The following is a 72,089-nucleotide window of genomic DNA, read 5'->3' as shown; positions in this document are numbered from 1 at the left end:
AGTTACAACATTCATGTTTAAGACAACATGGTGAAGTACCATGGTTTGAAGGTAAATCAGCAAAAGTAGTTTTATAACACACTGTTGTTCTCCAAGACAACACAGAATCCACATGGTGTTCAACAAGTAGTCTTCTCTTAGTCTCTACGTAGACTTGTAGACTCAGCAGAAATAGCTGAAATCAAGTCTGATCTGTACATAGGAAGAGTTTGCATGGAGACCTCTGGAGATCTCAGTGATGTTAGGGTTTGTAGAAAATAGTTTAAGGATGTTCAAGGTTTTAGCTGTGCAGAGCATAGTATGACAGAGTAATATTAAATAAACATATAAATAAATAGACATACAGAAGAGACTATATGTTTTCATAGATTTTATTTTCATTTTCTCTTCATCAGTGCGTACAATAAATACATTTCATATATCCACAACACTTTACAAGAACACTATAGATGTTACCCCGACCAACATGACCCTGATCATAATCTACATGACAAAGTAAAAACAGATCAGCAAATCTATTTATGAATCATGTCTTTTATATTCCAGTTCATGGCCTCATCCCACAACACAAGTGCAACCCAGGTTGATCATTGTTGTGTCTTGTTTAACTTTAAAGGATTTTTTGTTTTCACAAAGCTCTTTGTAGTAAACATAAACTTTAACTTGAATCGGCACAGGACGAGCTGGAGAATGTATATGTTTGCAAGGCAAACAGTTAGCATGTGTTATTACTTTTGGAATCCTTTCTTTTTCACTTTCATCTGACCTGCGAGAAAGTAATGAAATGACAGTCTTGTTAAATGCATTTAATCAGCAATCAGTTAATCAGGACTGATATATGATAAGTATATCTACAATATATATGCCGTAGATAGATAGATAATTTAAAAACACCATACATAGTTCTATATAAATGTATACTCACTTGTAATCCCAAGTGGCTACGGACTTTCTACGGTGTTCTTGATTTTGAACCATGTTAACCAAGAAGTCGAATTTTTCCTTCATTGGCTTTTCAATATATTTGCGAACATCCGCCATTGAACAGTTGTATTCACAGCTTGAGCAGGGCCATTTGTCATGTTTAACCAGTGGAAAAGAGACACATCCTCCCAAAAATAGTATGGACATCTGAACAAACGGAAATGTGTAAGTGACAATCATATCAATCATATCAATCATATGAATTTAAGAAGATTAAAGCACATTTATGCATCTCTGAATTCACTGAAATCCTACATAAAACATTCTCAGTCCCATGTCACACAAATCCTTATCAGATGTTCACTTTTTTCTGACTGAAATGTTGATACCAAAGAGAACTTAGTATAAACTCTGTATACACAGAAGTATACACCCTGGCTGAGGATCTGGCTAAGACTAAAGACAGTTGTCCAAGACATTTAGTATCAAAGTCATTTAGTTTAGACATTCAATATGAAAGAGATTCAGCCAGGACATTTAACATCAAAGGTCCAAGAAACTCTTGCTTCTTCCATTCACCTCTGAGTGATATAAAAAGCACACTGCAAATACTAGACAGGGATTGAATAAAGTGCAGTCCTTACCAGAAGACCAAATACATTCATTGTAGAGTCTCTTCTTGTGTTGCTTCTTCTATTGTAAATGTAGCAGTAATTCAGAACTGATACAGGTGGCGAGAAGTGGTCTGGTTCATTCTCATCCTGGAGTCTCTTTTTTATGCTCTCTGCAGGACATGAAGCGGTATTCCCTGTGACGTAGGTCACCATTGTCCTCCCAACAAATTTGCATTGAGTGGGAGCGAGGCACGGATCCTGCTGATTTATCTCATCTCCATGATCAACCTGTAGAGGACCTTTGCTTTGACACTTGATGTGTCATTCCATCAGCCCAATCTATCAAAACAATTTGAAAACATTTAAAAGTAAATATCTACATTCACAACAAAACAATGTTCTGTAGATGCTCCTTTCTTTGGTTTCTATTTAACATCATGGACAAATTCTGTGTTATAATTGTGGATGAGTTGGGAAATTGATGTAAAGGTGAAATATGGTATCAGGTATGCCACATATTTAGACAGAGACAGGGTTTCCTGTGGTCAGGTTATTCCAAAGGAACCACCCTTGAGTGGGTGTCACCTTGGCAAGGAACCACCCTTGACTGTGTGTGTGTGTGTGTATGTGTGTGTGGGTGTGTATGTGTGTGTGAGTGTGTGTGGGCATGTGTTTTCTCTGTGTGTGCTGTGACTGAGTAGGTTTCAGAGGTGGAGATAAAGGACAGTCATTGTTTCTCTTCCCGAACCCCTTCGAAACACTGAATAGTCTGTGACTGAGTGTGTGTGTGTGTTTGTGTGTTTGAGAGAGAGAGAGAGAGAGAGAGAAAGAGATAGAAAGAAAGATTATTATCATTATTAAAATGATGCAGTCTGGGTTCACACACACACACACACACACAGAGTCTAGTGGATGATTTCATGTATTACTATTATGACTCTGTATTTCAACACAAACTAAATAATGAAAGCATTTGACCATAACAACTGTTGGTTCCTTATCACTCCTTGTTTGGTGTTGTCTGTGTTGGTTTATGCAAAGTCAAAAACACAGTGGATTGTCCAGTAAGCAAATTACAGATGGTAGAGAGGACACACACACACACACACACACACACACACACACACACACACACACACACACACACACACACACACACACACACACACACAAGCGCTGGAGAGATGATGTCACAAGGATTCCCGGTGGAGGAGATTCCATAGTGATCACATGACCACTGTGAGGACGAGAGGGAAACCCTCATCTGCCCTCACATGAATGTAACTATTTACCCAAATTCTTTTTCATCCAGAGACTTCATACTATAGTTCACACGCTGTCAAAATTAGTTTTAACCAGTCCCCTGCATACATACTGTCTTTTCATTGTGTGGTATTAGGAAATAATGTCTAATTATAGTTTCCTTCTCTGTTTGTTTGAATATGAAAATCACAGACAACCACAAACTCGGGCATAATGAGTCTACTGTACAGCACACACACACACACACACACACACACACAAACACACACACACACACACACACACACACACACACACACACACACACACACACACACACACACACACACACACACACACACACACCAACCTAAAGATGACACTGGTTTCATGTGCAAATTCACTGGAGGGGATTCCACTGGGGTGACCTGATCACAGAGTGACTGTGTATGAGAGGGAATCCCTTACTATGCAAATATTATTGTAAAGACAAGTGCTTCAGCCAACTACATTTAGTTTGGCATCAAAATACCTGAAACTACTTTTCAGCATTCTTCAGACTATCCAGTCAAAAGTCAGTACCTTCCCCCTCACACACATATACACAGATAGAGGTATGTTCCATTTGACGATCGTACATAAGCTGACATCATCTTCATTTGATTCCTTGCCTTGCTGACTAGTTCAGCACCACTGAGCTGGACAGCAACTGTTCACTTGACTGTCTGGTGAACATGTGACTACCGAAAATGGCGAGAAAACAGACAAAGGCAGGAAGTAAACATACCAGGTGAAAGTTCGGGCAAAAGCACATGGACACCAAAACACAAAGAACATGTAAACACAACAGGGAGATAATCTTTGGCGGCCTCTAGAGGACAATCAATGTCCTAACTGGTGACACATTAGTCTTCTCTGGTGCACTAAAACAAAGACATAGGTCTGCACATGCCCACACAAACCTACAGACACACACACACACACACACACACACACACACACACACACACACACACACACACACACACACACACACACACACACACACGCACAGACACACAAAGGACACACACACACACACAGACACAGACACAAACCAAGTCTGGTTGATGAGTCAAAGTATTGCTATTATTACTCTGTATTTCATCACAAACAAAATACTGAAAGCATTTGACCACAACAACTGTTGGTTTCTTATCTGTCTATGTTATGCAAAATCAAAAACACAGTGGATTCTCCAGTAAGCAAATTACAGGTGGTAGAAAGGAGGACACACACCCACACACACCCACATACACCCACACACAAATGCTGGAGAGATGATGTCACAAGGATTCCCGGTGGAGGAGATTCCATAGTGATCACATGACCACTGTGAGGACGAGAGGGAAACCCTCATCTGCCCTCACATGAATGTAACTATTTACCCAAATTCTTCTTCATCCAGAGACTTCATACTATAGTTCACACGCTGTCAAAATTAGTTTTAACCAGTCCCCTGCCTACACTATGTCAGGCTGGAGTCAGGATTTAAATGGGGGCTGCTGGATTACTAGTTTTTTTGTCTTTTATTTTCCCCCCAAAAAAATCCAATCAGTATAAAAGTCAAAACTCAAAAAAGAGAGCATCTCGGGGAAAAAAACAGGGCAGAAAAATCCTGGCATCCAGAACAATAAACAAGGCAGGATAAAAAGGGCTAAGTCAGCTAACAGCAAAAACAAACTAAACAGGAGACCAAGAATATCCAGACACTTACAGGTAGACCAAGAGGGTGATTTCCTGCGTGCTGGAACGACTGAAACAAAAGACCAGAAACCCAAGACAAAGACTCAGTGACGAGAATGACAAACAGCCAGGTATAAATACCTGAGTATTGGTCACTTGACTGTCTGGTGAATATGTGACTACCGAAAATGGCGAGAAAACAGACAAAGGCAGGAAGTAAACATACCAGGTGAAAGTTCGGGCAAAAGCACATGGACACCAAAACACAAAGAACATGTAAACACAACAGGGAGATAATCTTTGGCGGCCTCTAGTGGACAATCAATGTCCTAACTGGTGACACATTAGTCTTCTCTGGTGCACTAAAACAAAGACATAGGTCTGCACATGCCCACACAAACCTACAGACACACACACACTCAAACACACACACACACACACACACACACACACACACACACACACACACACACACACACACACACACACACACACACACACACACACACTCAGAGAGGTGGTTCAATGCCATGGTGATACCCACTGGAGACGATTCCAAAGGGATAACCTGACCGCAGGGAAGCCCCGTCATTGTCTAAATAAGTGTCATGTCTGATGCCATATGCCATCTTTTTGTTAATGTATTAACTTGCAGTGTTGTCTATTCCATTTGTGCCCTAAACAAGTGTTTAAAAGTTACAACATTCATGTTTAAGACAACATGGTGAAGTACCATGGTTTGAATGTAAATCAGCAAAAGTAGTTTTATAACACACTGTTGTTCTCCAAGACAACACAGAATCCACATGGTGTTCAACAAGTAGTCTTCTCTTAGTCTCTACGTAGACTTGTAGACTCAGCAGAAATAGCTGAAATCAAGTCTGATCTGTACATAGGAAGAGTTTGCATGGAGACCTCTGGAGATCTCAGTGATGTTAGGGTTTGTAGAAAATAGTTTAAGGATGTTCAAGATTTTAGCTGTGCAGAGCATAGTATGACAGAATAATATTAAATAAACATATAAATAAATAGACATACAGAAGAGACTATATGTTTTCATAGATTTTATTTTCATTTTCTCTTCATCAGTGCGTACAATAAATACATTTCATACACCCACAACACTTTACAAGAACACTATAGATTTGACCCCGACCAACATGACCCTGATCATAATCTACATGACAAAGTAAAAACAGATCAGCAAATCTATTTATGAATCATGTCTTTTATATTCCAGTTCATGGCCTCATCCCACAACACAAGTGCAACCCAGGTTGATCATTGTTGTGTCTTGTTTAACTTTAAAGGATTTTTTGTTTTCACAAAGCTCTTTGTAGTAAACATAAACTTTAAGTTGAATCGGCACAGGACGAGCTGGAGAATGTATATGTTTGCAAGGCAAACAGTTAGCATGTGTTATTACTTTTGGAATCCTTTCTTTTTCACTTTCATCTGACCTGCGAGAAAGTAATGAAATGACAGTCTTGTTAAATGCATTTAATCAGCAATCAGTTAATCAGGACTGATATATGATAAGTATATCTACAATATATATGCAGTAGATAGATAGATAATTTAAAAACACCATACATAGTTCTATATAAATGTATACTCACTTGTAATCCCAAGTGGCTACGGACTTTCTACGGTGTTCTTGATTGTGAACCATGTTAACCAAGAAGTCGAATTTTTCCTTCATTGGTTTTTCAATATATTTGCGAACATCCGCCATTGAACAGTTGTATTCACAGCTTGAGCAGGGCCATTTGTCATGTTTAACCAGTGGAAAAGAGACACATCCTCCCAAAAATAGTATGGACATCTGAACAAACGGAAATGTGTAAGTGACAATCATATCAATCATATCAATCATATGAATTTAAGAAGATTAAAGCACATTTATGCATCTCTGAATTCACTGAAATCCTACATAAAACATTCTCAGTCCCATGTCACACAAATCCTTATCAGATGTTCACTTTTTTCTGACTTAAATGTTGATACCAAAGAGAACTTAGTATAAACTCTGTATACACAGAAGTATACACCCTGGCTAAGGATCTGGCTAAGACTAAAGACAGTTGTCCAAGACATTTAGTATCAAAGTCATTTAGTTTAGACATTCAATATGAAAGAGATTCAGCCAGGACATTTAACATCAAAGGTCCAAGAAACTCTTGTTTCTTCCATTCACCTCTGAGTGATATAAAAAGCACACTGCAAATACTAGACAGGGATTGAATAAAGTGCAGTCCTTACCAGAAGACCAAATACATTCATTGTAGAGTCTCTTCTTGTGTTGCTTCTTCTATTGTAAATGTAGCAGTAATTCAGAACTGATACAGGTGGCGAGAAGTGGTCTGGTTCATTGTCATCCTGGAGTCTCTTTTTTATGCTCTCTGCAGGACATGAAGCGGTATTCCCTGTGACGTAGGCCACCATTGTCCTCCCAACAAATTTGCATTGAGTGGGAGCGAGGCACGGATCCTGCTGATTTATCTCATCTCCATGATCAACCTGTAGAGGACCTTTGCTTTGACACTTGATGTGTCATTCCATCAGCCCGATCTATCAAAACAATTTGAAAACATTTAAAAGTAAATATCTACATTCACAACAAAACAATGTTCTGTAGATGCTCCTTTCTTTGGTTTCTATTTACAGTTTTTCTCAATTGCTAACACACATTTTTTGAAAGCATGCCTCGTTTCCTCAAAACTCTAAACACAAATCCCAAAACCACTCACACAAAATGCAAAACCCTTTATACATCCTGCAAAAGGCAACTTTGCTTTCAAAACAGTGTTATGTCACCTCAAAAGGGTACTTTGTTTTCTAATGACAAACACAGCCCATTATATGAGTAGACATTCTAAGCATCGATTGAACACTGATGTGCTCAATGGAAAACACTACTATGAAATGGGAAAACACCAGTATGAAGGCCTTATCAGGAACATTATGTTACTATACGCTTACTCCTGTAGTAAAATATAACTGTATAATGTTTTTACGCAAATATAAAACAACACACAAATATACAGTAACAACTAAAATATTTCTTTATTTTTTCCAAAAGTGCTGTAGCCTATACATCACAGCAAACACAAATGAATGTGTAAATGATTTGCACAGAACAAACAATAGGATATAGGCCAGTACAGTCAACAAAAAAAAGAAAGAAAAATGTAAAATAAAAAAGGACAAAAAACTACTGCATCCTGTTCTAGCTCAAGACAATATTGACAATGTGCTATCAGAAATAGACCTACACAGTGTTGTGAATGTTGTTGCATTTTGTGTGAGTGGTTTAGGGATTTGTGTTTAGAGTTTTGAGAAAACGAGGCATGCTTCATGTGTGTAAGCAATCGAGAAAAACTGTAACATTGGATTGGATTACAATACAGTACAGTAATGTGTCAGTGCTGATAGGACGCAATCAGTTGTGAAAATGTATATGACTTACTTGCACATAGTCATAGCATAACTGTTTGACTGTCGGAGTTTCTGACAAAAGGCACCCTGTACACCTGCTTTATTCTCAAGGTGTTCCGCCTTAGAACACAGTCCACTGTGGCTAGGCTCACTGTATTGATGTTTAGGAATATGTCTTGGTCATCAATGGTTGCACTTTGTATTTGTTTACGTAATTTTACAGATACAGTACAATGGAAAATACAAGAATACTATGCTCCTGATAAGGCATTCAAACTAGTGTTTTCCTGTCATAGTAGTGTTTCTTACCTATTCCCTCTTCTGAATGTCCAGAGAATGGATGCAACTGAGAAGCGGCTTATATTTGGTTGAACCCTCTGGCCAGCCTCCTGCATGGTCAAACCATGGTTGACCATATGTTTGTCCACAGTGGCCCGAATCTCATCAGAGATAATGGCTCTCCTTCTTGCTCTTTCTCTTCATCCTCTTCCTCCTCCTCCTCCTCCTCTTCTTACTCTCACTCCTCTGCCTTTCTGATCACCTCTCACTTCAATGTTGCCATCAATTGTTCTCCAAACCAGGAGCTAACCTGTGGCCATCATATTGCTAAAGCTTTGATTTCAAATTGCACAACAGCCTTTGAAATGGAAGTTTTGCCAATTGAATAGCAGTGTGTTCTGTCTGAACACAAGGAGGTTTTGGCATTGATGAAGTGTGCAAAGTAGAGAGGATGGTGTTTAGTGTTTTGAAGAAAGTGTGGTTAACAATTGAAATTTGTGTCTAAAGCAGATAATTGTGTGTTGTGAGTTGAAGAAAGTGCGGTTAACAATTGAAATCTGTGTCTAAAGCACATAATTGTGCTTATAGTTTAGCAGAATAGGTTTAGGGAGTTGGCACATGAGTTACAGGTTGTGGTCATTGTGCCATAAGTTCCAGTTTTTGAATGTAATCAATCGAGAAAAACTGTAACCTCATAGACAAATTCTGTGTTATAATTGTGGATGAGTTGGGAAATTGATGTAAAGGTGAAATATGGTATCAGGTATGCCACATATTTAGACAGAGACAGGGTTTCCTGTGGTCAGGTTATTCCAAAGGAACCACCCTTGAGTGGGTGTCACCTTGGCAAGGAACCACCCTTGACTGTGTGTGTGTGTGTGTGTGTGTGTGTGTGTGTGTATGTGTGTGTGAGTGTGTGTGGGCATGTGTTTTCTCTGTGTGTGCTGTGACTGAGTAGGTTTCAGAGGTGGAGATAAAGGACAGTCATTGTTTCTCTTCCCGAACCCCTTCGAAACACTGAATAGTCTGTGACTGAGTGTGTGTGTGTGTTTGTGTGTTTGAGAGAGAGAGAGAGAGAGAGAGAAAGAGATAGAAAGAAAGATTATTATCATTATTAAAATGATGCAGTCTGGGTTCACACACACACACACACACACAGAGTCTAGTGGATGATTTCATGTATTACTATTATGACTCTGTATTTCAACACAAACTAAATAATGAAAGCATTTGACCATAACAACTGTTGGTTCCTTATCACTCCTTGTTTGGTGTTGTCTGTGTTGGTTTATGCAAAGTCAAAAACACAGTGGATTGTCCAGTAAGCAAATTACAGATGGTAGAGAGGACACACACACACACACACACACACACACACACACACACACACACACACACACACACACACACACACACACACACACACAAGCGCTGGAGAGATGATGTCACAAGGATTCCCGGTGGAGGAGATTCCATAGTGATCACATGACCACTGTGAGGACGAGAGGGAAACCCTCATCTGCCCTCACATGAATGTAACTATTTACCCAAATTCTTTTTCATCCAGAGACTTCATACTATAGTTCACACGCTGTCAAAATTAGTTTTAACCAGTCCCCTGCATACATACTGTCTTTTCATTGTGTGGTATTAGGAAATAATGTCTAATTATAGTTTCCTTCTCTGTTTGTTTGAATATGAAAATCACAGACAACCACAAACTCGGGCATAATGAGTCTACTGTACAGCACACACACACACACACACACACACACACACACACACACACACACACACACACACACACACACACACACACACACACACACCAACCTAAAGATGACACTGGTTTCATGTGCAAATTCACTGGAGGGGATTCCACTGGGGTGACCTGATCACAGAGTGACTGTGTATGAGAGGGAATCCCTTACTATGCAAATATTATTGTAAAGACAAGTGCTTCAGCCAACTACATTTAGTTTGGCATCAAAATACCTGAAACTACTTTTCAGCATTCTTCAGACTATCCAGTCAAAAGTCAGTACCTTCCCCCTCACACACATATACACAGATAGAGGTATGTTCCATTTGACGATCGTACATAAGCTGACATCATCTTCATTTGATTCCTTGCCTTGCTGACTAGTTCAGCACCACTGAGCTGGACAGCAACTGTTCACTTGACTGTCTGGTGAACATGTGACTACCGAAAATGGCGAGAAAACAGACAAAGGCAGGAAGTAAACATACCAGGTGAAAGTTCGGGCAAAAGCACATGGACACCAAAACACAAAGAACATGTAAACACAACAGGGAGATAATCTTTGGCGGCCTCTAGAGGACAATCAATGTCCTAACTGGTGACACATTAGTCTTCTCTGGTGCACTAAAACAAAGACATAGGTCTGCACATGCCCACACAAACCTACAGACACACACACACACACACACACACACACACACACACACACACACACACACACACACACACACACACACACACACACACATGTAGGTGAAATTGGTACCAGCCTCACATGGGAGTACCAGACTATGTAGGTACCTTACCCTGTGAGCAGGAGCCGGGTGAATGTGGGTGCAATTGTGTGTAAATTGTGATACTGTCTTTGCGAGGGCCACCAAGACACACTGGTGCTGTCCTTGCAACGGCAACAATATGTTGGTAATCTCACCCGATTGGACAGGCATCAACCATTCAACACAAAAGCAGATCAATTAAGTTGAACACCTAGGTGGCGTCACACAAAGTGTAGTGTCCTCCATGTGGTCAAAATAATGATAATCCACAAATCAGTCTCGTTAAATATATCAGTCTCATAAAATATATTACACTATCAATTTGGAACTCTGATTAATAATTAAATTAATAACTACAACCAAAGTTACCTTACTAATAGTATGGTTGAAGGTCATTAGAATTCTGAATAGAAGAGGTTGACAACCAGAGGTGTAAAGTAACGAATTACATTTACTCACGTTACTGTAATTGAGTAGTTTTTTTGTGTACTTTGTAATTTTTAAGTCGTTTTTGAAATCGGTAATTTTACTTTTACTTAAGTAGATTTTGACTGAAGTATTGTACTTCGCTACATTGGAAATTACATCCGTTACTGAGTAAAAAAAAAAAAAAACATAGTTCAAGGTGGGAATCGCGCACGACAATTCTCGCTGCAATGGTGGATGCTGCATAGAGTGGATGATGGAGTCGATGCAAGGCACCGGTGCCGAGTCACGAGAGATAGAGATGGAGGAAGATGATAGTGCGGACTGCCAACAAGGTGCAGTCAACCAACAAGCTGAAGCACCGAACTTTTCGCCAGTTGAAATTAAAGAAGATGAAGAAAACCCGTGGCCACATCTCAGCAAGCAGTTTGCCTTCCAACGTAAAAGAGGCAACAGCTATATATTGCTGTGTAAACTGTGCCTAACCCGCCAGTCAGAACTTTCTGCTTATAAAAATTCATCTTCAAATCTGCGCAAGCATGTGTTGGTAAGTACAGTATTTGTCCCTTTCCATTAGTAGTTCAGACAGCATTTTTGTCGTCTAGTTAGCTTTGCTCCATTAAGCAAAATATGCGTTTCATGGCACTAGTAGCCTCATTTTGGCTAGCACTTGCAACCGCCCTGAGTATGCTAACGTAGACAGCCGTCATCCAATAGACTAATAATAATTCCATTCCTGTCTTCCATTCGTTTCAGGTCATAGCATTATTATGTTCAGTCTCTCATATTGTGTTAAAGACTGCAGATCAGTCATCAGCAATGAAATACACCTCATAAACTGATATTAGGCTAATCATTTGGCTGGCTCCCATGCCTTGAAACAGAGCAACGTGAATGCGCACACCATCGTTGTCAGACAGTTGGACAAGTCAATGTGTATGCCGTTATCTGGAATTCATCACGATGTTTAGTCAGATAAGTGGTGGCTTTGCAACGTGCAGGTCTTTCATGTTCATGCTCAAGGGTCTCGTTTAGCAAGAATTGAGGATTATGAATTGTGATGCATGTAGAAATAGAAAATAATGTGTTGTGGCGAGACTGAGTCCCGCACCTTTTCTTTCAATCAGAAGACCGGAGACTGGATGTAGAAATCTGGAGTATTTATTGCAATCAATAAGCAGCAATAAGGGGATGCCCATGGATCATCTCATTGTGTGAACGCTCCGTATACCAATTTAAGGCCTGTAACCTGTGGGATGTGTCCTATCTGGCTGTTTGCCAAAACCAATCAGAATTAACTACTCCCTCTTCTGTAACTTTTACTTGAACTTTTACTTGAGTAGATTTTTAGATGGGTAATTTTACTTGTACTTAAGTAAAATTTCATCAAAGTAATTGTACTTTTACTTGAGTACAACATTTCAGTACTTTTTACACCTCTGATGTCAACATGCATTTCGCTAGATAACATTATAATATCATGTCAGTAAACGAATTAAATACATATATCAATATTCAAAAGTCAGGGACATTAACTTAGCATAGCAATCACTCTGCTTACCTCGATATGCTACTTTAAATTTGAGGGCGAATTATTGAAGGCTAGCAACTCCTTTTTTTGAGGGAGACAGGAAACGCATTGAAACCTCCAGGAGTCATTCTTGGGGCCTTTGAACTCGAACATATCTTTTAAATAGGGCCAAGGGTGGCTCATATCAGAGGGCTCAGTTCAGGCCGACTCTGGATCCATGTTGAATAGGCAGTAATCAGGCTGTCTGTTGAATGTTCAGTATAACAGGCAAAGCTACCGCTAGTGCTGCTGCCAAACACGCACTCTGATATCATTGGAGTTGGTAGAGCCACCTGATTGGTTTAAGCTTCCAAAACAGCAACGCAATCCATAGTTTTGTGTAGGCAACATTTTGGCGAAACTGTGTTCATAAAATGTAACGAGTAACAGCACATATTGTAGAAATGTAGCGGAGTAAAAGTATAGGTAATAGCTAAAAAAATTAATGGAGTAAAAGTAAAAAGTATGCACTATTATTTTTACTTAAGTAAAGTACAGATACGTAAAAATGTACTTAAGTACAGTAACGAAGTAAAAATACTTTGTTACATTCCACCACTGAATGTGGGTTGACGGTTGATACAGTTAAGTGTGTGTCTGTGAGCGAGTGTGTCCGTGTGTGTGTGTGTGTGTGTTTGTGTTGATGTTTCAGTTCTTCACCTCATGTGGTCTTCTCTGTGTATTGTGTCTTGCCTTTGTTTAAAAGCAAGGGTTGACTTTCAGTTTAAGAGTCCTTGGGAGGGGGTAGGAAGTGTGCGTGTGTGTGTTTGTGCGTGTTAGTGTGTGTGTGTGTGTGTGTGTCTGTGTGAGTGTCTGTGACGCTTGAATTGTCTCAGTTGTTTCCCTCCTGTGGTCTTTGCTCCATATGGGGTCATTTAGCCTATGTGTCTCTTAGCATATCAGGAGATTGCCGTTCCTTCTCAAGGTGTCTCAGTGGTCAATCGTTTCAGATGTTGCTGTGGTTCTGCGGATTCCAGAGGTGTTGCGTCGTCTTTAATGGTTGAGGATCCCGTGGAGTTTCCAATGGTCGTGCTCCGCCCCCTTTTGTCATCTTGGCGAGATGCTGCTTCCTATTGTCATCGCTATTCTCCATATTCCTAAAAACTGTCTGTAACGAGATCTCAGAAAAAGATAATACCGGCCAGAGCAATGCCGCACCTCACTCCCCTGGTCAAAATCAAGTATATTCACCCAGGAAATGCTTACATGCTCTTGGAATCCAAATAAAAGTAACAATTATAACTAGGTATAATAAACATTGAATTACTGACTATGGCATATTCTTATTAACTATGAAATCTCAAATGTCGGTCCCTTCAAAACACAACAGGGAGATAATCTTTGGCGGCCTCTAGAGGACAATCAATGTCCTAACTGGTGACACATTAGTCTTCTCTGGTGCACTAAAACAAAGACATAGGTCTGCACATGCCCACACAAACCTACAGACACACACACTCAAACACACACACACACTCACACTCACACTCACACACGCACAAACCGAAAGATGACTCTGGTTTCATGTGCAAATTCACTGGAGGGGATTCCACTGGGGTGACCTCACCACAGAGTGACCGTGTATGAGAGGGAATCCCTTACTATGCAAATATTATTGTACTGACAAGTGATTCAGCCAACTACATTTAGTTTGGCATCAAAATACCTCAAACTACACAGATAGAGGTATGTTTCATTTGACGACCGTACATTAGGTGACATCATCTTCATTTGATTCCTTGCCCAGCTGACTAGTTCAGCACCACTGAGCTGGACTACAAACACACACACACACACACAAACACACACACTCAGAGAGGTGGTTCAATGCCATGGTGATACCCACTGGAGACGATTCCAAAGGGATAACCTGACCGCAGGGAAGCCCCGTCATTGTCTAAATAAGTGTCATGTCTGATGCCATATGCCATCTTTTTGTTAATGTATTAACTTGCAGTGTTGTCTATTCCATTTGTGCCCTAAACAAGTGCTTAAAAGTTACAACATTCATGTTTAAGACAACATGGTGAAGTACCATGGTTTGAATGTAAATCAGCAAAAGTAGTTTTATAACACACTGTTGTTCTCCAAGACAACACAGAATCCACATGGTGTTCAACAAGTAGTCTTCTCTTAGTCTCTACGTAGACTTGTAGACTCAGCAGAAATAGCTGAAATCAAGTCTGATCTGTACATAGGAAGAGTTTGCATGGAGACCTCTGGAGATCTCAGTGATGTTAGGGTTTGTAGAAAATAGTTTAAGGATGTTCAAGATTTTAGCTGTGCAGAGCATAGTATGACAGAATAATATTAAATAAACATATAAATAAATAGACATACAGAAGAGACTATATGTTTTCATAGATTTTATTTTCATTTTCTCTTCATCAGTGCGTACAATAAATACATTTCATACACCCACAACACTTTACAAGAACACTATAGATGTTACCCCGACCAACATGACCCTGATCATAATCTTCATGACAAAGTAAAAACAGATCAGCAAATCTATTTATGAATCATGTATTTTATATTCCAGTTCATGGCCTCATCCCACAACACAAGTGCAACCCAGGTTGATCATTGTTGTGTCTTGTTTAAGTTTAAGGACATTTTCTGTGTTTTTACATCGCTCTTTGTAGTAAACATAAACTTTAACTTGAATCGGCACAGGACGAGCTGGAGAATGTATATGTTTGCAATGCAAACAGTTAGCATGTGTTATTACTTTTGGAACCCTTTCTTGTATACTTTCATCTGACCTGCGAGAAAGTAATGAAATGACAGTCATGTTAAATGCATTTAATCAGCAATCAGTTAATCAGGACTAATAAATGATTAGTATATCAACAATATATATGCCGTAGATAGATACATAGTTCTATATAAATGTAAACTCACGTGTAATTCCAAGTGGCTACGGACTTTCTCATGTGTTTTTGATTGTGTCTCATGTTAAACATGAAGTCGTATTCTTTTATCATTGGCTTTTCAATGTATTTGTAAACATCCTCCTTTGAACAGTTGTCTTCACAGCTTGAGCAGGGCCATTTGTCATGTTTAACCACCGGAAAAGAGACACATCCTCCCAACAATAGTATGGACATCTGGACAAACGGAAATGTGTAAGTGACAATCATATCAATCATATGAATTTAAAAAGATTAAAGCACATTCATGCATCTCTGAATTCACTGAAATCCTACATAAAACATTCTCAGTCCCATGTCACACAAATCCTTATCAGACTTTCAATTTGTTCTGACTGAAATGTTGATACCAAAGATAACTTAGTATAAACTCTGTATACACAGAAGTATACACCCTGGCTAAGGATCTGGCTAAGACTAAAGACATTTGTCCAAGACATTTAGTATCAAAGTCATTTAGTTTAGACATTCAATATGAAAGAGATTCAGCCAGGACATTTAACATCAAAGGTCCAAGAATCTCTTGCTTCTTCCATTCACCTCTGAGTGATATAAAAAGCACACTGCAAATACTAGACAGGCATTGAATAAAGTGCAGTCCTTACCAGAAGACCAAATACATTCATTGTAGAGTCTCTTCTTGTGTTGCTTCTTCTATTGTAAATGTAGCAGTAATTCAGAACTGATACAGGTGGCGAGAAGTGGTCTGGTTCATTGTCATCCTGGAGTCTCTTTTTTATGCTCTCTGCAGGACATGAAGCGGTATTCCCTGTGACGTAGGCCACCATTGTCCTCCCAACAAATTTGCATTGAGTGGGAGCGAGGCACGGATCCTGCTGATTTATCTCATCTCCATGATCAACCTGTAGAGGACCTTTGCTTTGACACTTGATGTGTCATTCCATCAGCCCAATCTATCAAAACAATTTGAAAACATTTAAAAGTAAATATCTACATTCACAACAAAACAATGTTCTGTAGATGCTCCTTTCTTTGGTTTCTATTTAACCTCATAGACAAATTCTGTGTTATAATTGTGGATGAGTTGAGAAATTGATGTAAAGGTGAAATATGGTATCAGGTATGCCACATATTTAGACAAAGACAGGGTTTCCTGTGGTCAGGTTATTCCAAAGGAACCACCCTTGAGTGGGTGTCACCTTGGCAAGGAACCACCCTTGACTGTGTGTGTATGTATGTGTGTGTGTATGTATGTGTGTGTGGGTGTGTGTGGGTGTATGTGGGCATGTGTTTTCTCTGTGTGTGCTGTGACTGTGTAGGTTTCAGAGTGAACTTTGCATGAGTAAACAAACAGAGGTGGAGATAAAGGACAGTCATTGTTTCTCTCCCCGAACCCCTTCAAAACACTGAATAGTCTGTGACTGAGTGTGTGTGTGTGTTTGTGTGTTTGAGAGAGAGAGAGACAGATAGACAGAAAGATTATTATCATTATTAAATGATGCAGTCTGGGTTCACACACACACACACACACATAGAGTCTAGTGGATGATTTCATGTATTACTATTATGACTCTGTATTTCAACACAAACTAAATAATGAAAGCATTTGACCATAACAACTGTTGGTTCCTTATCACTCCTTGTTTGGTGTTGTCTGTGTTGGTTTATGCAAAGTCAAAAACACAGTGGATTGTCCAGTAAGCAAATTACAGATGGTAGAGAGGAGGACACACACCCACCCACCCACACACACACACACACACACACACACATACACACACAAGCGCTGGAGAGATGATGTCACAAGGATTCCCGGTGGAGAAGATTCCATAGTGATCACATGACCACTGTGAGGACGAGAGGGAAACCCTCATCTGCCCTCACATGAATGTAACTATTTACCCAAATTCTTCTTCATCCAGAGACTTCATACTATAGTTCACACGCTGTCAAAATTAGTTTTAACTAGTTCCCTGCCTACACTATGTCAGGCTGGAGTCAGGAATTAAATGCGGGCTGCTGGATTACTAGTTGTTTTGTCTTTTATTCCCCCCCCCAAAAAAAAATCCAATCAGTATAAACGTCAAAACTCAAAAAAAGAGAGCATCTCGGGGAAAAAAACAGGGCAGAAAAATCCTGGCATCCAGAACAATAAACAAGGCAGGATAAAAAGAGCTAAGTCAGCTAACAGCAAAAACAAACTAAACAGGAGACCAAGAATATCCAGAGACTTACAGGTAGACCAAGAGGGTGATTTCCTGCGTGCTGGAACGACTGAAACAAAAGACCAGAAACTCAAGACAAAGACTCAGTGACGAGAATGACAAACAGCCAAGTATAAATACCTGAGTAGTTGGTCATTTGACTGTCTGGTGAACATGTGACTACCGAAAATGGCGAGAAAACAGACAAAGGCAGGAAGTAAACACATAGATATATATAAAGGCTAGATGTCTCGTCCGCGTTGCCAGCCAACGGAGTCGAACGTCCGCACATGGCGGCCATCTTGCCCCAGGCAGCTCGCTCACCCATAACATTGTGTTGGTAGTGGTATGTACTTTTTAAATAACCATAACTTGCTCAATTTTCAACCGATTTTTAAACGGGTTGGTTTGTTATAAACGTCAGAGATGTAGTTATGACACTGCATACTTATGAATAATTATGTTATTTTCTTAAAAATATCCAAAAAGCATCCCGAATTATAACCACATAAATAAAGTTTGTAGGAAACCAAACCATTTGTAAATCCGTTTAAAATTGAGCAAGTTATGGTTATTTAAAAAGTACATACCACTACCAACACAATGTTATGGGTGAGCGAGCTGCCTGGGGCAAGATGGCCGCCATGTACGGACGTTCGACTCCGTTGGACGAGACATCTAGCCTTTATATATATCTATGAGTAAACATACCAGGTGAAAGGTCGGGCAAAAGCACATGGACACCAAAACACAAAGCACATGTAAACACAACAGGGAGATAATCTTTGGCGGCCTCTAGAGGACAATCAATGTCCTAACTGGTGACACATTAGTCTTCTCTGGTGCACTAAAACAAAGACATAGGTCTGCACATGCCCACACAAACCTACAGACACACACACTCAAACACACACACACACACACACACACACACACACACACACACATACGTGTTTTTAGTCAGATGCGAGGACCATGACATGGGACAGCTGTGTGAGGACCCCCCTTATCCTTGAGTGTTTAAACATAAAACTACTGCAATTTGCCAGTAGGTGACAGTGTGATAGAACCTGACACTTTAGATTGTTGAAACACTTATCTTAAACAAAGGAAATTAACCCCCTGACATTCTACCGATGCTGTGAGGACCCAAATTTGATTTTTTTAATTTTGGAGGGAACCTGGAGATGAAGAGAGTGGGCGGTCTTGACACCTCAGAGAATTTTTCGGAATTCCACTACCAACAGGCAGACAGAAAATTGATCACCTAATGGCTACACCAAGCGAGATAAAGGTAAGAAATGATATCAAATGCATGGTAAACAATGATTTAGCAACCACAGTTCATTTTCTTAGGAGTATATCTAGCTATTTGGTGATTTGTCTGAGTTATACGCAATATTAGTTCATACAAACTATATGACACCTTATTTAGCTAGCATAGTTTAACCAAGCTAGACGGCCACGCAGGCTCGTGGAAGGAGACCACTGACTGCATCAACTTATCCAACTGGTGAAGGTAGTAGTTAGCAGAGTATAGATAGATAGATAGATAGATAGATAGATAAATACTTTATTTATCCCGAGGGAAATTTAATACATCTTATACAGAGTAGTCGATTACATTATCGAGATAACTATTGAAGGATGCTCGAGTGGACAAGGTAAACATGTGTTTTCAGTCAAGTGTAACTTAACCAAAATGCCTATTAAGGCAACCAACTAATGTTGAGCACCAACAGAATTGTTAGCTAGCTAGCGTTAGCTAGCTGATTTGACCACAGGGTATGAACATGTTCATTCATCTGACACTAGGCTAAAGTGTTAGCGAAATCCCGCCAGCCACAATTTACAGAATGTAACAGCATGCAGAGTGCTAGTATAATCTTAATAATTAACAGGTCGATAGCTAGCTAGTTAGACCATTTAGTTAGTCCTTTTGACACCACTAGACTAGCAAGCGTTAGCGAAATCCCGTTAGCCACGATTAGCTAATTCAACTAACCATAATGCATGTTGAGTGCTAGCACAACCTAACTTGCAGAGAGCTGGTTGGCTAACATTAATGTAAATTATGTGAATGACTTATTCAATATTAAGCCAGGGCATTAATGATAATGTTTGGCTGATTATATTGAAATTAGGCTTTTTCCAATAAACTGTATATGTACGGATATGGTTTAATTATTCTGTCTCAGTTGCATATTAAATTAAAATAAATTACAAAAATTCAGCTTCTTAGATATTTAGCATTCTTATGCAGCATGCCCTCAGCTCTAATTTTAATTAACAGACACCCCATTTTGTTGACTGATATATGTGTCATCTTGTATGTGTCATCAATGTGAAGGTTTGGATGAAGATGGGGTGGACAGTGGAGGGGAATCAGAATATGTACCATCTGAGGAAAGGTTTATGCTAGCTGTTAAGGCTCCAGATTCTATTGTAAAATATCTAGCGGATGTGTGTGTGCCAACTTAGTTCAAGTTAGCTATGGCGACAGCAAAGGAAGCCAATGGATTTGATCAGTCTGAAAGAAAATACAATGCTCCATCTCTTGCTTGCAAACTTGGATATAGCCTGAAGACAGTTTGTGAGATAGCTGTTGGTGAAAGTCTCATGAATGAGGATGCAGGTGAAAGTGCACAGAACTTTAGGAAGTTATTTGACACTGAGGGCCTCATTTACTAACATTGCGACCGCAACTTAATCTGCGCCTTTGCCAAACTGCAAATAACGCACGGTATTTTGCATCCTATTTATCAAACAAGAACCCTCGTCGCGTCATCTGCGCCTAACACCGCCCATTAGTGTTATTTAGCGCTCCGCGAAAATGAAAAAAGAAAGAGCCTGCGTGTTCCTGCCACCGTGGATGATGAGCTAAAATTAGAATTAGAGCTTTTGGTTCACAAGGTTACAGCAAACTAACCCAGGTAAATATAGAAACTCATAAATATTTCTCCGTTTAGCCCTTCTGTCCACAATAAAAGTTGTGATCACTTTGAATTCAAGACTGTCTTTTATTGGTGAGCTGATTTGGGGAAATTAAACTTTTCAGCGAACATTGAGTTTCTGGCTTGCTATGGTTACCCCTCAGGGTGCCTGTGCAGCTTCATATTAACGAGTTTATATTCACAAGAAAGTTCATATTCACACATATTAACATGAGTTAATCACACACAGGCAACTGCAAACTGTTAAGATGGGTCTCTAAGCTGGAGATAGCTAGGATAGTTAATATCCAGGTTAACTGCTCCATAGCATCCCGTTAAATAGTCTGGTAGGAATACACGACACCCCTTACTTTAAAACGGCGTATTCCAACACTGAAAACCATGCTTTTCAATAACGCTGCCCTAGGCAGATACATTTGAAAACTGTAGTTGTAGGTTGCCATGGCACTGGGGGTAGCTTGCGCTTGAGAGGCTATAACGTCAAAATAAACATGGAAGGTGAAATGAATATGCTGTTCTGTCTCTACAATTTACTTACCGGTAGTTTAGTTAGTGTACTTCGAGGACAAGTACTTTTCCTGAATAGATACGCGTTTCTCCGACGCAGAAGGTGTGCACTGTACTCGGTGTGCTTGAACTATGAAATACTGTTTAAACCATACAATGAACGGCGATTCTGGGTAAGACGTGGCCGAACTTTTCCCGAACAGCTAGCTGGTGGGACAAAAGCGTCTGCTAAATGACTAAATGTGGGACAGTTTGTAATTATATTTGTTTGTATGCCTATATTAAATGATATATCAAATATAAAAAAAATTCAAATTTCTCGCAGGCACATAGTTTTCATTTACCAGCTGATATGTCATGCTAAAACACCTCTTGTTTCGTTACTAATACATAATTAGGCGCACTTTACGCATCTCCTCCCATCTTTTTGCGACGAACACCCACTTTCCCACACCCACTTCCTAGCAGCGGTAATCTGCGCTTTTACTCAGGTGCGCCTCTTTTGGAAATAGGGTTTTATGTCTTTACCCGCTATTTTACGCCTGAAATGAGGCGCTGAGTGGGGCACATATGTCTCAAGGTGTGCAAGAACAAATCTTGAGGAGAGGAAATGGAGTAAGACAAATGCATAATGCAGAAGTATCTCAGAAATTTGGAGGAGAAATCTAGAGCACAGCTTACTGACCATCCAGATTACATTAAGAACAATGAAATGGACCAAGTGGCCAAGTTTCTTGGTCACGATATCCGTGTCCATCGGGAGTATTACAGACTCTCTGAAAACACACTTCAACTCACCAAAATGAGCAAACTGCTTCTGGCAGTCGAGCAGGGCACCTCTTCCTACAAGGGCAAGTCTCTTGATGAAATAGATTTGGAGCTGGATGGTAAGTACCCGCAACAATTATCATCTATTGAAACAATTTTAGCATGATGAATGAGAATACTGCAATTTACTATAAGCCTAATATTGTGCTGCTCATGTTTTTATCCAACAATTAGACACCATTTGGATGACTGGACAAGGAAGTGAAGCTGACTCCGGCAGTGAAACTGACATAGAGAGTGGTATGCTAATACTGTAGTCCAGCCATGGTGACATAACTTATTTGTGACCCTGTGATCTTGAAGTATATTAGTTAAAGCTTAATTTTCACTTTGTGTTCCAGATGATGACCCAACGTCATTTGAAAAGCAGAGATCCCATCACCATTCTCCTCAGGAACGTGCTGTTGATAAAGAAAAAGGTTTGTAACGGTTTGATGTTTCATATGTCAAAATATCTATCCATCTAGTGTCTCATTCTGGGGGTGAACTGGAACCAAGCTTGTGTAGTGGTACACCAGTGTCACAGCTTGTATTTGGTTTCCTAAAAATCCCCAAATAATTGAAGTGAATTCATGATTTTCATAGATGAAGATCAGGGGAAAAAGAAGCGCAAACAGCAGCGCCCTCCATCTCGTCAGCATGCTCCTCCTGAACCACAATCGGAGTCAGATGACGGTATGATTTTCTTAATAGTTGTAAGATCTACAGTATGATATGTATGCCATTCTTCAAACGTATGCGCAATGTATGAAATTAATGAAAAGGATTGAACATGCTATTAAATGCATGTAGAGTTCAACACTGCAATGTCTTAAAGTAGATTCACTGCATGCTGATGTAGACAGTGGTATGTTCGCTACCACAGCCCAGCCACGGTGACCATCATATTCATGAATCCATGACCTTTCAATGTAGTATATCAGTTAAGCTGAATTTGTCTTATGTGTTTTTCAGATGATCACCCAACGTCATCTGGTAAACAGAAACAGAGATCCCATCGCCATTCCCCTCAGGAGCGTGCTGTTGATAAAGAGAAAGGTTTGTAACAGTTTGATGTTTCATATGTCAAAATATCTACCCATTGCCCATCTAGTGTCTCACTCTGGGGCTGAACTGGAACCAAGCTTTTGTAGTGCTACACCAGTGTCACAGCTTGTATTTGGTTTCCGAAAATCCCCAAATGATTGAAGTGAATTTATGATGCTGGTGTTGACTTTGCTTTTTGTAGATGAAGATCAGGGGAAAAAGAAGCGCAAACAGCAGCGACCTCCATCTCGTCAGCGTGCTCCTCCTGAACCAAAATCGGAGCCAGACAACAGTATGCTTTTCTTAATAGTTGTCAGATCTAAAGTACGATACGTGTACCATTCTTCAAACGTATGAACAATGAACGAAATGTATGACAAGTATGAACATTATATCAAATGCATGTAGAGAACAACACTGCCATTAGGTATGACTGATATTTTTTCTCAGCCATACACAAACACATTCTGTAAAAAACTCAGCAGCGGCCTGGCAGTCTGTGGGCCCAGGATAGAATCCTAATCCTGTCAATTTCAGTTCATGAAATCTTGGGTAAAAGCTTCTGCTTATTACCCGTCATAATGTAAACTCTTCAAGGACTTCTACTGAATCAGCTGTTGCATAATGCTCTTTTCAAAATCTGAAGTTAAGACAGTAGTCTTAACATCTTAACACAATGTATATTAAATAAATATGAACACAAAAAAAATACTTCACATTTACAATGTTGGTTTTATTTTGCTTTTATATGGGCTCTTGATTATGTCATTTCACTGAATACCATGTGAAGTTGAAACTGATTGTCATACTCGTTTAGGTCTCCCAGTCCAAAAGAAGAGAAAACCTTGGAGTGCAGGAGAGAGAAAGAATGTGATGAAAGAAAGAATGTGATGACTGTCTTGCAAGGGGAAAAGCTCTTAACCAGAGGTCATGGAAGGATGTTAAAAACTTTGTCTATAACTCCATCCAGACCCACAAGAAGAAAGTGGTCAGGCAGAAGAAATGATGAAGACTGTATTCCACCTGTTTTGTTTACAAATGTTTCAGAGAAAGCCCGAATGTTTGTTTTAGTGTGATGTGGGTAATTTTTTTACTTTTACAAAGGCAACTTAATGATTGCTACTAGTACAAATGGCAGTTACCCTAATAAATGTAATTTTGGGAGCTTGGAAGAATTGAAATAAAACTGCTTTTCTGTCAAAAGTATCATCTCTCATCTTATCACCTAACAGGCTAGACACTACAGTGGGACCTAGGCCTGGCCACCTTGTCTTAAGTCTGGCCAACCTAAATAACAATTGCAAACGTATAATTGTTCAGGTTTCCTTTTGCTTAATTTTCTTGCTACCCAAACATAGTATGGGCTACGCTATACGGAAATTGTATGGCTTGTAAACAGCAGTTACATAAACTTGAATATGCTGTACTTAAATCTCTCACTTGAAAATATCATAGAAGATGGTACTGAACTATTCAAAATAATATTAGTGACATGTTTGAGCATGATGAAGACCACTGTGCTTATGTGAGGTGTTTGGATACTTGATGTAAAAAAAAAATGCTAATTGCAATAGCTAATATTGCATGAAGTGCCATAGGCCTACTCTCTTCTCACCGAAGTTCTTGGGTCAAAGAAGCACACTGAGCTACCATCCTCCTCCTTTTTTACTCCATCTCTATTAAGACACATACAATGTATCAAATCAGCAGACAGGGAGGAGGTGAAATGCAGCTTAATATGAACTTTTGCAGGGAGGTATCTATTAAAACACTAAGGGTGATTATGACAAGTTTACAAATACTTGAAAATACATTAATTGTAGTGATCATATAAGTTGGTAATAGCCTAAACCCTAAACTATTCAAACTAATATAAGTGACATCTTTGAGTATAACAGCCAATATTGCTTATATGAGATGTTTGGATGTTGATGTTAAAAGCAGCTCATTGCAAAAGCTCATAATGCATTCTGATTCCAATTCTGATTCATTATGTGCCATAGGCCTCCAAGGCTTCTCAGCAAAGTTCTCAGGTCAGAAAAGCACTCTGAGCTAACACCCCCCCTCCCTCCTCTCTCTTTTTGGCTCCGTCTCCATGACAACACGTACAATGTATCAAAAACCAGCAGACAGGGAGTGAAATGGACCTTAATATGACACCTGAAACTGAAGGTCTGAAGACTTTTGCATGTTAGGTTATTTGTACTTGTGAGCAGTTTAAACATTCAGCTCTTATGAAAAACTTGATTAAACATCAATGCAATTCCCTGTCACCTGTAATGATAATGCAGTTATCAAAAATATTTTACATTAAATAAACCAAAAACCTTCAAAGTACTGTTAATGGCATCTTTGAGCATGATAATTACTGACAGGAGATTACCTGGGGTGCTTGAGCATTTAGTGTTAAAGAAAACTGAATTCTGATACAGTACAAGCTTGCATGGTGCCTTACTCTTAACTTCTACCACCCAAGTTCTCAGGTCAGAAAAGCATTCTGAGCTACCACAAACCCCACCCCCTTTTTTGGCTCCATCTCCATGACAACGCATACAATGTATCAAAAAACCAGCAGAGAGCAAGTGAAATGCACTTGAAAATGACACCTGAAAGTCTGAAGACTTTTGCATGAGATTTGTGCTTTCTATATATTTAAATAGTAGCTAATTGTGAGAATTCATATTTTAAGAGGTTACATGAACCTGCAAAATAATTAATTCTCTGTCATGCATACAAATAATACATATTGATAAAAATATATAAAAAATGTAAAATATACATCTTAAAAAGAACAAGCACAACCATAACCTCTTGGGGATGTTTTGAGCTTTGAGGTTTAAAAACTGTTCATTGCATTAAGCTCATAATGCATTATTTGTCATACCCTCCAACTCCTATCACCTAACTTCATAGGTCAAACAAGCAAACTAGGCTCCACCCCCCTCCTTTTGGCTCCATCTCTATGACAACACATAGATATATCAAAAACTAGCAAACAGGCAGCTTAGTCACACCCATTTTCCCTGGCCTTCCCTCTAAGCGATTTTCCCTCCAAAATGACTTTCCCTCCCAAATTTAAAGAGCCCAACTGCCAGAGCCTGAACAGTTGGCCAAGAGATGAAAGTCACACACAGACATTTTCAAGGTTCTGAAATAACCATAGTTGCGAGAGCCAAAATGAATATCCATGAAAATCACATAGGATGTTAATTATCATGAGTAGATGCCATATAAAAACTATTGGTTGTGAGGACCGACCCAAATGTCCTCACAGCAAAGGTGAAATCTCAATAACCGGTCCTCGCAATGGCATATAAACACACACACACACACACACACACACACACACACACACACACACACTCAGAGAGGTGGTTCAATGCCATGGTGATACCCACTGGAGACGATTCCAAAGGGATAACCTGACTGCAGGGAAGCCCTGTCATTGTCTAAATAAGTGTCATGTCTAGGGATGGGTATCGTTTGGTTTTTATCCAATACCGGTACATAACCGATACTTTTAAAACGATACCGGTGCCTAAATGGTGCCGGAACCGATACTTTTTTTTTTTAAGCGCAAAGCGACGATTGACAACATTAAAGAAGCTTTTTTTATTGCCAAGGCAATTTTTATTCTTCAAATTGATTCAAAATTCTTCAATATATGAACTGTTTAAAGTATATTATAAATATAAATACATACAAAACACTTGGCTTCCAACTACAGCTTCAAACTTTTTAACTTCAAACTATGAACATTATATTAACTGTAAACAACAGTTTATAGTATACTTAAATAAATATAAATAAATACAAAAAACAGCTTCAAACTTCTTTTGCAAAAATATGAGCATATTTGCCTTTGGAGTCAAAAATGTATTATTTTGTTTGCATTTATTTCATGAAATTTCACCATTTTATGATTTGTTTATACCTATCTTTTCTATCTTGTTCATAGTTAATCTTGTTACTTGAACACACTGAGAACGAGAAAATGTGTACTGCCCCTTTAAGAGACTACCGTTGGTAGTTTATCTGTCATCTCCGTTTATTTTTCAGTCTTCAGTTGCTGATCTGCCGTTGACTCTTGCCTTCTCTCCCCTCTTTTCACGCAATTATTTTGTTGCATTTGCTGCACGTCGCGATGTTTGAATCTTTTTGTGCGAAATACAGCCACACTTTTGGCCGTTTACCTTTCGGTATTTTCTCTGTTAAAAGGTTGATGGCTAGTTCTGTTTGTGCTTGCCTGCTCTTCACTGTCATAAGACTGCTGCTATGAAAACACCAATGAGCGTGAGCGACACAGGACAAAGTTTACATTGGAAGCTGGGGCAGTTTTACATGTGCCCCACGGAATCTGCCTAGCGACCGTGTTCAATTGGCTCAGGCACCGAAATGAAGCACCGAAATCTGCGTTGCATTTCGGTCCGGGTAAGTACCGGTTGTATTGGAACCGGTTCCATATTGGTACCGGTTCTCGGTACCCAACCCTACCCATGTCACACAAATCCTTATCAGATGTTCACTTTTTTCTGACTGAAATGTTGATACCAAAGAGAACTTAGTATAAACTCTGTATACACAAAAGTATACACCCTGGCTAAGGATCTGGCTAAGACTAAAGACATTTGTCCAAGACATTTAGTATCAAAGTCATTTAGTTTAGACATTCAATATGAAAGAGATTCAGCCAGGACATTTAATATCAAAGGTCCTAGAATCTCTTGCTTCTTCCATTCACCTCTGAGTGATATAAAAAGCACACTGCAAATACTAGACAGGCATTTAATAAAGTGCAGTCCTTACCAGAAGACCAAATACATTCATTGCAGAGTCTCTTCTTGTGTTGCTTCTTCTATTGTAAATGTAGCAGTTATTCAGAACTGATACAGGTGGCGAGAAGTGGTCTGGTTCATTCTCATCCTGGAGTCTCTTTTTTATGCTCTCTGCAGGACATGAAGCGGTATTCCCTGTGACGTAGGCCACCATTTTCCCATAGGTATGATCCATATTTAGACAAAGACAGGGTTTCCTCTGATCAGGTCATCCCAATGGAACCACCCTTGAGTGTGTGCGTGTGTGTGTGTGTGTGGTGTGGACATGTGTGTAGGTGTGTGTGGTGTGGGCATGTGTGTAGGTGTTTGTGGTGTGTGTGTAGGTGTGTGTGGTGTGAGCATGTGTTTTCTGTGTGTGTTCCCTGGCTGTGTAGGCTCCAGAGTGAACTTTGCATAAGTAAACAAACAGAGATACAGATAAAGGACAGACATTGTTTCTCTTCCCAACCCCTTCAACACATTGAATAGTCAGTGACTGGGACCTGTCACTCTGGCACCTACACAGCCTCTCCACACACACACACACACACACACACTCTCAAGTGTGGTTCCATGCCATAGTGCTACCCACTCAAGGTGATTCCATTGGGATAACCTGACCACAGGAAATCTGTCTAAATACATGCTATATCTGATACCATATGCCACCCTTTTACTAATTTCTCAATTTATATTATCATTTATTTCATTTGTGCCCTAAAGAGACTGTGATGCCGCGTTTCCTAGGCGCGTCCTCACCAATGAGCCTAGACATCATAATAAGTATTACATAAAACTCGATAACAAAATAGCTAAGTTAAACTATAAGGTTAATGAAATAAATGTTCAACACAAATAAACATTACAAACACAGAAAGCTTTGTGACTGCAAACACACTGTGGTAAGGTATCACTTCCAGTGGGTGTCATCACGGCAAGGAACCCCCTCCCAGTGTGTGTATGTTTGTGTGTGTGTGTGTGAGCATGTATCTGTGTGTCGGTAACACTTTCTATGAAGCCCGACTTTATAAGGCCCTGTATGGGCATTAATAATGCCTTTAAAAAGTAGCTATAAGCCATTTTAGCACTCATTTTAACTATGTATATGTCTTCACAATGTCAGGGCCGGTGAGGCCAGGTAAAAGTAGTGAACTCAAAAGCAGACAGGAACAGCAGGAACGCTTAAGGTGTTCTTTAATAATGAGAAGCAGTCAGGCAAGACACCCAGTTGGCAACAGAAAAGTCAAAAAAGGAACTCAAAAATCCAAAAGTCACAGCAGAGGTACAGGTAAGGTTCAGGCAAAATCCAGTAGTCAAAAACAGGCAGAAAGGTTGGTACACAGGTAGGCAAAAATACAGGAAGCTGTACAAAAGGGACTTGGCTTGACTCACGTGGTAACACAGAAAGAGGTTGGCAACAGATTGGCAGATGGGCAAAAGTTTCCAAAACACAAGGCAATAATCAGAGTCCAAAAAACAGGCAAGCATAAGTGACTTGAACTTAATGCGAGCAGCTACAGGCAGCCAGTGGAGGTCAATGAGTAGCGGGGTGACGTGTGCCCTCTTCGGTTGGTTGAACACCAGACGCGCCGCCGCGTTCTGGATCATTTGTAGTGGTTTCACCACGCAAGCCGGCAGGCCCGTTAGGAGGGCGTTGCAGTAATCAAGGCGGGAATTCACCAAGGTTTGCACCAGCAGCTGGGTGGCATACTGGGTTAGGTACGGCCTGATTTTGCGGATGTTGAATAGCGCAAAGCGGCAGGACCTAGAGACAGAGGCAATGTGGTCCTTGAAAGTCAGTTGGTCATCAATAATGACCCCGAGGTTTCTTGCTGTTTTGGATGAAACAAGAGACAAGGAGTCAATATTGATGCTGATGTTGTGGTGGATGGCCTGTTTGGCTGGAAAGACCATCAGTTCCGTTTTGGCCAGGTTCAGCTGAAGGTGGTGGTTTTTCATCCATGTGGATATATCAGCATGACAGTCCGAGATCCGCGCCGAGACAGTGGTGTCCTCAGGAGGGAAAGACAGAAACAGTTGAGTATCATCGGCATAGCTAATGATGATAGCGGATGATAGGGCCCAGCGAAGTGGTGTAAATGGCAAACAGAAGTGGTCCCATCACCGAGCCTTGGGGCACCCCTGTGGTAAGGTGGTGAGGTACAGACAGCTGACCTTGCCATGACACATTGAACGAGCGCCCAGTGAGGTACGATTCAAACCAGGAGTGCGCCTTGCCAGAAATGCCCATACTTGACAGTATGGACAGAAGGATGCGGTGGTTGACTGTATCAAACGCAGCGGATAAATCAATCAGGACGAGAGCTGAGGATTGATTGTTTAACACACGTAGATCTAATATTGGCCGATAATTCCCGTCCTTTTTTGGGACCAGGAAGTAACGGCTGTAGAAGCCTGAAGCTTCCTCCTCGGGAGGAACTATGCTTATCGCTTCTTTTCTGAGCAGGGAGAATATCTCTTCCCGTAGGAAGTGAGACTGCTCTCGCTGCACCACAGATTGGATCACTCCGCTGAATGGCGGAGGGGGATGGGCGAATTGCAGCACGTAACCCTTTGTGATCGTTCTTAGCACCCATGGTGAGACTGCGCATGCGCGCCAACTCGCTGCACAACCAGCCAGGTTGTGCTTTGAGTTGAATTTGTCGGGAACTAACCCGCTCATGGTCAATGAGTCTAAACCTAGATCTACACCCACTCCGCCTAGGGAGGGGGACGAGATCTGGGGTTGCCCACTCATGGTTTTGAAAACATTTGGGGGGTGCGATTGCACTGTGTGCATCACGGGGGGAGTCGCACAAGCATGTCTGGGCACTGCGCCATCTGGGACAGGAGTTAGGACATATGAGTGTGGTGCTTGTGAGAACCTGCTTACCGTGCTGGACATGATTTTCATATGTGAGCGACGGGCTGATTTCTGTGGAGGCGGTGTGGGCTCCACCGCTCCCCCCTGTGTGACCATTGGCTGACTGTCACCATCAGGAAGCCTAAGGCTTACCTCTGCCCCGCCCGCGGCGAGCGGAGTGCTGTCGCGGGGCCTGGGCTGCGCCCTGGGCTGCGCCCTGGGCAAGGTTCGCAGCTGGCTGCTGCTGTGCTGCAGGCTGAGCTGGAGGGCGGAAGGGGTGTCTCTGCCAGCCTCGCCTGGTGGGCACCTTCGCTGGAGGAGCTGGCGAGCGGAACCCGCTTCGCTTCAGGCCCAGTGTGGGTGTGGTGTGTCCTGAGGAGGACGTCTCACCCGGGCCGCTAGAGCGAGGCATCCAAGCCTGGAATACCTCTCTGCTCTTTTGCTGCTCCTCGAACCTGGCAGCCATTGTGACCACTGCTTCACCAAAGACGCCCTAGACAGAGACCGGGGCGTCGAGGAGTGGTGCTTTCTCTCTGTCTGAGAGCTTAGCCAGTGATAGCCACAGAGACCTCTGGGTAGCCACCGCGATACCCATCACCCTCCCCAGTGCCTTTGAGGTGCACCGAGTCAGTCTGAGTGACAGACCCGTCGCGCGACGGAGCTCTGCCACAGACGGGTGATCCTCCCCCAGCGACAAGGCAAGCTCAGTCAGGAGCTTTGCCTGATAGCGCTGTAGCAGCGCAGCCGTGTTGGTTGTGCAGGCAGCCTGCCCTGCAGCCAATTATGCTTTCTCTGCCAGCTGAGCCTGGTGCCTGGCCACCCGCGTAGGCAGGAGAGGCTTCTGGCCGAGGCGCATCGTGGGGGAGGCGGGCGAGAGGTAGCCCGCTACTGCATCCTCCACCTGAAGGAAGGAGAGGTAGCCACTCTCACTAGCCCTGTGGAGCTGCATGTAGGGCGCGAACCCCGGCACCGGGGCCCGGCCCGAGTAGGGGGTCGCCCATGTCGCCTGCAGTTCCTCGTGCACCTCCTCAAAGAAGGGGATGCAGCTGGGAACTGGCGCGGCGGGGCCAGCATAAAACTCCCCGTCCAGCAGCGAGGACCGCACACTGGGAGGGGGAGGGAGAGGGAGCCCGAGACCGCTGGCTGCTCTCAGCGCAACCTTGTGGAGTTGCTGGCCCAGAATCCGTGACGAAGTAGGGGGTGTATCCACCCACGGCTAAACGTCCTGGCTTGTCTGCATTGCCTCTGCGATTGAGCTGTGCTCATCGGAGTAGTCCAGCAGACTATCATCATCTAGGCAGATGTCCAGCTCGAGTTCGGGCAGGACACCGCCCAGTGGTAGCTCCTCCGCCTCGCTGCCCGCAGCCCCAGGGCTAGCAGGTGGCGGTGACGGGGAGAGGCCAAAGAGTGGAGCTGCAGCTGCAAGGCGGCTGCTCTCACTCACAGAGCCCACGGCTGGAGGCGCACTCGGTCCTACAGGGGCGTTAGCCCCGGATGGAGCTGGTGCAGCCCCCTCGGCGCCCTTGCGCTCCCATAGCGCAAGGCGCCTGGTAGCCTTAGCCAGCGTGAGGCTAGCACAGATGGCACAGACAGGGTCAGCGCCCGAGAGCGCGACCACTGCATGGTCCCTGCCGAGGCAGGTCACGCACCGACGGTGGCGGTCACCCTTGACACGGGTGTGCCCGCAGTCGGGGTAGTGTCTGTACATCTTTTTTAATCTGAAAGTAGAAGAAAGTATTTAAACACAAGCACACTATCAGCAACGAACACGTTGTTAGCAAGCTAGCAGGCTAGTCAGAAACTTAGCCAGCTAGGCAGCTAGGATAGCAGCTACTACTTCCAAAATGAAGTTGAGCCAACGAATTTTGCAGCGCCCTGAGCTAGTGAGGGTTAAAGAACCCGGATAACTCACCAACCCGTAGAGAGCAAAAGCACACAAAACTCTTTGACTTTTCGTAGCGTAGAGGATACACTCAGATCTGGCACTTCGTTTCTTGCAAAGTTTTCAAAGAGACAGAGATCTGGTGCACGATCCAAGATATAGACTCCTGAGGGGGCGGGCTCAGGAGTGCGCACTGACAGATCTCGCGGCCTTTCAGGCGTGAATGGATAAATGCTTCGATTTAGGCTCATGACTAGTGTCATGTACCACACTGTTATATCGCAGTGAACTGCGATAAGGAACATGAAATTTTAAATCAAATAAAAAAAAAATTGCAATATAAAACATACCAAATTGAATAATGTCCTTTGGTGATTCTCTCCCCTTGTAAAGATGGCATTCTAAATAAAACAAAAAAATTGTAACGTATTTAACAAAAATCATAACAAGCAAATCAACCGACCAACCCTGTCGCTGAGCTTCATAGAGCAATTCTCAAACAACCACAATTAACGTCAGTGAAAGGGAAGTTAACCCATGTCCCAGACACTGTACTCTCCCCTCATGCTACCCAGTTCCTGCTCTCTGGGGTTGGGCTAAACCAGCCCTACCAGTTTGACAACTATCACAATTGGTCAGAAAGGCTCACTGGCGATGGGAAGAGTATAGTGAGACCTCTCCACTCTTCTGGTTAGGAGCCTGTTCACTATCCACGACCCAGAACCACACGCAGAACTGAGAGACAACGAGTGGACACAGGGCAGGGTTAGCAGCAGTGTCTGAGATGGACTCTTCTCCAAGGTAAAGAGACACCTGTCTAACCAGTACCGCTGTTCTTCAACATTATTTACTAATCTACTGGTGCTCAGCACGCTATTCTGGTGCTTTGGTGCTGGTGCTTCCCCCAAGCATTCTAGCTGAAATATGACTCGTTATTTGATATGTGTTTTGTGTCACACACACACACACACACACATGTATATATTAATATAGAATGTGATGATGCAAATCACAAGCAATCTTCAAAAAGTCCTTTATTTCACAAGAAATGCCATTGGTTGAAATAGCACTGGATCAGAGCATAGGGAGGGTTGAGGATTGCCTCACAGCAAAAAGAAGAAAAAAGGAAGAAAGGAAGAAGTAATATAATAAGGACAGTGATCTGCCTGTGAGTCACTTGCTTCTGAATGGAAAAGGGTGTGTGTGTGTGTGTTCTACGGTTGACTTAGTATGCTTAAGCTGGAGGTTGTTTATGCTTTGCACAATGGTTAGATATAATTTCCTAACATCACACAATGAACCGAGTCTGTATATGTGTGTCATTTTTACACATCTGCATCTTGTTTCTTAAAATGTTATGATTACATTCAATATTTATTCAAATAAATATGTTAAGTAAGTAAGCTAGTAAACTATACATAACTTACACAACTGTGTATGCTTGACTTGAGTTTGGCTATCATTCACCACCTTTTGCTGAGTCTTGTCTAATAGTGCCTGATATACTTGCAAACTTTGTAAAATGTAGTTGCTGTCGAATGTGTCCGAGTTATGCTCATGTAGCCTCCGTTCTCATTAGCTACACACATAATGGGCCAATATTAATCTATTGAAACTGTAATGAGAGACATACATAGAATATAATGTCTTATGAGTCAACCTTAAAAAGTGCAGTTCTTGATCTGGTTGACATTTGAACTCAACAGCCAATCAAGTACATCCCTTTCTTCAGTTCTCCTAAAGCAACATTACTGAAAAATGTTGCACTAGACTTACTGGTTTATAATTTGACTGCTGCAGAACATGGGGGAATGATGGGATTGTGACGGAGTGAAATATTCACCGTCACTTTAAATAGCGCAGAAAGACGTTGGGGAAATTGTTTGGGTTTTATGTGAGTGCTTGATGAACGGTTTGACCAGGGTGAGACGGAATCGCGGGTGGAGCGGCATGGCGCCGTGCTGTGAGCCAATGATCCGAATCACTCACTCCTGGATACAAACAATATCACGCAAACAATGGAAACGTACCTGCAGCATAACCAGCCGTGGCCAAAGGCGCGTGCTTGTGAACAGGACTTCCGTAATCCGGCCGTAGCGCCAAAGAATGGACTGTTTTAGACAGGGGTGTTTTTGTTTATATAGGATAATATCCTTATAGCTGGCTGCCAGAAGCTAAATTGATATGTTTGTGCATGTGGTGATGCGAGATGTAAATGGTTGTATGTTTCATACATGTGTAATATGTTAAAGTATTGTCTGTTTAGATAATTGATTAGTGATTGATGGTTAACTCCTGGGAGGAGGAGTTAAGGAAATATAACCTGCATCCAGGGAATGGCAGGGGAGTTGAATTCGGACCTCTGACTTAAGAGGATGCCTAGTGCTTTTGCTAAATGAAGCTATAACTGCTAGTCAGTGTAATTAAGTATCTGTTTGTTTGGAAAAAGTTATTAGTGTTACATGTTAAAGTTCGTATTGTCTGTCACCTGCCGGCAGCTTAATAAATCTGCACCTTTTGGACTACTTAAAACATTCTCCTGGTTACTGCCTCTGCCGCTCAACATCCTACTTCACAGGGAGCAAGAAGGAAATTAAATAACGTGAGATATTCTCTGAAAGGTCAAACAGCAGGGTTTTGCTGTAGCTAAGGCACCAAAAAGGAAATACATAGAAATAAATTAAAAGTTAAAGTTGTGAAGATATGAAGGGTACCGGCAACATTTTATGAACGACACGGTGGAAAGGCAACCAGACGGAAAGAGAAAAATAGAACAAATCTACGGGATGACACTCTTACATCTCGTATTTTGAACGTGTAAACTCTTAAAATAATAGAACATTAACCTACACACAATGCATGTAAACCAGGCAGGAAAAGTTTAACAAGCTGATGTTAGAAAGCTAAAGATCTTATTGGCTAGATTTCATGTTAAGTCTATGGTGCAAAAAGAAAATGCTAGACATTATTATAGTTTACTTTCCCTGCCTATACTTTTTTTTAATTTATTTTTCTATTGATGCATAATGACAATACAGCAGCAAAGAGAACAGCCAACATTATATCGGTACAGCAGTACAGCAGTACATTAAAACAAACAGAGAGAAACAACAATGACAACAGCAAAGAAAAAATATACAAAACAAAACAAAAAAATATATAAATATAAAACAAAGTGGGTAGAATTAATTTTCCTTTCACAACTGTGTGGAGGAGACATACATAATTTTTTTGGTCATTTTTGACCAAACGAAGAGAATTGAGAAGCGAGTCAATTTCTAGCTTAAAGACATGGAAGGATCGCCGTCCTTGTAGCCATTTTTGTTTGTGGAGGAAAAATTTGGATTGCAAAGTAAAAAAGTTGACTACAAATTACAAGGATTAGTTCACAGGGTTTTCCCTGCCTATACGTGCCTTCCGGCGCTGCAGTTGCTCTCCATCCGCTGCTGGAGATAGAACACGACTTCATTACGTCAGAACATCTGGAATCTCAGATGACAAACATGATGTCATGCCGTTCCCGTCCTTGCACACATACATTTCCGCTGGCGTGTGGTGCGCTTTGGTCTTGTTTCAGCTGGTCGCGCATCACAACGCGGCTGGCGTTGGTATGCAAAATGAACGAGTTGGACACACAACTCACATGTCCATCTGAAGAGGCATCTCTATGACCCTTCAGTGCAATTCCACTGTGTTCTAATTCGGCATATTACTTCCCAGCGTTTTAGATGGTATTAAGGAGAAGACTACAGCGAGTCACATGCGCACCAAGCCGTTAAGCAGTTGCAGAGTGTGTGTGAGAGAGAGCGAGTGAGGGGTGTGGCCGGTTCTTAAAAGCATCTGGCACCTGCAGGTGATCACAGGTGGTATCTGAAACAGAGGTAAACAGTGAATACACAAAGCTAACAAATACCAGTGCCCATAACAGGTTAAACAGATACATCTGTGTATTGTGCTGTTGGCTTTGATTGAGTGACCTGCACTGTAAATCCAGTGTTGATATATGCTATTTATTTATAGTATTCTGGCCCAACTTGTGCGTGTATGCGCTGTGTGTGTGTGTGTGTGTGTGTGTGTGTGTGTGTATGAGGGGCTGGGCCTGCTTTTATGTGTCCAGGCCCAGGGGTCTGTGACGTCATCATGCGCCTATGGAGGCATGTTTTTATAGTTAACTAGGTTTGGTACCAGCTTCAAATTCATGAAGATGACCATTTTAAGGTCTATGGTCAACCGATAAACACACGTGATGTTCCCACTGGCTGCCCAGACCCTGTTCCCACTGGCTGCCCAGACCCTGTTCCCACTGGCTGCCCAGACCCTGTTCCCACTGGCTGCCCAGACCCTGTGGAAATCTCAAAACTATGCTGTGGTTTGCAAGGCTTTTGCATGCCTTTTAGGTAGCTTGCCCAGTAGTTCCTCCTTACTGCTGCATTAAATAGATATGTGGAACTAATAAACATGAAACCATTACTATGATTAAGGATGTATTGGTGTATTATCCAGGCCATCATAGTTATAGAATTAGTATTACTATATTGGGGTGGAGAAGTGTCTTGCATCAATTAAAAGAGTATGCATGTGGGTTGGTCTCAGCACATGGAAAACTGAAGGACACATTTGGTCTAACACAACTGACAGTTTTTTTCTTTCTTTTCAGGCAAGATAATTGTGAAAAAGCCAACCTCTCTAAACGTCGGTGCCGGTGGATCCTTGGCATTCTTGTTCTTTTTTGTTTTATTTTTGCCGGGAATTATTTCCAGTGGTCTGCATTCCGACACTCAGCTCTTCTTCCATTCTACTTTCAAAGACAGGAACCAAAGGGCATCACAGAAGCTACCACACTAAAACCCACAAGCATTACTAGCACACCACACCCCCCCAGCAATACTACCACACCACACCCCCCCAGCAATACTACCACACCACACCCCCCCAGCAATACTACCATACCACACCCCCCCAGCAATACTACACTTCTGCTGTGGTATTGGCCCTTTGGAGAGTCATCTAGTCTAGACGGCAATCCTTGCAGTGCCCTTTATGGCATACCCAACTGTGTCTTAGTGACTGATCATTCCTGGTTTCCCAAAGCAGACCTGATTGTCTTCCACAACCGTGAGCTGATCGAAGGAAAGCAGAGGCTGCCCCTGGATCTCCCCCGCCCAGAAAAACAGAGATGGGTCTGGCTCTCCTTGGAGAGTCCACCTTATAATGGGAATATGAGGCCCCTCGCTGGTCGCTTCAACTACACCATGAGCTACCGCCGCGACTCAGACATTTACACACCATCTGGGCATCTTGTGCCAAGCCAAGCTCCAAATGGCACAACTGTTGATGACTTCATACCAAAGGGCAAAACTTCTCTGGCCTGTTGGATAGTGAGCAACTACAATGACGGACATGAGAGGACGGCTGTGTATAAAAAGCTGAAAAACATCATCCCAGTGGATGTGTACGGGGGTGCCGTGAATAAGCGTCTTTCATCAGAGAATCTGATACCCACAGTCTCCCGATACTACTTCTACCTCTCCTTTGAGAACAGCATCTTTAGAGACTACATCACGAAGAAAGTGTGGCGCAACGCTTTTGCGGGTGGTGCCGTACCCGTGGTATTAGGTCCGCCCCGGGAGCAATATGAGGCTGTCATGCCAAAGGACTCCTTCATTCATGTGAATGATTTTAGCTCAGTAGAGGAACTGGGCCACTTCCTGAAGACACTGGCCGAGGATAAAAAACGCTACGCCACATACTTCAACTGGCGACTAAATTCTTCCTTTAGATTTATAACAGATTGGAAAGAGGAACTGTGTAAAATCTGCCCGCAGGTTAGCAGTTTACAAAGGCAAAAGGTATATGACGACTTACATGGCTGGGATTGGCAATAAAAGCTGCAGGATACATTATTAATATTGATTTATTGTGTGAGATAATTGATTTGTCATCATAAATGCAAAGAAAACACACTAAATAAAATATAAAAACTGATATTCACCTCATTTTTAACATTAAAAACATTTCTAAATCATATATGAAAATGGAAATGAAAGAGGACTTTCCATAACAATAATTACATTTCAGAGACCTAAATGTTTTTGCTCAATTATTTGTAGCTTTTCAGTAGGTACATCTGCAGTTAAATATGTCGTTTAATGAGAGCTTGCAGGTACAGACATGTGATATGATCTTTAACCTCTTGTGTATAAAACAGCAAAAAACAAATGTTTTCAGATTTTTACATAGCAACCAAGTGGTTTGAATAGCAACATCTTATCCACGATGTGTGGAACAAAGGTGTTAGGGTTTCGTAGAAAAAGACCCAAGTGCAGATCAGATGATAGTATTTATTTTTGCAAAAGGTAAAACTGAAAAAGGTCCAAAAATCCAACACACAAAAGATCCAGGTAACAAAGGATTCCAAAAGGGCAAAACACAAAAGATCCAAAAATCCAACAAAGGCAGAGTAAAGGAGGGAAAAATCAAGACTTATTCCCCACGGGCAGAGTATCCACGGAAGTGAAGCAGAGAAACGATACTGGCACTCACAGGTTTGGACAGGACTCAGAATTATCAACCAAATACAATGTTACGATCAGGCAGGGGACACAGGACAGACTGAGTTTAAATACTACAGGGGAAACAGATCATTGGTGAGAAGCAAACAAGAGGCAGGAGAAACTAATCAGGACAGGGGTACGTTCGTCGTAGGATTGAAGCTAAATTAATCAATTGGCCTTTTAGCCCGTTAAGATTAGCGAGCTGATTGAGAACAGCAAATATCGGTTCGTTAACGGCTGATCCGCATCCTAATCATGTGGTTCATTTCAACCAGGCTAAAGTTATCATGGCATTTGCGCCTGCACGTCCTACTTCAAAAGGCAGGAAAGGTCGATCACCAAAACCATGATTTTCTAACGGTATAATGGTTCTAAACTCAAAGAAAAGGGCTTTTTTTCTCCGCTGGCGAGTAGGAGATGAACATGAACGCTTATGAAGAATACAAGACCATAATCATGGCAAAATTCAACACCACCACCGCTGTGAGAGCAAGGTGTGTTGGGATGTTTATAAGGTGATATGTATGTAAGGTGATATGTACCTGACGGCAAGAGTCAGCTGGTACAGAGGTTTCCTCTACTGGTTGAATCTGCATGGTTGCTAGTTCAAATCCCCTCACCTCCTTCCTCGATGTAGTTTTACATTTCCTTGGAAGTCGCTTTGAATAAAAGCGTCTGTTAAATGACTAAATGTATTAATAACAAATGCAATAAATTGAAGCAGTGAAAATAAATTGTCTGTATTTCTCTCTATTCTTATCATGAGTCCACCGTAATCATTTTCTACAATAATGATATGCTATGGTGTACTAATAACACTCATATAATTATGAGTGCTTTGTTCTCCGCATCACCGACACTACAAAAATGTACCACTCGCAAAAAAGCGCAAGACAGTCAATGTGGTGTTTGCAATAAATGACTCGAGAAGGTCTTGTAAATTAATGATTCCTTGTCGGCTGAATCGGTAGCGCTCATACAAGAATAATGGATCTTGGCGATCGCAAAGAACTCTCTCCCTCCGCTAATCTAACTCTAATATCAGTCCTTGGTCAATGGGATCCCTCCTTTTTCCGTGGGTGTGGCAAGCTTATCCAGCTACACTTAAGTTAGCCTGCCCTGGAGCAGGTTAGTGCTAATCGATATGTAACTATGGTCATTTATCAAAAGTTGCTTCCACGAACCAAAAAGAGGGGCGTTTTTTATCTTAGCCTGAAAATTAGCTCGCTAAACCGTTTAGCGAGCTACGACGAATACCCCCCTGGTGTGGTAGATGGAGACACGAGAATCCAGGAAGTGGCAGAGGGCAGGTGGGGGCGGAGTTTCAGGACAAAAACAGAAAACACATGGCATGACAAAACAAAACACAAGGAGCACATGACATAAGTCTGCAGCAATCATACAAGGGCTCCCAGCACAGGCAGGAACAGGACACACAGCTTCAGGGTTGACGAGACAAGACAACACAGAACAAAAGGGGTTGGCTTTTATAGACAAGGGACAGGTGCATATAATTAAGAGCGAAAGCACACACCCGGATCAGGAGAAGACAAGAAAATGACCAATACACCATGGGACAGGGCCGGAGTGGGGCCACTTTTCAGCCCGGGAATTTCAGGCCCAAGACCGGCCCACTTTTTTCACGGTAGTGGAAATTGGATAAATGAAGCAACAGTTCAGCTCTTACTATCCTGTAGTTTTTTTTATTAATACCATGGTTCAACAAATAATGTAAAGGTTAAATAATAATCCACTTAGGCTGAGAAGTTAACAAAAAATATTCCACTATTCCACAAGGATAGGTTGATAAATTAACAAAAGCAGAAAAAAAAGAAAGCATTTGAAACGTATCCCACTCTTCAACAAAGAGGCATATTGAACTAATGTTTACAGTTCACAGTACAGTATACAGTTACATTGCGAATAGCACCAACAGCATCTACAGCATCAGTAACCGCCTAAGCAGTGCACTGGTTTCAGCCACTTTATCTATAACTGTGTCGTTGCTTATAGACATGAGGATTTCCTTCTCTGTGTACATTAACATGAAAGCCTCCAAGTTGTCCTGACTCAATGAGCTTCATAACCTATTCTTCACAAATGTTAAGGTTGAGAAGCTTCTCTCACATGCAACCTGTGTGATGGACAAAGTCAACAGAAACGTATATGCTAACCCCCAATGTTGTGTATTGTTATTCAATTGTGTTTGTTCCCTCGGGGCATCCGTAATGCCCCACTGTTAACCCGCATAGAATGCTGGGTATAGTTGTCTGATGAAATATACAGTAAAAGAATGCCCGTTATTTCAATCACAGTCTCATGTCCTATCATTACTAGTTATATAAGTATAGAGTGTGCTATATAACAAAACTGGCGACGAGGAAGAAACGTTCTCACGTTTGTGTTATTATTTTCGGTGAAAAGTCCGAGTTTAATACTTTTTTTTTTTTCGTGTGAAAAAAAGACGCGAAGAAAACAAGGAGGTAGCTGAGTGAAGCTAGCTAGCTTCCAACGGCACGTCAGGGACTGAGGGAAAGTTCGCCGCGGGAGATAAAGAAATCTTCGCGAGTGTTGAGAGAAAAAGGGCAGTGAGTAAAAGTGAGACAATGGCTGCACTGATTGGAAATATAGGACCATTTGATGAATCTGTGGAGCAATGGAGTTCTTACACAGAACGTTTTGAGTACTTTGTGTTAGCTAATGGCATCAAAGCAGATGTGATTGTGCCAACCTTTTTGACTGTCATGGGAGGAAAAACGTTCAATCTACTGCACAGCCTAGTAACACCTGAAAAGCCTGGTGACAGATGTTATGATGAAATAGTGGCTACTTTAAAAGCACATTATTCTCCCAAACCACTGATCATTGCTGAGAGATTCAGATTCCACAAGAGAAATCAGGAGGAGGGGGAGTCAATCTCACAGTTTGTGGCTGTGCTGAAACAGTTATCAGAACACTGTGAATTTGGACGTTCTCTAAATGACACTATACGTGATAGGTTAGTGTGTGGCATGCCCAGTAGGGCAATTCAGAAACGCCTTTTGACAGAGAGTAACTTAACATTGCAGAAAGCAATGGAAGTGAGTACTTCAATGGAAATGGCAAACAAAGATGCACAGCAGCTAAGTACATCAACCCAAGTGCATAAGGTGTCTACAGATTTCAGATACAAAACTGTAGGTGGCAAGCCATGCTATCGCTGTGGGAAACCAGGGCACCAAGCAGAGGAGTGTTGGTGCAAAGACTTAGACTGCAGAAGTTGTGGCAAAAAGGGTCACATTGAGCGTGTATGTAAAAGCAAAAAGGGACAGTCAACCAAAAACACTGAACAAATGAAAAGTGACTTCAGGCAGTACAAAAAGAAAGTGCACAAACTGGAATACACAGAGGAAGACCAAAGTGACACCCCATCTGAAGGGGAAGAGTCTGTGCATGTTTTGTCTTTTTCAGATGATGGGAATGGATACTGGGTTACACCGCTACTGGACGGAAAAGCAGTACGGATGCAAGTGGACACAGGAGCAGCTGTATCCTTGGTGTCTGAGGTTGTATACAAGGAGAAACTAAATCACCTCACACCACAGCCAACGAAGATCACGCTGAAAACGTACACTGGTGAGACTGTACCAGTGAGAGGAATCGTGACGGTAACAGTGAAGCTCAACAAACAGGAGGTAAAGCTACCACTCTACATTGTGAAGGGCAGTCAGCCAGCTTTGCTAGGACGCACGTGGCTGGAAAAGATCAAATTAAACTGGCAGGAAATTCATATGGTGGTAAAAGTTGAGGACATAAACCTACCAGGAATATTGAGGAAACATGCTGAAGTGTTCAAGGGAGAACTTGGTAGTATGAAGGACATTACAGTTAAATTGACAGTGAAACCAAACAGCAAGCCCAAATGCTTCAAAGCCAGGCCTGTCCCATACGCCATAAAGCCAAAAGTTGAAGCTGAACTGGACAAACTAGTCAAGAGTAAAGTACTGCACCCAGTAAGTGTTAGTGAATGGGCTACACCAGTTGTTCCAGTCATGAAGAAAGACGGATCCATCAGACTTTGTGGCGACTTCAAAGTCAATGTGAACCCCGTCTTGACAGCTGAACAATATCCATTACCCCTCATTGACGATCTGTTTGCTGGTTTAGCCGGAGGACAAAAATTCAGTAAGATAGACTTATGTCAGGCTTATCTTCAGATGCATGTTGACGAAGAGTCACAAGAACTGTTGACCATAGTGACTCACAAAGGACTGTTCAGGTACCGGAGGCTTCCTTTTGGGATCACCTCAGCCCCGGCCTTGTTCCAGAGAGCTATGGACCAGATACTGAGTGGGCTCACCGGTGTCCAGTGTTACCTCGGTGACCTTCTCATCACAGGTAAAGACGAACAGGAGCACCTGAGAAACCTTGACGCTGCACTACAGAGACTGGAGGAGTACGGACTGCGGGTCCGGACGGACAAATGTGAGTTTTTCCAGTCTTCAGTTGAGTATCTGGGCCACATTATCGACGGTGCTGGCCTGCACAAGGCACCATCTAAGGTAAAAGCTGTTGAGGAAGCTCCATCCCCACAAAATGTGAGTCAGCTGCGATCATTCTTGGGACTACTGACGTACTACGCAAAGTTTGTGCCGAACCTATCAAACATGCTAAAACCACTGCATGAACTGTTGAACAAAGCCACACAGTGGAAGTGGTCAGACAGATGTGAGGAAGCTTTTAAGGCAGCTAAAAGAGCCTTAGTCCATTCAGAAGCCCTCACCCACTTCAACCCCGACTTGCCATTACAGTTAGCGTGTGACGCATCGCCTTATGGTGTTGGTGCTGTGATCTCACACATAATGCCATCAGGTGAAGAAAGGGCAATTGCTTTCGCATCACGGACTTTGAGCAAAGCAGAGAGCAATTATGCACAGATAGAGCGTGAAGCACTCTCTATAATCTTCGGAGTAACGAAATTCCATCAGTTTCTGTTTGGAAAACGATTCACGCTGCTAACAGACCATAGACCACTCACCTCCATCTTTGGACCCCACACTGGAATTCCATCGCTCGCAGCCAGGCGCATGCAGCGATGGGCATTACTGTTGTCTGCTCACCAGTATGACATCAAGTACAGAAGAGCTGAGCAGCACTGTAATGCAAACGGCCTCTCAAGGCTTCCCTTACCTGTCACACACACAAAGCACTCTGAGGCTAAAATCTTCTACTTCAAGGAAGTGAGCAACGCCCCAGTTACCTCAGCCCATGTGAAGAAGTTCACCCGCACTGACCCAGTGATGTCGGAGGTCATGGACATTGTCACTCATGGGAGAGAAAGAGAGCTGTCAGACAGCCTAAAGCCTTACCTGGTGAGGAGGAACGAGCTCACAGTTCAGGCTGGATGCTTGTTATGGGGTTTTCGAGTCATCATTCCGCCGCCACTGAGAAAGCAGGTGCTTGAGGAACTCCATTCAGGGCACTGTGGCATGGTGCGAATGAAAGAGATTGCGCGCAGCTACTTTTGGTGGCCAGGCTTAGACGCAGCTATCGAAGACAAGGCCAAGTCATGTTCTGCATGTCAAAAGATGAGAAACATGCCTCAGCTAGCGCCACTACACCCATGGGACTTCCCAGAGGAGCCTTGGCAGAGAGTCCACATAGACTTTGCAGGTCCACTGGAGGATCGTATGTTCTTAGTCGTAGTTGATGCACACAGCAAATGGCCAGAGGTCGCCATAATGAAGAGCACTTCATCAGAGAGAACCATCGAAGAGCTACGGTCCATCTTCAGTCGCTTTGGATTGCCCATGCAACTCGTTAGCGATAACGGCCCGCAACTGGTGTCTGAAGAGTTCCAGTCATTCATGGAAGCAAACGGAATCCAGCACATCAAGTCAGCTCCCTATCATCCCGCCACGAACGGCCTAGCGGAAAGATTTGTGCAGACGTTGAAGCAAGCTCTAAAATCATCACAAGGAAACGGATCGCTCAACAAGCGCCTAAGCACCTTCCTGTTGACCTACAGAAACACCCCCCATGCTACAACCAAAGTGGCCCCAGCGTCAGCCATGATGAAAAGACAGCTGCGCACACGACTCGATCTTCTGAGACCACTGAAGACTAAGCAGGTCGTACAGACACAACAAAGAGCACAGGTGGAGAGACGGAGCAAGGCAAAAGACAGAAGCTTCAGAGCTGGAGAGAGAGTTCTTGCTCGGAACTACTGTAAAGGTCCGAAGTGGATACAAGCAACAGTTGTCGCACAAACAGGCCCTGTGTCCTACACAGTTCTAACACCAGAGAACATCATCTGGAGGAGACACGTGGATCAACTGTTGCCAGGAACCAACCTCAGTGATGACTCAGGTCAAATGGCAAACCCAGAACAGCTACTGGAGCCATTCCATGGTTTTGAGCCATCATCACTGCAGCAACCTGAAAACATGGAAGGGGTTCCCTACTCACCTGAACCAGTGGGTGTGCCTATTCAGGGTACTGATGCACCCCAGTCTGGGCATACACCATCACCAGGCGGGCTCAGAGACAGTGGGACTGTAGATTTGCCCGTAGGTCGTCATTACCCCACCAGACAACGACGACCCCCTGACAGGTTGAACCTGTAGTCTAGAGACTAACCTCCAGCAGTCGGGCAGAATACACCCCCAGGGTTAAGTCTGGGAATTGAGGCAGTCTACCCTCTTTCCCTAGTTTAGAAAATGTATTTTGTTAAATTGTTAAAGGTTATTTCGTAACATTGTTTAAGTAAAATTGATTGTTATATTAAAAAGAAAACAAAGTTTCTTCAAGGGTTAATACTGTTACAAAGAATAATCAATACTGTGATTATTACTTCTACTTATGGGGATTTAAAAGTAAAGGGGGAGGAATGTTGTGTATTGTTATTCAATTGTGTTTGTTCCCTCGGGGCATCCGTAATGCCCCACTGTTAACCCGCATAGAATGCTGGGTATAGTTGTCTGATGAAATATACAGTAAAAGAATGCCCGTTATTTCAATCACAGTCTCATGTCCTATCATTACTAGTTATATAAGTATAGAGTGTGCTATATAACACCCAATGACATGATAAGCATCCGTGAGGAGGTTGTACTGTGAGAGTATTAAATCGACACAAATGGCACTGTTTTTGCAGGAGGAACAGGTCCTGCTTTCAAGCTCCACCTCTGGTAATATTTTGCTTGCGAATAGCTTGACAACGCTACAACGATATTAACCAACACGGGGACGGCCCAGTGTTCCGAAAGCCCGATATTCCGAAAAATAGTCCCCCTGGCATAATTTAGAAATATTTTAAGTGGCACAAAACACACACAGCATTTAGTTTGCGCAGCGAAGCGGTGACGCTCACCGGGCTATCACGCATATAACTTTTCCTAGGCAATATTTGTTAACTTAGCCTACTCTGCTTTTGAATATGGGGTACTGTCATGGCAAAAAGTGACCGGGTGCCAAAAAGAGCCCGGGTGATGTAATATTGGCTTTCGAACGACTCTTGAGTGACAGTTGCTATACCAACGCTTAGCATTACGTAACCCGGGCACTTTTTGGTCAGTCTCAAGAGTCGTTCGAAAGCCATCAGCTACTTGTTAGTCACTTAATATTGTCCCTAAAACTATTAAGTATTCCGTTTTAGCTACACACCTGCCGGTATCCTGTACATCAACATTTGCAGTCAATACTACTTTTTCAATCGCTATATATTGTGGCTAAACACATTTTTACCCGGTAAATAAAGTGTTCCATTTTAGCCGTTTACATCATCATTTGCATTTCAATTGAAATTGTTTAGAGTAGAAATTCGTTTTTATAAAAAGGAGAAAATATACTGATATACGGTGCTTGTTTATCTACCGTTTTAGCAAGCCAGCCAGTTAGTTTGCTAACATCTTAAATAATATACGGTGCTTGTTCATCTACCTTTTTAGCAGGCCAGCCAGTTAATTTGCTCACATCTTAAATAATATACGTTACGGTGCTTGTTCATATACCTTTTAAGCAAGCTAGCCAGTTAATTTAATAACATCTTAAATAATATATGGTGCTTGTTCATCTACCTTTTAAGCAAGCCAGCAAGTTAATTTGCTAACATCCTAAATACTATACGGTGCTTGTTCATCTACCTTTTTAGCAAGCCAGCCAGTTAATTTGCTAACATCTTAAATAATATACGGTGCTTGTTCATCTACCTTTTTAGCAAGCCAGCCAGTTCATTTGCTAACATCTTAAATAATATACGGTGCTTGTTCATCTACCTTTTTAGCAAGCCAGCCAGTTCATTTGCTAACATCTTAAATAATTTAAGATCTACCATTATTTGTTGATATAGGCCTATTTAGAAAAACTTTCTAATACTAGTTCATACTAGCTTGCTAGCTATACACTAAGCAAAATAATGTGCCCCAGCTAATGGAGGAATTGCTAATCGCTAACGAGATGCTAGCGGCGATTTAACCGGTTGAAATGTACTTACTTTGACACTATAATAAACTTGTGAGTCAACAACTTTCCTAACACAGTCAAACATCAAGCACATGGTTTATTGCAGGTAAAATACAGGCAAGCTGGTCTCAGGTAGCGAAGTATAATGCGAGATGCTCTGGGGTAAATCGCATTATTCAGGTAGTCTGACTTCCAAAAAGAGCCCGGGTGACGTAATGCTAACGTTGGTATAGCAACTGTCACTCAAGAGTCGTTCGAAAGCCAATTTTACATCACCCGGGCTCTTTTTGGCACCCGGTCACTTTTTACCATGACAGTACCACTCGTGCGAAGGAAATCACCGGCAGATTGTCGCAGGACATTACGCAGATCTAGTCAAGCACTGACAAAGCATGCATGCGTTGGCTATCATAAAAGTATTTTTGTATCATCGCGATGCAAATGCCATGTGTGTATAATAATATTCTGAATTAAAGTTCATGCTTGTGAAATAAATGCATTTATATGTTTATGATTGTGTGAATCATTGGGATGTGCATGTGGGCTACAGTGGTTCACGTTGCTGTGCTGACAATTTCGGAACAGCGGGCTATCGGAATAATGGGCTTTCGGAACATTGCCATGGAACCAACCAACGCTACAACGTTAGCCAAATAGTTACGTTGCTAATCATTAGGCCTATGTCTCTCTTTACCAGTTGCCACTTGTGTTTGTCCTCTTGAAAATAAATCGGTAAGCTTGGCACATTTGGCAGCATCCTCCTCCAATGCCTTTCTTTTTTTCAACCTGGATTTTTCAGCCCCTCTTCCTCCCATCCATCCTCCCTGACACGTATCGTTGCGGTAGGGCCAGCCCAGCTATCGGCAGTCTATCTGAGAAAACTTTTTGGAAAAGACGGGCTATGGACCCAACCAACTCTATTTGGGAGGGGATAACTCCATCGCATGGTACAACCCATGCCTAGGCTGCGGTGTCAGAATGCGGAACGTGTGTAGCCTACTTTAAGAGAAAATGAACTAACGTGACAAATGTCAAAAAATGAAATTCTCGACCGGCCCAGAAGTGAAGCGGCCCACCGGGAACTCTCCCGATTCTCCCGATTACCCACCCCGGGCCTGCCATGGGATATGATGAAACTTTAATGTTATTTATTTGTTTCTTTCCACTCTGCCATTCCAAAAACAATAAAGAAGAGAAAAGCATAAGGGAAGAAAAAGAAAAGATAACATGACATTATAAATCAAATAAAAAAAAATTGCAATATAAAACATACCAAATTGAATAATGTCCTTTGGTGATTCTCTCCCCTTGTAAAGATGGCATTCTAAATAAAACAAAAAAATTGTAACGTATTTAACAAAAATCGTAACAAGCAAATCAACCGACCAACCCTGTGTCATAGAGCTTCATAGAGCAATTCTCAAACAACCACAATTAACGTCAGTGAAAGGGAAGTTAACCCATGTCCCAGACACTGTACTCTCCCCTCATGCTACCCAGTTCCTGCTCTCTGGGGTTGGGCTAAACCAGCCCTACCAGTTTGACAACTATCACAATTGGTCAGAAAGGCTCACTGGCGATGGGAAGAGTATAGTGAGACCTCTCCACTCTTCTGGTTAGGAGCCTGTTCACTATCCACGACCCAGAACCACACGCAGAACTGAGAGACAACGAGTGGACACAGGGCAGGGTTAGCAGCAGTGTCTGAGATGGACTCTTCTCCAAGGTAAAGAGACACCTGTCTAACCAGTACCGCTGTTCTTCAACATTATTTCCTAATCTACTGGTGCTCAGCACGCTATTCTGGTGCTTCAGCTCACACTATTTCTCCCAAGCATTCTAGCTGAAATATGACTCGTTATTTGATATGTGTTTTGTGTCTCACACGCACACACACACACACACAGGACAGAGTGTCTTGAAATGTATGCCCTTTTTACACATCTGCATCTTGTTTTTTTAAATGTTATGATGACGTAAAATATTTATTTTAAAAAAAAATATGTGAGTAAGTAAGTAAAAAACTGTACTGTGAACTGTGAAACTGTACTGTGAACTGTGAAACTGTAATGAGTCAACCTTAAAAGGTACAGTTTTTTATCCTGCCGAAGGACTGTTGAAGTTTGAGCTCAACAGGCAATCAAATACACCCCCTTCCTTCAGTTCTCCTAAAGCAACATTGCTGAAACATGTTGCACGACTAGACTTACCAGTTTATAACTTGACTGCTGCAGAACATGAGGGAATGATGGGAGCAAGAATGAAGTGAAATAACGTGAGTTATAGTATAGATTTAGATTATAGAGTATAGATTTTTGTGACTTGTCATTTTGGTTGTGTTTGGTTTCATGTCTCTTTGCATTGGTGTGACAACGAGTCAGAAAGTAAAAATATAATATTCAAAAAGGCAAAAAACTATTATTTACCTGCAGTTATTAGAACACATGTATCATATATTTCTATTTTAACCCAAGTTCATCGATAAATTAGAAAAGCAGAATTAGAAAAGCATTTCTTGCTGGGACCTTTCTCTGTTTTCCTTGTGCGAATGGGTGTGAAATATTTATCGTATAATTACATCTTCTGGCAACCTCGAGTGTCAGCCCTCAAAGCTATCACATGATAGATCATTCCAAGGTGGATCCTAGGATTACCTGAAACAGTTGTGCTAGTTGGGCGTGTTGGTTTGTGTGAAAACATTGCACAACAAGACTAACCGGTTTGTAATTTGACTACTGCAGAACGTGAGGAATGATAGGAGCAAGAATTAAGTGAAATAACGTGAGATACTTTCTGAAAGGCCAAACAGCAGGGCTGCCGATATCGCACGTCGCGTATTTGTGGTGTGCGAATGGCAGCGGGAATTAAATACATACAAATGAATAAATAAATTACACAATTTTATCAGCATCATTTACATGTGGCGTCCACACCTATCTCCCTGTGGTTTGTTTTAAGTGCCCTCATTGTGACAATATGAAGGGTAGGCTACCGTACCGGCAACAGTTCATGAAACCAAAAACTGAATACATGAAAATAGATAGATAGATGGATACTTTATTAATCCCGAGGGAAATTTTAGGACATCCAGTAGCTTATACAACTTATACAACTCAGACACAACTTTAGAAACACAAATAAATACAAATTAAAGTTGTGAAGATATGAAGAGTACCGGCAATATTTTATGAAAGACAAGGCAACCAGAGTCGGGAAGAGAAAAAGAGAACAAATCTACGGGATGACACTCTTACATCTCGTATTTTGAACGTGTAAACTCTTAAAATAATAGAACATTAGCCTACACACAATGCATGTATACCAAGCAGGAACAGTTTAACAGGCTAATGTAGGAAAGCTTAAGATCTTATTGGTTAGATTTCATGGTAAGTCTAGGGGGCAAAAAGCTAATGCTAGTCATTATTATAGTTTGTGAGTGTGTGCATAATTCTAAGACTTATTAACACAAATAATTTCTATACTTCATCATCCATGCAACATATTGGTTCCTCAGCAATTCGTTCAAAAAAAAAAAAATCTAAACAATTCATATTGTGGTTGAAAATAAAACTATCATGAGAATCAATAACGTTTACCTCAAAGCTTATGTCATGGAAGCAATTCCACTGACTACGATGTGGATCGAGATACAATTTTTCTAAAAACGTCTTTATGTAGAATCCCATTCATTTGGCTCAGTGTTAGGAACGAAACCACCAAGGGGGGACTCGTTTACTTTCCCTGCCTATACCAGTGCCTTAAATCCCCCTTCAGGCAATGCAGTTGCTTTCCATCTGCTACAGGAGCTAGAACACTTCATTTCGTCAGAATATCTGAAATCTCAGATGACAAACATGATGTGTGCTTCCAGATGCTAGAATGTGTGAATAGGCATGCGTTTAGTTAGAGTTAGTTATACCTTTTAATAAATGCCCGGATCTCATTGATCAGTGATTTCTACAACAGTGGCACTGAAAACCTTTTCATACTTTTATTTCATGCTATGTAGTGTGGTGTAGGATGAAAAAAAATTGCAGAACACTCAATACTGAATATATGTGACCTGCAATGCGGACCTGTTGAATGCATCTCATCTCTACAATGATTCATTAAATTAACACTATAATTCATGTTCCTTTCAAGACCCTGTTCCCACTAGCTGCCCAGACCCTGTGGAAATCTCAAAACTATGCTCTGGTTTGCAAGGCTTTTAGGTAGCTAACCCAGTAGTTCCGCCTTACTGCTGCATTAAATAGATATGTGGATCTAATAAACATTAAACCATTACTATGATAAAGGATGTATTGGTGTATTATCCAGGCCATCATTATAGATTTAATATTACTATATTGGGGTGGAGAAGTGTCTTGCATCAATTAAAAGAGTATGCATGTGGGTTGGTCTCAGCACACAGACCAAAGCATCAAATGAATGATATGATATGAAGACAACACTTGGCCCTACATCACACTATGGTGAAGAAACTGAGTGTGTGCGAGATCAAGTATCACATGGTTGACGAGTACTCAATGTTAATGTAGAAACCCAAGAATTCATGTATCCGCTCGAGTACTCTGTGCAACCCCTAATGTTTACATTTTTTTTTTTTTTTTTTTTTTTTACACATGATAAGAAGAGTTGCTGTCCTTCAGTTTTCCAACACAACTGACAGTTTTTTTCTTTCTTTTCAGGCAAGATAATTGTGAAAAAGCCAACCTCTCTAAACGTCGGTGCCGGTGGATCCTTGGCATTCTTGTTCTTTTTTGTTTTATTTTTGCTGGGAATTATTTCCAGTGGTCTGCATTCCGACACTCAGCTCTACTTTCATTCTACTTTCAAAGACAAGAACCAAAGGGCATCACAGAAGCTACCACACTAAAACCCACAAGCAATACTACCACACCACACCCCCCCAGCAATACTACCACACCACACCCCCCCAGCAATACTACCACACCACACCCCCCCAGCAATACTACCATACCACACCCCCCCAGCAATACTATCGTTCTGCTGTGGTATTGGCCCTTTGGAGAGTCATCTAATCTAGACGACAATTTTTGCAGTGACCATTATGGCATACCCAACTGTGTCTTAGTGACTGATCATTCCTGGTTTCCCAAAGCAGACCTGATTGTCTTCCACAACCGTGAGCTGGTCAACGGACAGCGGAGGCTGCCCCTGGATCTCCCCCGCCCAGAAAAACAGAGATGGGTCTGGCTGTCCTTGGAGAGTCCACCTCATAATGGGAATATGAGGCCCCTCGCTGGTCGCTTCAACTACACCATGAGCTACCGCCGCGACTCAGACATTTACACACCATATGGGCATCTTGTGCCAAGCCAAGCTCCAAATGGCACAACTGTTGATGACTTCATACCAAAGGGCAAAACTTCTCTGGCCTGTTGGATAGTGAGCAACTACAATGGCAGACATGAGAGGACGGCTGTGTATAACAGGCTGAAAAATATCATCCCAGTGGATATGTACGGGGGTGCCGTGAATAAGCGTCTTTCATCAGAGACTCTGATACCCACAGTCTCCCGATACTACTTCTACCTCTCATTTGAGAACAGCATCTTTCGAGACTACATCACGGAGAAAGTGTGGCGCAACGCTTTTGCGGGTGGTGCCGTACCCGTGGTATTGGGTCCGCCCCGGGAGCAATATGAGGCTGTCATGCCAAAGGACTCCTTCATTCATGTGAATGATTTTAGCTCAGTAGAGGAACTGGGCCACTTCCTGAAGACACTGGCCGAAGATAAAGAACGCTACGCCACATACTTCAACTGGCGACTAAATTCTACCTTCAGTTTTTTCACAGACTGGAGGGAGGAACTGTGTAAAATCTGCCCGCAGGTTAGGAGTTTACAAAGGCAAAAGGTATATGACGACTTACATGGCTGGGATTGGCAATAAAAGATGGAGGGAAAGTAAACATAAAAAAAAAAAAACACTGCACTATAGTTCTTTAGAGCAACGCTGGCAATGCCAAACTCCTCCTTAAGCCAGATGTATTACATGTCAAAAGAATGTACTGTTTAACGCTTTTGTTAGGTGAAAATTCAATCAAGTTACCTCAGGACTCCGGAGTTGCATTTTAGTATATTTATTCAACAAGCTTGTCGGGCTCGCCCACGTCCTGGCAGGCCAGAGAGAGGCACAGGTCCACTCTCAGAGAGAGAGAGAGCCGGGCTCACTCGCAGACTGCAGCAGACAAGAGAGAAGCAAAATAAAAACAAGGTTTATATATGAAGAAGTTAGCATTCTCTGTGCTAGATATATATCCCTTTGTGTTAGCTTTATAATAAAAAAAAAATAAAAAAACCTTACTTGAGCTAGTGTCATCACTTTGTGTCATTTGTATCAGTGCTTAATTACTTCACCACCAAACTCAACGGAACAGTTCCTAACCTCAGTGATTACAGTGTGTGGATTTGGCATACACAGGCACACATGTACTGTACATTATTAATATTGATTTATTACCATAAAAGCATATTTAAATGCAAAGCAACACACTAAATAAAATGTAAAAACTGATTCACCTCATTTTTAACATAAAAAAAAATGTCTAAATCATATATGAAAATGGAAATGAAAGAGGGCTTTCCATAACAATAATTACATTTCAGAGACCTAAATGTTTTTGCTCAATTATTTGTAGCTTTTCAGTAGGTACATCTGCAGTTAAATATGTCGTTTAATGAGAGCTTTCAGGTACAGACATGTGATATGATCTTTAACTCCTTGTGTATAAAACAGCAAAAAAAAATAATAATTAATTACATAGCAACCAAGCGGTTTGAATAGCAACATCTTATCCACGATGTGTGGAACAAAGGTGTTAGGGTTTCGTAGAAAAAGACCCAAGTGCAGATCAGATGATAGTATTTATTTTTGCAAAAGGTAAAACTGAAAAAGGTCCAAAAATCCAACACACAAAAGATCCAGGTAACAAAGGATTCCAAAAGGTCAAAACACAAAAGATCCCAAAATCCAACAAAGGCAGGGGGGAAAAATTCAAGACTTATTCCCCACGGGCAGAGTATCCACGGAAGTGAAGCAGAGAAATTATACTGGCACTCACAGGTTTGGGCAGGACTCAGAATTATCAACCAAATACAATGTTACGATCAGGCAGGGGACACAGGACAGACTGAGTTTAAATACTACAGGGGAAACAGATCATTGGTGAGAAGCAAACAAGAGGCAGGAGAAACTAATCAGGATAACAAACAGACTAATTAACAGAACAGGTGTGGTAGATGGAGACAGAAAAATCCAGGAAGTGGCAGAGGGCAGGTGGGGGCGCAGTTTCAGGACAAAAACAGAAAACATATGGCATGACAAAACAAAACACAAGGAGCACATGACATAAGTCTGCGGCAATCACACAAGGGCTCCCAGCACAGGCAGGAACAGGACACACAGCTTCAGGGTTGACAAGACAAGACAACACAGAACAAAAGGGGTTGGCTTTTATAGACAAGGGACAGGTGCATATAATTAAGAGCGGAAGGATCAGGAGAAGACAAGAAAATTACCAATGCACCATGGGATATGATGAAACAACCCTGTGTCATAGAGCTTCATCAATTCTCCAACAACCACAATTGACGTCAGTGGAAGGTAAGTGAACCCATGTCCCAGACACTGCACCTTCCCCTCATGCTACCCAGTTCCTGCTCTCTGGGGTGGGCTAAACCAGCCCTACCAGTTTGACAACTATCACACAAGTGGTCCGACAGACTTACTATGGTCAGACGTATAGTGAGACCTCTCCACTCTTCTGGTTAGGAGCCCGTTCACTATCCACGACCCAAAACCACACGCAGAACTGAGAGACAACGAGTGGACACAGGGCAGGGTTAGCAGCAGTGTCTGAGATGGACTCTTCTCCAAGGTAAAGAGACACCTGTCTTCAACTGTTGTTCTTCAACATTCTTCAACATTATTTCCTAATCTACTGGTGCTCAGCACGCTATTCTGGTGCTTCGGCTCACACTATTTCCCCCAAGCATTCTAGCTGAAATATGACTCGTTATTTGATATGTGTTTTGTGTCACACACACACACACACACACACACACACACACACACACACAGGACAAAGAAACAATGGTTAGATATTTTTTTTTCTTAACACCACACAATGGACAGAGTGTCTTGAAATGTATGCCCTTTTTACACAACTGCATCTTGTTTTTTAAAATGTTATGATAACATAAAATATTTATTTAAAAAAAATGTTAAGTAAGTACAAATCTTTGATTAAACTATACATAACTTACACAATTGTGTATGCTTGACTTGGGTTTGGCATCATCATTCACCATAGACCCCAAAGCCATTTGTTTTGAGAATAATGGCTGGCTAGCCCTCCTCAGCCAAAAACGAAATGGCTGCTGCAGCCACCAACATTTTCATAGCTCCAAATGGCTGAAGCTGCCACTTAATGTCTACAGATGTCTATGTTATACTGATTTACTAGATCTCAATATTTCCAAGCAATGTATGGCTTACACGTGTATATATCGATATAAAAATATCGACAAAACACTAGTCCTGACACAACGACAAAACGGCATTCTTACTTCCAAAAACTGAAGATTTAACAAAAGTCTAAGTATCCTACGTAGAAATTAGGAAAGTATGTGAGAACAACACAATTATCTTTTCTGCTTCTTTCCGCCATTTCAGCTCAGCGTGAGAGAAAAATGCATCGCTTCTTTTACTGTCTATCCTATGTCTATGGTCATCACTATCGGAAAACGCGCAATTTTAATTGGTCATCAATTCACTGTGAGTCATGTGTATCATAGCAACGAGCACGAGACTGTGGCGAAACTGGTGTGCAAAATGTATTTCGTTTATCATTTATTTTTCGTGTGTGTGTGTCTATGTGATAGATATAATTATTATGTGATGCAAATAATTTCAGCTGGCTCAGCCAAAAAATATCAGATGGCGGCTCAATTTGGCTTACAAAATTATTAGCTGGCTTTGGCTGAAACTCTAAATGGCGCAAATGGCGGCGGTTTCGGGGTCTAATTTACCACCATTTGCTGAGTCGTGTCTAATAGTGCCTGATACACAAGCTGACTTTGTAAAAGATAGTTGCTGTCGAATGTGTCCGAGTTACGCTGATGTAGCCTCTGTTCTCATTAGCTACACACACAATAGGCAAATATTAATATCTTGAAAAAGGTACAGTTCTTGATCCTGCCGAAGGACTGTTGAAGTTTGAGCTCAACAGCCAATCAAATACACCCCCTTCCTTCAGTTCTCCTAAAGCAACATTGCTGAAAAATGTTGCACGACTAGACTTACCAGTTTATAGTTTGACTGCTGCAGAACATGAGGGAATGATGGGAGCAAGAATGAAGTGAAATAACGTGAGATAGTATAGAGTGTATAGATTTTTGTGACTGTTGTCATTTTGGTTGTGTTTGGTTTCATGTCTCTTTGCATTGGTGTGACACCGAGTGGGAAAGTAAAAATATAATATTCAAAAAGGCATTTTGAAACAAACAACAAACAATTACTTACCTGCAGTTATTCGAACACATGCATCATATATTTCTATTTTAACTCAAGTTCATCAATAAATTAGAAAAGCAGAATTAGAAAAGCATGTCTTGCTGGGACCTTTCTCTGTTTTCTCTGTGCAAATGGGTGTGAAATATCTAGCGTATAACTATCATCTTCTGGCAACCTCGAGTGTCAGCCAAGCATCATTCCAAGGTGGATCCTGGAATTACCTGTAACAGTTCTGCTAGTTGGGCGTGAGATACTTTCTGAAAGGCCAAACAGCAAGGCCGATATCGCACGTTGGGTACTGTGGTGTGCGAATGGCACAGAAAATTAAATACATAAAAATAAATTATACAATTTTATCAGAATAATTTACATGTGGAGTTCACACCTTTCTCCCTATGGTTTGTTTTAAGTGCCCTCATTGTGACAATATGAAGGGTACCGGCAACAGTTTATGAAATGGTAGGGCACCAAAAACTGAATACATGAAAATAAATAGATAGATCATAGATGGATACTTTATTAATCCCGAGGGAAATGTTAGGACATCCAGTAGCTTATACAACGTATACAACTCACATACGCAACATACACAAACATACATAAACTCAAATAAATTAAAAGTTAAAGTTGTGAAGATATGAAGGGTACCGGCAACATTTTATGAAAGACATGGTGGAAAGGCAAACAGTCGGGAAGAGAAAAAGAGAACAAATCTATGGGATGACAATCATACATCTCATATTTTGAACGTGTCAATTCCTAAAATAATAGAACATTAGCCTACATACAATTCATGTATAGCCTACCAGGCAGGAAAAGTTTAACAAGCTGAAGTTGGAAAGCTTAAGATCTTATTGGTTAGATTTCATGTTAAGTCTAGGGGGCAAAAAGCTAATGCAAGCCATTATTATAGTTGGTGAGTGTGTGCATTATTCTAAGACTGATTAACACAAATTATTTCTATACTCATCCATGCAACATATTCATTGTGGTTCCTTACGATTTAGCAAAATCTAAACAATTCATATTGCGGTTGAAAAAAAAACTATGATCATGAGAATCAATAACGTTTACCTCAAAGCTTATGTCATGGAAGATATTCCACTGACTTTACGATGTGGATCGAGATAAAAAAATTCTAAAAACGTATTTATGTAGAATCCCATTCATTTGGCTCAGTGTCAGGAACGCAACCGCCAATTGGGGACTTGTTTACTTTCTCTGCCTATACCAGTGTCTTAAATCCCCCTTCAGGCACTGCAGTTGCTTTCCATCTGCTATAGGAGCTAGAACACGCCTTCATTATGTCAGAATATCTGAAATCTCAGAGGACAAACATGATGTGTGCTTCCACATGCTAGAATGTGTGAATAGTCATACATTTACATTTACATTAAGCAGACGATTTTGTCCAAAGCGACGTACAAGGGAGAGAACAGTCAAGCTACGAGCAAAAGAACCTGGTGTAACAATAAATACTACTTTACATAAGAAATATAAAAAACGAAATAGAAAAGAAAAAGAAGTGCAGGAATGTAACTGCTGTAATTGCAAGTTAAGCACTAGTCGAAGTGCCAGTTAGGACGAGAGGTGCTCTCTGAAGAGTTGGGTCTTCAAAAGCTTCATAAAGGTAGAGAGGGACGCCCCTGCGTTTAGTTAGAGTTAGTTATACCTTTTAATAAATGCCTGGATCTCATATGTGATTTCTACAACAGTGGCACTGAAAACCTTTTAATACTTTTATTTTATGCTTTGTAGTGCGGTGTAGACGGATTCAAAATTTTTGCAGAAAACTGAATATACAGTATGTTACCTGCAATGCTGACCTGTTGAATGCATCTCATCTCTACAATGATTCATTAAATGAACACTATAATTCATCTAGTAGGTTATCATGTTCCTTTCAAGAGCCAGTTCGCACTGGCTGCCCAGACCCTGTGGAAATCTCAAAACTATGCTGTGGTTTGCAAGGCTTTTGCATGCCTTTTAGGTTTTAGAAAACTCCTTACTGCTGCATTAAATAGATATGTGGATCTAATAAACATTAAACCATTACTATGATTAAGGATGTATTGGTGTATTATCCAGGCCATCATGGTTATAGAATTAGTATTACTATATTGGGGTGGAGAAGTGTCTTGCATCAATTAAAAGAGTATGCATGTGGGTTGGTTTCAGCACATAGACCAAATGTGTCCTTCAGTTTTCCAACACAACTGACAGTTTTTTTTCTTTCTTTTCAGGCAAGATAATTGTGAAAAAGCCAACCGCTCTAAACGTCGGTGCCGGTGGATCCTTGGCATTCTTGTTCTTTTTTGTTTTATTTTTGCTGGGCATTACTTCCAGTGGTCTGCATTCCGACACTCAGCTCTACTTTCATTCAACTTTCAAAGACAAGAACCAAAGGGCATCACAGGAGCTACCACACTAAAACCCACAAGCATTACTAGCACACTAAACCCCCCCAGCAATACTACCACACCACACCCCCCCAGCAATACTACCACACCACACCCCCCCAGCAATACTACCACACTAAACCCCCCCAGCAATACTATCGTTCTGCTGTGGTATTGGCCCTTTGAAGAGTCATCTAGTCTAGACGACAATTTTTGCATTGACCATTATGGCATACCCAACTGTGTCTTAGTGACTGATCATTCATGGTTTCCCAAAGCAGACCTGATTGTCTTCCACAACCGTGAGCTGGTCAACGGACAACGGAGGCTGCCCCTGGATCTCCCCCGCCCAGAAAAACAGAGATGGATCTGGCTCTCCTTGGAGAGTCCACCTTATAATGGGAATATGAGGCCCCTCGCTGGTCGCTTCAACTACACCATGAGCTACCGCCGCGACTCAGACATTTACACACCATATGGGCATCTTGTGCCAAGCCAAGCTCCAAATGGCACAACTGTTGATGACTTCATACCAAAGGGCAAAACTTCTCTGGCCTGTTGGATAGTGAGCAACTACAATGGCGGACATGAGAGGACGGCTGTGTATAACAGGCTGAAAAACATCATCCCAGTGGATGTGTACGGTGGTGCCGTGAATAAGCGTCTTTCATCAGAGAATCTGATACCCACAGTCTCCCGATACTACTTCTACCTCTCATTTGAGAACAGCATCTTTCGAGACTACATCACGGAGAAAGTGTGGCGCAACGCTTTTGCGGGTGGCGCCGTACCCGTGGTATTGGGTCCGCCCCGGGAGCAATATGAGGCTGTCATGCCAAAGGACTCCTTCATTCATGTGAATGACTTTAGCTCAGTAGAGGAACTGGGCCACTTCCTGAAGACACTGGCCGAAGATAAAGAACGCTACGCCACATACTTCAACTGGCGACTAAATTCTACCTTCAGTTTTTTCACAGACTGGAGGGAGGAACTGTGTAAAATCTGCCCGCAGGTTAGGAGTTTACAAAGGCAAAAGGTATATGACGACTTACATGGCTGGGATTGGCAATAAAAGCTGGACGGAAGGTAAACATAAAAAAAACACTGCACTATAGTTTAGAGCAATGCTGGCAATAACAATGAACATAGTGTGAAAGATGTCATCACTTTCAGTGTCATTAGTATCAGTGCTTAATGGCTTCACCACCAACTCAATGGAACAGTTCCTAACCTCAGTGATTACAGTGTGTGGGTTTGGCATACACAGGCCCACATGTACTGTACATTATTAATATTGATTTATTGTGTGATAGACAATTGATTTGCTATTTAAATGCAAAGAAAACTCAAAACTGATATTCACCACATTTTTTACATTAAAAACATTTCTAAATCAATCAAGTGCATTTGCAGTGAAATATATCGTTTAATGAGAGCTTTCAGGTACAGACATGTGATAATATGATCTTTAACTCTTTGTATCTCTGTATCAGAACAGCAACATTCTTTTCTTCCAGATTTGTGCATAGCAACCAAACGGTTTGAATAGCAAGATCTTACCCACAATGTGTGGAACAAAAGCATATTACTCATATGTCAAGATCGGCCAGCACTACAGTAATCAAACTCACATCAGAAGGTGTATCTAACACTTGCACTACATACACTCACTGATAAGACCAACATCACATGCTACACTTCACAGCACATGAACACATTGCAAAATGTCAAAGACTATAGTCAGTCTGAAACGAGAATGAATATAATCCGTTCTCTCTCTTGACTGTCTGTTCCCGCTCTGACAAAAGGAAACAGTGTATGACATAAGTGGTTACCGATGGATTTGATTTGGAAAGGGCCTCAGGCCCTGCCGGTTCTGCAATCCATGAGTGGTTCTCAACCAAGGGTTGTTGAAATTAAGTTGAAATAAAATGTTATGTCTTGGTTTGAACCTTTCATCTCTATTCCAAAATCACAAGTTCTTGTTATTATTCAGAACAGTAATCATGTATAATTCTGAACTATTGTTTAAAGAAAACTAAACAGGAAATATGATTATTCAAAATTTGTTTACCATTCCTGGTCTTACTAAGCCGATATTATACTCACTTTATTTTACATGTTTAATGTTCAAAAGTAGGAAGGGCCACGGGGCCTACCGGTTCAGCGGTCCATGAATAGGTTCTGCAGTCCATGAATGGGTTCTGCAGTCCGTGAATGGGTTCAGCGGTCCATGAATGGGTTCTGCAGTCCGTGAATGGGTTCAGCGGTCCATGAATGGGCTCAGCGGTCCATGAATAGGTTCTGCGGTCCATGAATGGGATCTGCGGTCCATGAACGGGTCTCAACCAATGACCCCCCTCCACAATTTTAGAAGTAGGGTAAGACTTTTAGTATTTACTATTCAGAGTACTGACCCTACTCAGGACAGGATAAAAAGATACATCGCTGTACAAATATGGAGAGTACTGACCCTGAAGATACATCTCATACTGAAGATACATCTCTGTTCACATATGGAGAGTGCTCAGGAAAGGTTTTCATTGGTAACTGTAAAGGAAAGGGCTGTTTGTTCTGTGGGGAGGGGGTTCTGTTGCACAGATGAGGGCAGTTGCTGGAGGTGGTGGAGTCCGTTGCCCTGTCGGGCGCCCTCTCTCTTCTTAAAGCCTCGAAGACAGGAGGAGCTGAGGGTGGAGAAGAACAGCTCCCTGTAGTCGGCCGAAACCAGGTTATACAGCACCGGATTGATGGCGGAGCTCACATAGAAGAGCACGTTTGTCACCATGTAAAAGTAGTGGTAGAAGTCATACAGGCGTCTGTGAATAGGCAAAGGGGACAGGAAAAAAACGAGTGCAGGCAATATTAAACTTAATACTTAAACTCCACATACACTAGACAACATATTAATAGGAGATCAAGATCACAGACATCAGATAGATTATTTATATAAGTAAATATATCTGTATTTTAAGATTTTTTGTAATAGTCTGAGAATTCAGATGGGTATTCATTGATGGGTAACTAGATTGACAACACGCAAAGTTCGCTGACCATTGACACCATTCAAGAACTGCCACTAATTTGTACGTTTGAAGGGAGAATTGCTCAGTGTTCACACTGGGTTTCGATATTACTGCTTTTCAGGAGTAATAATAATAATAATAATTAATTTTATTTGTAACGCACTCTTCATTCAGATGAATCTCAGAGTGCCAACATAGTAGAAAATAACTATAACAATACAATTAAATTAAATAAGACTAGTTAACATAAGCATAATAGAAAACTTAGTGACAGTGATTTATCACAAGGCCAGAAATGCCTTCCTGAATAAAAATGTTTTTAGTCCAGTTTTAAAGGAGTCCAGCGTCTGCGTTGCCCTTAGGTGGCCAGGGAGGCTGTTCCATAAGCGTGGCGCTGCCGAGCAAAAGGCCCGGTTGCCCATGGTGCGGAGCTTGGTTTTGGGGACGCGGAGGAGCGAGCTGTTTGAAGATCTGAGGGTGCAGTTGGAGGTTTGGGGAGTAATTAATTCTTGCAGGTAGGGAGGTGCATGCCCATTTATGCATGTATGAGTGAATATTTTCTATGGAACTTGGCGTCTGAAATAAAGATTTATATATTAGAACTTTGTAGTCAATCCGGAAAGAGACAGGGAGCCAGTGTAGTGAGTGTAATATTGGTATTATGTGATCATATTTCCGGACCTTCATCAGGATCCTGGCAGCGCTGTTTTGGATGTATTGCAGCTTCTGGATGTTCTTTGGAGTCACTTGAGGTCCACATATTTGTAATAAGACCTTGTCTCCTGTGTTTGCCTACGATTACATGGGCAGCGCCACTTAACACTCTCTACCACCTGCCAAGGCTAATCAGGGAGAGCAAAGTGTGGAAAAGGGCGCTGTGCTCATCAATCTGCACTCTACCAAACTTCCTGTCAGTGATTAGTTCAGCTACAGTTAGATGCTCAAGGTCAAGGGCCCTTGTCATTGTGTGGATCTATCAGTAATTCAAGGGGTTTTACAGCTCCTCAGACCTCCTGCACTCCTGCAAGTTTTCAATCTATCTTCTACCTTGTATCTATTTGCTTCTCTCTGTTCTGAGCATAAACTTTTTTTTAAAGCTAATCAAGAGAGCTACCAAGAGAGCGCTAAAAGCGGCCAACAGCAGGATTGAGAATCATTCTAATTCTAATAATTCTAATTCTAATAGTTCTAATTAATAATTTTAATTATAATAATTCGAATTAATAATTATCATTCACAAAGCCTTGCCTTTGGTCACTTTTATAATCCTGCTCCTGTTGCAGTAGCTAACGTTTAGCGCTGTAAGGCTACAATGAAAAGTAACAATGAAAATTGTTGGCTGTCGTATCACGGTTTCCGATGTGGAGTGAAGAGACTAATTGTGCCTCACACCACCACCAACACCACCACCACCACCCAGGCTGCGGACCGGAACCCCGCGCCCTTCCTCGCTCCCTGCCCCGCTCCCGAACCTGCCCCACTCCCACACCTGCCCTGCATTGACTTACTCGGTCCACTCGATAATGTAGCAGAACAGGAGACGCCGTATGTGATATGGCAGCCAGCATACAACGAAAGCAATCACCACCACACCTGTCCAAAGAGACTGTATTAGTATACAATCATTTCAAACACAACTCTAACAAAAACACAGCTAATAGGTAATTATAGCTATTATAGGTAATTATGTCTTTGGCTTCCCTGGTAGCAGTCAGATGGGGTACAAATCTGAGTCAAACCTGTTCAACTGCTATGTGGCACTAGATTCTGAAGGGAATCTAATGAGTTATAACTGCCCTGCAGAAATCTCCACAGGAGAACAGATATCCATTAAAGATAAAGTCCTCAATCCTAGCAAACGATTGTTTATATTATTGTTGAACAGACGATCAAATACACCCCTCCCTTCACTGCACCTGAAGCAATGTTGTTGATTGGCTGGACTAGTGTATTGCTCCGTCCGATGGACTTTGTTTGTTTAAAATGTACAGAGCCAGGATTGTGTATCAAGGCTGGAGTTGTTTTGAGCGTACTCTCAGATCGGAGAGCTGGAGGACTGGGTGGAGAAATTTGCTGAATTAGACAAAATGAGAATTGGATTCTAATCAAGGACTGCACCTTTAAGTATACAGTGTGGTGTAGGGAGGTTGCCTTCTTGCCCATTACAGGCATACTTCCACCTGGTATATACAGTACACGGTTGAGAAGAGGAAATCACTCACGCAGGACAGCCACACCGTGGCGCAACGATCGGGCACGCGCTGGTTCAGTGGCATCACTGGACGCCAGGGGGCTGCGAGAGTGATGTAGCAAAGCCTGCTGGGAAAGACGCTGCAGCTGTCGGCCAATGAGCCAGTTGAGGATGGACACCACTGCCATAGGCACCACAAACGACAGCAGGGCGTTGACCTTCACAACAAAAGAGGCAGGGAGAGAGGTGGACAGATGGGTTATAAACCTGTCTGGCCTTCTCTGGTCACCTGTCCACTGTGTGTACCTGTGCTCTCGCTCCCTCTCTCTGCAGCAGGTGGGATTGTGTTCAGGTGTGGGTGGTCCCTCTCTCTGACTTCATTCTCTCAGTCTGCATTTGGCTTTTGTGAGCCATTTATTTGATCCTACACTGTACTGATGTTCTTTACCGTGGTCGTTCATTCTTTAGTAAATTGTACTTATTATTTGCAATCCACCTGTGGCCTCTCCTTCATGTTACCATGCCTTGAGTGAAGAATGTGTATCAGATGGATGTGCAGAATAGAATGGGCAAGAATGGAATGGGCAAGCCCCTTCTGCCCTGGGCATCAGCTCCTGTGCTTGGGTCATGTACAGTGTATAGCACTGCTAAGAAAAACATGTTACAAAACCGAGGGACCCGCACTCCCAAGTCAACCTCAAGCAGACAAGGAGCCCCTTTTTGAACTTGGTTCTGCTGAAGGCTTCTTCCCATTAAAGCAGCAATAAGGAGTTATGTTCCAAAACTAGCAAGCTAACGACCTAAAAGGCATGCAAAAAAAACCTTGCAAACACCACCAACGGCCCAGTTGACACTGATAGAAGCTTGCCAACACACTAACTGGTGTCTTTTGGCAGTATAGCTGGCAATGTCATGCTGTGAAAGCTTTTCTTCCATTTTTGCAGTGTGTTCCAGCCATTAACAGAACTACATAGGGCATATCCTGGATGGCTAGGTGGAAAGATACAGGTGTTTATCTGTCCTTCACATGACCATATGCTATCAAAATGAATTTGAGGATGGTACCAAAACTAGTTGCCCTTAAAACCATACCTCAAAAAGTGTCAAATTGTTGGATAGTGTTACTTTAAGAGGGAACTTTCTCTTTATCTGTGGTTAGACTGTTTTGCTTTGTTATTGTAACATGAGTGTGTGCGGTATAGTCTAACTGTAAATTAGTAACGTCTGAATCACTCGAAAGAAGAGGGTCTGACATTTTAAATATGGTTTTATCAAGCTGCAGTGAAAGGAACTGATACTTGAGGAGGTGGAACTGCTAAAAGTTCAATATTTCCATCGGGTCTGAAACAGTTGGTAACTCAGACATATTGGGACCTTGTTGTTTAAAGCATCACAGATGAGTCATCTAATAAACTCTTTCGGCTTTCATGTCAGCATCAAACACATTTGCGTTACCATGGTGAGACGGAATGTCAATGGGAGATATGCTTCTTCAGCAGAGTCATCAGTATTCAGAACAGCTGGCAACAGTCCTCTGATTAGATCCATACGATTTTATTAACTCTCTTCTCAGCTTCAATATGATCAATATTGGACTCTTTGTGTTGTGTGATTTAATGAGATCCTTTTACTGGATAGGAACAGGAGCTCTTTGTACATCTATTCTTTAGAGACCACATTTATGCAGAATATAGTATCTCAGGTACCTTGAGTTAGATTGCAATAATTTGCTTTGATATTTTATGTTAACAATCACAGATGCCATGCTTGATTGTATAACTATATTTTTAAGCTTAGCTTTTCAGTAATTGATACAAGCGTTTAAATCTAAACATAAAGCTACAAGAACACATACATAAATGCAAGGGTAAAGACAGAACCATTACATTTACACTATAGCAACGACATTTCATCATGCTGATGTAGGTTTAACATTGAAGATATGATAATAACCATGATGTTTCATTTGAATGCTTCAATGTAAAAAGCGTAAAGCGATAATGTTTCCATACACAGGTCGTGATTTCTTATAGCTTCCATTTAATATATAATATTGATGTTTCTTTGGAAAAACTTTAAAGTATCAGTGATCTGTCTGCTACACCACACTTACCTGTAGCACAGTTTTGACAGTAGCCGTGGACACAATGGGAGTGCAGATCATCTCAAGTCCTACGTTGTGCTGCCCCATGATGAAAAGCATTGACGAAGCGAGGAAAAGCGACACCACCCATAGCCCACATATTAGCTTTCGGGTGCGCCCCCGCGACATGACCCTCTTCGCCTTAAACGGATGGCAAATTGCCATGTAACGCTCCACACTGAGGCTGGCGATATTGAGCGCGGTGGCGTACGAACATCCGTCCCGAAGGAAGTAATAGCTTCTGCAGACAACGTCCCCGAATGCCCATGGGTGATGGATCCAGATGAAGTTGTAGAGCTCGACAGGCATGCACAGGATAAGGATTAGGAGATCGGATGCTGCCAAGCTCGCCAAATGGTAGTGCACGGTACTCTGCAGATTCTGTGAAGAGTCCTTCTTGCACATTATGTAGAGGGTAACTGAGTTTCCGAGACAGCCCACTGTAAAAAGCACCGCGTAAATGACAGTTACCAGGACTTTTGAGTAGATGTCTGTGTTCACATCCAAAAAGTCCTCTTCTGTCAGATAACTAACGTTACTCGTTTGGAACATTTGTGACTAGTTAACCGGAGGCAAAAGCTACCGCGCCAAAACACGAAAATAGGAACGTAAATTTTCCTTAAATAGTGATGCATTACGCACATACATTACAGGGCGAAAGTCCAGCCAGACGAAGACGCATCCGACGAAAAATGAGCGTCTTGTGACTAATATGTCGTGCGTAAGCAGAAAGCCTTGCGCTTATAGATAGAGGGCTAGTCCGCCGATGAAGAAATGCGCAGCTTTGCACATGAGGGCTGACATGCGTGTTGACGAATTATGATGAAATAGATTGTTAACTGTGGTGCCAATCACCAATCATGTATTGGAAAAGTTTTTTTTTCTAGTAAGCATTCAAGGTACTTGACTTTTGAATGATTGCACATGTCCTTGAATGGATTGTTTATGTAGTGATATTTCGAGCGCACAGCTTCTGGCAAAGGATGCACGTTAGCAAAGTCGTCCTTGAGTCTCTTTGAGCACCAAACAACATTGCTTTTTGTTTTACATGCAGGACTGGCTCTGTCTGTGTTGCATGTAGGGCTTCAAAATTATAAATGCATAAAAGCTCCGTGTTTTGATTGTGGAGAAACACGGACTCGAGGAACAAGGCCTGCAGCCCCCTATGCGTGTCTTGTGCTGACACAACATTGGATTGAGCCTAAACGGAAAAGTCTCGGAAGTAGAGTCTGATGTATGTATGGCATATGTTTAGACAATACTGAAGTGAAAGAAATGGGGCTGTACCATAACAGATCACATACTGTAACTTTACGTTTGAAAAAAAATAACTCAAAATTTCTAGAAATTCAAATTCTTGAAAGCTCATAGATAATTCGATCAACTCACAAAAGTCATTATAATAACCACATAACAATTCAAACTCAATTCACAAGTAAGAAAAATCTCCTATGTGTGTACTTTCCACTACACTACTATTTGTGGTGCTTTGAAAATTGAATAAAACATAGTGTGCTACCTTTTACGAATAGCTCTTTTTGTAAATGTAATTCTGGGCTATAGGGGGACTAAATATGACACAGCCATCAGCAGGCATTTTGAACGTTTGTTTTTTTGTGTGTGTGTAGAATCTTAGGTGACCCGGCCTAATCAGATAAACGGAAGAGCTCAATCACAGACTCTCCTGCTGTCTTTAGGGCTCGGCCAAATGGGATCATCAATTGGCTCGAAACAAACATCACAAATGGGCTTAACCTGCTTTGCCATTTAGCTGGCCACAGAGACATTGACCTTGATGTTGATTGTTAGAAGGAAGATGAATGGGTCCATACCCTTGGTAAACAAAAATAGAATTTAAGAAAGTAAAAAAAAGATAAGGTACTTCCTGGAGCACAAACAGGTTTTAGCATTCTGTTATCACTGCTGCTGCTGTGGAGGTATTGGTTGGCTTTGTGTTACACGTCCCTTCAAACATTGTAGCTATGTCATGGTGTAATTTAATATATTGATATATCATCATCATCATCATCATAAATATCAATATGTAATACCGTGGCCTGTTTTGAATGGCATGTATATAGCGCTTTTCTACTCAAAGAGCACTCAAAGTGCTTTGCACATTAATGCCTCAGCCATGTGCCCATTCATACACCAATGGCGGAGGCTACTAGCTAAAGTGCCAACCTTCACATCGGTGTTTTCCTTAATGTAGTTGTGGTGACAGCTATTGGAGTTCCATGTGTTTTTATCATGGCAGATTGATGGGAGCTGGCAGAGATGACGGTGCCCACCGCCTACAGGCCTCTACGTGTCACAAGGCTCCAATGCAAATAAAATGAGTCTTTATGTCAGTCTGAACCCTTTGGCACTGCTTCAGGAGTACGTGTGTGTTCGTCTGTGGGTCGGGTTTCACCCAAGACAAAACTAATGGCCTGTATGTGGCATGACTGACTCTGCCCTTTGCTATGGTGCTATGGTGATGTGTTATGATTGCCTGATAAGATTATGATGAATATGTTATGTTCAGTGATACCACTCAGAGTTTATTCATCTGAGGCTAACACTAAAATGTGATAGATTATGTGAATTCATTCTGAGTCGGATTTTAAATGATTTGCCAAATGGAGCAGGTAAAGAATTTCAAGGCTGGTAGATTGCTCTGCACATTTAAGGGTACTGTTAAGCTTTTCAGTGTACTTGAATGTTAGACATAGATAACTTACTGCATACTTACTGATAACTGCAGGATCACATGGATGTCATTGTAGTCACACACACTCTCACTAGGTGATGTCATTGTAGTCACACACACACACTCACTAGGTGATGTAGTATTTCTGTCAAGTGCATAGACAAATTATAAACGAAACTTTGGAAACATCAGTAGAGATTTTAATGAATTCAGTTGCACTGGTGTAGGAGTTCCTCAACCCTGCATTAAACTGACATTAAAAATGTTCAAAGAGGAATTAATTAACAAGCTAATTAATTAACAAGCTCAACTCCATCACAAGTCTGCTGAAGCCCTTTCTTGGAGTCAACCATAGTTGTTCCCCCAGAGCACACCCGTCTGGCACACACATCACATTGTGAAATAATGTTGTAGAAAAATAGCAGCACAACACACATCATTTACATTTACATTTACATTTAGTCATTTAGCAGACGCTTTTGTCCAAAGCCACGTACAATGGAGAGAACAGTCAAGCTAAGAGCAATAAAGAACATGGTGTAACAATAAATACTACTTTACATAAGAATTAGAAAAACGACCTAGAAAGGAAAAAGAAGTGCAGGAATGTAACTGCTGAAGTGCAAGTTAAGCACTAGTCAAGGTGCCAGTTAGGAAGGGAGGTGCTCTCTGAAGAGTTGGGTCTTCAAAAGCTTCTTGAAGGTAGAGAGGGACGCCCCTGCTCTGGTAGTACTAGGCAGTTCGTTCCACCAACGTGGGACTACAAATGAGAATAGTTTGGATTGCCGTGCTTGCACGGACGGCAGTGCCAAACGACGCTCAGTAGACGAGCGCAGCCTCCTGGGTGTGATAATTATCATGCAGCTGTGCGATTCAGTCAGAAATCTGTTAAATTGCTGTATTGAGCTCTAACCTTTGGAGGTGTGTCCAATGGTCAGTGTTGTGGTGAATTAGTATTTTTCTGTTTTAGTTCTTTTTTCCCCCCTGTGCTCTGTTGGCAATCAGAGGTGGAATCTAATGGCCGGGCATCTGTTGGAGAGCTGCGTGAGGCCTTGGAGGGATAGAGGGTCTGCGAAGCATCAATGAAACAAAGACATGACCCAAGCAGAGAGCGAAGCATCAATGAAACAAAGACATGACCCAAGCAGAGAGCGAAGCATCAATGAAACAAAGACATGACCCAAGCAGAGAGCGAAGCATCAATGAAACAAAGACATGACCCAAGCAGAGAGCGAAGCATCAATGAAACAAAGACATGCCCCAGTGGAGCACAGCTGCACACAGACTATACAATACAGGCACACGCTGAGTCACCTTTTCATGCTTGTCCTCAAATACGTTTCATTTCCTCATGATGGGATTAATTATGCAAATTATGAATCACTCTTGGACTCCCTGCGAGCTTCTAGTCATGGCTGTGTGGTGGAGGCTTTTGGGAAGGGTAATTTACCACTGCGCTAATTGGTTTCATTTCATATTTCTGGTGTAGGAGAAACGTAATGTTACTTTTCTGAGTAGGTGACTTTCCCATTCAAGCTCCCCGTAATATGAAAAGAATATTGTCAACAGCTTTAGACCTTTTACGTTTTTAAGAAGAATGATATGTTGCCATAAGACAACACTGTACTAAACTATTTCTTTCAGAAACTTCTCAGATGATGGTGAAACCTGCAGGAAATTCACAGACATCCACAGTTTGGCATGAGAAAAAAAATATATTCTTACATTATTTTAATAAGAAGAACAAGAGCTTATTTTCTTTGTGATTCCCTTTTGAATTTACAGATCAATCATTGAATCAACCAATCATGACAAAAAGGAAATTGATCTGTCTTCCCATTACTCTCCCAGAACAATCTGCTGAAACTAAATAGAGATACTTGTATATAATTTACTTTATACAATCAGTGTGTATTCAGTTGTGTAGTCATCCCTTATGCATTTAATGGAAACATGAATCCTGTGTGCGTTAAAACACTTGTTCCTGTTCGGTTTAATAATGGCCACTGACAGCTTTATGAGGATATTGAAAATCAGTGAGTTTGCTACATCGTCTGGGCATTTTTCCAGGATTTGACAGAGGCTGAAACAGCCCAGATCACAATCCGGTCTTCATGGCCAGACGCCAGGGAGAGCAGTCAAATTGCCCGGCTGATTGGCCAGTAAATGTCAGCTTTGGATTGAAAAAAAAAAGAAAAACGTGTAAAGCATGCAGTTGGCCCAGGAAACCTGGCATAGAGCAAATGAATGGCTGCTGTGTACCACAAAGAACACGGGTCAATGGATATGAAAGTCAATCTCACTGTACTGCAACCACCTCGAAACAGAGACCCATCAGAAGAAAACATTACGTAGATTTGCACGTGGATTCACA

General features: G+C 41.6%; 4 protein-coding genes across 4 annotated transcripts; 3 read left to right on the top strand and 1 right to left on the bottom strand.

Annotated features, from left to right (window-relative positions):
- Nucleotides 1–37,698: 37,698 nt before the first annotated feature.
- LOC105893638 (alpha-(1,3)-fucosyltransferase 7-like) lies at nucleotides 37,699–38,639 on the top strand (the record flags this gene model as incomplete). Its single annotated transcript, XM_031565564.1, has 1 exon — nucleotides 37,699–38,639. A coding segment is annotated over one exon (915 nt), but the record flags the coding sequence as incomplete, so codon positions are not given.
- Nucleotides 38,640–48,745: 10,106 nt separating this feature from the next.
- Nucleotides 48,746–53,798, top strand: LOC105893639 (alpha-(1,3)-fucosyltransferase 7-like). Its single transcript, XM_031565611.2, has 2 exons — nucleotides 48,746–49,450; nucleotides 52,416–53,798. The coding sequence occupies exons 1-2, from the start codon at nucleotides 49,434–49,436 to the stop codon at nucleotides 53,641–53,643; spliced, it is 1,245 nt and encodes a 414-aa protein (XP_031421471.2). The 5' UTR covers nucleotides 48,746–49,433; the 3' UTR covers nucleotides 53,644–53,798.
- Nucleotides 53,799–53,844: 46 nt separating this feature from the next.
- On the top strand, nucleotides 53,845–60,768 carry LOC105893640 (alpha-(1,3)-fucosyltransferase 7-like). Its single transcript, XM_031565563.2, has 3 exons — nucleotides 53,845–55,356; nucleotides 55,525–55,630; nucleotides 59,511–60,768. Exons 2-3 carry the CDS (start codon nucleotides 55,614–55,616, stop codon nucleotides 60,736–60,738), a joined length of 1,245 nt encoding a protein of 414 aa, XP_031421423.1. The 5' UTR covers nucleotides 53,845–55,356; nucleotides 55,525–55,613; the 3' UTR covers nucleotides 60,739–60,768.
- Nucleotides 60,769–61,946: 1,178 nt separating this feature from the next.
- LOC105893641 (neurotensin receptor type 1-like) lies at nucleotides 61,947–67,575 on the bottom strand. Its single transcript, XM_012820082.3, has 4 exons — nucleotides 66,994–67,575; nucleotides 64,912–65,098; nucleotides 64,198–64,282; nucleotides 61,947–62,482 (listed from the first exon to the last, which is right to left on the bottom strand). The coding sequence occupies exons 1-4, from the start codon at nucleotides 67,573–67,575 to the stop codon at nucleotides 62,194–62,196; spliced, it is 1,143 nt and encodes a 380-aa protein (XP_012675536.1). The 3' UTR covers nucleotides 61,947–62,193.
- Between the last annotated feature and the right edge of the window lie 4,514 nt (nucleotides 67,576–72,089).

Source organism: Clupea harengus, chromosome 4 (genome assembly GCF_900700415.2).
Source record: "Clupea harengus chromosome 4, Ch_v2.0.2, whole genome shotgun sequence".
Classification (NCBI taxonomy): domain Eukaryota; kingdom Metazoa; phylum Chordata; class Actinopteri; order Clupeiformes; family Clupeidae; genus Clupea; species Clupea harengus.
The sequence above is the reverse complement of the archived record's forward strand: the minus strand, read 5'-3'. Positions and strand labels throughout refer to the sequence as shown.

What these genes read in the sequence shown, in the direction of transcription:
- LOC105893641 (XM_012820082.3), bottom strand. Translation starts at nt 67,575, where the DNA reads ATGTTCCAAACGAGTAACGTTAGTTATCTGACAGAAGAGGACTTTTTG. An exon ending in CTGTCAAAACTGTGCTACAG is followed by an intron (nt 65,099 to 66,993) that starts GTAAGTGTGGTG and finishes TTTGTTGTGAAG; the next exon opens with GTCAACGCCCTGCTGTCGTT. An exon ending in CCACGGTGTGGCTGTCCTGC is followed by an intron (nt 64,283 to 64,911) that starts GTGAGTGATTTC and finishes CTCTTTGGACAG; the next exon opens with GTGTGGTGGTGATTGCTTTC.